Genomic DNA, 69655 nt, shown 5'->3' with positions numbered 1-69655 from the left:
CAAAAGATGGTAGAAGTCAACATTTGTTGTTCATGGTTTTCTTACCTACTTAACTCTGCAGTTTCACAGTACCGTTGACAATAAATTTTCTTCTTTTCTACTTCTTATAAACCCTCCTTAAAGAGAATGCAGTAAAATGATAATGACCTTGGGGAAACCTTTTCCCCAATGTCTTCCTCCATAGTCAAAACCATGTTACAGACCTAATGATGAACTTTAATTTCCAGGTTGACAGGGAGACTGCAGAGAGAAAGGAGAGCAGAGGAGGTGTTAGGAGATAGGGAGGGGTATGGTCCCTCAGTCCACTTAACATCTTCCTATGGGGAGAAACTGGGCCATCTTCTGGTTCAATGAAGGAAGCAAGATGACCACAAGGGGAATTCAAGATCCTGACAGGAAAGCCCCCATATTGGGCTTATAGCCCTACGTATTGTGTTGAAGTTAAGTTGTTGCTAGGTAAAAAAAAAAAAAAAAAAAAAAAAAAAAAAAAAAAAAAAAATTATGTTTACCATGCTTAGAGCTACTTTGCAGCTCAGCCCACTCTGAAATCCCAAAGAGTTAATAAACCTATTTTTCTGCTTGTCAATCTCTCACGTCCCTCTCAGTTCTTTTTTCTGGTTTCGAGAATGTGGACCATGGCCAGGCCTGGTGGAGCTCACCTGTAATCTCAGAAGCTCAGGATGCTGAGGCAGGAGGATAAGCAAGGCTCTAAGTAATGTAGTGAGACCCTCACTCAAAAAGAAAAAAAAAAAAATGAAAGGACTGGGGATGTGGTTCAGTGGTAAAGCCCTCTAGTATCACTCCCCAGTACCAAAGAAAAAGAAGAAGAAGAAGAACTTGGACTCTGGATAGCCTGGGGACACTTGCTGTGCACCAGTAAGTAATGGTGATGAGGGAGGAGAAGAGGAAATCGGAGGCACTAGGAACTTAAATGGAGTGAATTATGTGCCATGCATATATGATTGTACCAAAATGAAACCTACTATTATTTGTAACAATAAAGCACATTTTTAAGAAAAAGTCCTACCATCTACTAATAGCACCACCCTGGGGAACAAACCTCCAACAAATGAAACTTTGAGGTATAAAATTAAAACATAGCAATAATATTTGTTGTATAGATATTTTATTTCACAGAAGGGAGGTTAACTGAATTTCAGTGAAGATGTTTTTAAATCTATATAGATTGTAGCTTTGCAGGTACTTTAAGGAAATTTATATTAATCAGAATGTAAGTGACTGCATATATGTGTATGTGTATATATACATGTATAAATATGTATGTGTACATACATACAAATGTATGTGTATGTATTCTCACATGTACATATATTATGTATTTTTGGTTTTTTTTATTTCTTTAAACTTTCTAATAAATTTTCAACAACATATTTGGATTCTGAGTCTATCTTCCAATATAAACAGAACATTTGTTTTTTATTTTTATTTGTATTTTTATTATGTGTTTTTTCTTTATGACTCAAACCCTAACCCATCCATTGCAGAAAAAAGAGTTAATTATTGTTCTTTAGCCACTTGTCCAGGAGAATAGTGGGGAAGGAGATTATTGACTTATTAATTACTCTGATACATTTGTGCTTCTTTCCTTAATGTCTCTTTTGAGATTTTGAGTATCTCCCTGTTTCTCTCTGTTGCTCTCTTATTCTGTCACTCTCTTACTCTCTATCTATGTCATCTCTCTGTCAAACCATCAGTTTGTCTTCTATCTATCTACTTGTCTGTCTATCTGGTTTTCTTTTCTCTCTTCTCCAGAACAGACCTCTCCTATGAAAACCTGAAAGTCCTGTAGGGCTGCCCAAATTTCTTCTTACTCTAAGAGGAGGAGTTAATCAGAACTAATAGAATTCCTGAGCTGCTCTAGGTCTAAGTAACAGTACTAGCCTCCAGAGAGAGAGAAAGTGCATAGAAAGTGGCTATTGCCAAAATGCAAAGTAAATTTACAGTCTCAAAATTCCCAGAAGAATTGAGGAATATAACTTTGGACCAGCGAATATACGTGCTTTTTTTTTTTTCCTTAAATGAAAATCTTTTGAAAAATACTTCTGGGAAAACAATTTCTCATTGCTTTCATAATTAAAAAAAAAAAAACAAACCTATGATCTCTTCTCAATTTGTAGTTACGTCTTGAAGTGCAATTTTTTTTTTTCAGATGTGGGTATAAAACAGATGAATCTTAGAGCATACATATAGGCATGATGGTTTTGTTTACCATAGAGCATCAGCAGGTGTAAGGAAGTTGTATGGCAATTTAAATCCTACATCATTTTCTTGTGGAATGAACAGATTTTTCACTGTGAATTCAAGACAGTTTTTTGTTTGTTTGTTTGTTTGGTTTTGGTACTGAGGATTGAACCTAGGGCTTTGTGCATAAGAGGAAAGCACTCTATCAACTGAGCTATGTCCTTAGCCTTCAGGACAGTTTTAAAATTTTGAGCAGGATTTAAACTCATTTTCCTTGCAAAATAGTGAAAATTTTCTCTTACACATGAAAGGAAAGCAATCTTGAGGATATTTTCTAAGAAATTGCCCAAATTTGTTTGAATCACTGATTTATAGTTTTGCCTTTTATTTCAGGTGTAAATATCAAAGGAAAGTAAGCTAACTGTATTACTGAGGAAGGTAAATGCATGAACAAGACATTTTCTGGAGTAATATGAAACTACCTTGAAGAACATCCACAATTGATGTGCAGGTAATACCTTTTAGAATCCTTGTTTAAGATCACTAGATCTATTTGCCATCTGCTCTTGTTATTTTAATGGTATGCATTCACATGTGGTCTATCAAATTTAATTGAGAGTAGAACACACTTTTTGCCTTGTAAGCAGAGTTGGTGTTTGGTATATTATATTTAAATAGAATAAAATTCTCAGGCTGTGAGTGATCTTCCAAATTTTGATCTTTGGAAAAATTATCACCTTTAAAACACCATTTCTCAAAGTTTCTCTAGGTTTACTGGAATCACGTAAAGTAAGTTTATAACAAAGGCAAATTCTGATGTCACCAATAAGAGAGTATATATTTAATATTTGTAAGCACTAGAGAACCTAGAGGAGATGCATTATTTTAAAATTATTTTTTTTTGTAGTTGTAAATGAACGAATGCTTTTATTTTGCTTATTTTTATGTGATGCCAAGTATCAAACCCAGTGCCTCACACATGCTAGGCAAGAGCTCTGCCCTGAGCTACATACAGCCCCAGCCCCAAGAGCAGCATTCTTATCATTGCTGACAATAACTTGTAAGGGGTAAGCAAGACTGTTCAGAAGCACTGCAAAATATTAAAATTAACATTTTAACTTAACTTTGATAGCATAGAAATTTACCTATTTAAAATTAGGTGTTATGAAATTCTCCATGTAAACAATAAAGTCCTCCTATTTATTTTTTTGTCAGCCAAACAGTGTCTACTTCCAGTTTTGTTTGGATTGTTTGACAATCTTTATACATTTTATTTAAAGAAAGAAAAGGATAAGGGCAAGGTAAGTAATTCTTAGTTAAGTACCTTTTATTCTACCAGGAGATTAGGCATCAGAATCTCAGATTTGCCTCATAATTTTACTAAATGATGTCTGTATTTTGATTGCTTATTCAATGTTGAAACTAAAACTTTTGTGAAAAATGGAGAAATTCACAATAATCATACTTAGGCTTTCTAAAATCCCTTGTAAATGGTAACAGAAAATAAAATACATAATACAATTTCTGGAGAAAGGATTTTTATATTGTACAAATCCACAGTGGGTGATTGATTGCCATCTCCTTATTTGGAAAGATGCCTCCTTTGCCTTGATGCCACATTGTTTATAAAAACTAAATAGCTAGACTGAAGCAAAAATATTTAAAAAGCCATGTTATGAATCGTGTACTTTGGTGATATCAGAGATAGCTAGATGCCGAATGTTCTACGTATTATAACACAATTTAACCAATTTATAGACACTTGAATAAAAATGGTTGTCCTTTACTTATTTATTTACTTGTTTATTTATTTTTGAGTTCTATGATTTCTAATTAGTTCTTCCATGATTTTATAACATGCACACTTTAGTTTATAATGACTTCCTCTTCATTTACTTGTCTAATACTGGAAATTTGTTTTGTAAAATGTCATATCTTTTCCTGACTATATTTCCTTGCACCCTGTTGCTTTTGTTCTCCCTGTGCCTCCAGGAGTGATGGTATCTTATTTCTATAAACATGCAGATTGGAATATTGCAGATTATACTTGTCCAATTGAAAGGCTGGTGCTGCAAAACATTTTCAAAGCCAAGCAATTGGCACCACATGTTTATTCTTATAACTACAATGGTGTAGTTGACAGTGACCTCATGGCCTGAGTGTTATGGTGGTAGTTTCTCCCACTGCTGTTACGTCTGATACATGGTGCCATCCTTATGAAACTTAACTTAATAAGTTCTAGGAGATCTATTTTTTAATATTTTACTATAATAACTCTCTGAACTAGAGAATTGACTGTTTTTCTTAATTGGTTCCTTCTATACAGAAACTAATATGATTAACTTTGATGGGTATTTTAATTCTAAATTCATTCTAATAGCTAGACTTATTATTTAAAATTTATTTTCAAGATCACTTCTGTTTTATGCTCGTTTATATAAAGAAATGTAATATATAATTTTCAGAAATGACATACCACTTGCAGTGATTGTGACAAAATATTTAAAGAAATAAAAGTTATTAAGTTTTGTTGAAGTACTGTAACTTATACATAATTCCAAGGATAAGACTTGATATCTCCATAAAAAAAGAGGGAAAGTATGAAGTATTACTGAGATATTGAAAGAATAGGGCTAGATTGAGACTTTCCCCTTTTAATATAATTAAATAAATTCAGCTAAAACTTAACATTTAACTTAATGTGTTATCCAAGGTGGTTCAGAGCTATTCATCTTTGGCACCTGAAATAGTGATAAATATCACAACTTGTACAGTATTTATCTTAAAAATACTGACCTTATAACTTAATATGTTTCATTAACTATCTCTGTTATTAAAAAAAAATGGTGTTCAAGGGCCTGGGGTTCTGGCTCAGTAGTAGAGCACTTGCCTAGCATGTGGCATTGGGTTCAATTCTCAGCACCACATATAAATAAATGAATAAAATAAAGGTCCATTAACATCTAAAAAATATTAAAAAAAGAAAAAACTTGGTGTTCATAGGATCAGGTACAGATGCCATATTTAATTTAGGAGTAAAGTAGAAAGACCACATGGAAGCCATTTTATTCCTCTCCACTGAGGTGAGAAGGCAGAAGAAGCACATGCTATCTATAGTGCACTTTTCCATTGACTTTGTGATTCCAACCCTGATGTTACAGGGAATAAAATATGTGAATCCAATGAGTAAGCCAGGAAACACATAATAGCTGAGAACTTCCTGAACACAACTTGCATGAATATTGTGTAAAATATTTTCTTAACTCTTTATGTCCAAAATTTATTCTAGTAAAACAAATGAAATGTACAGAAGTCAAATTACCTGTGAATTTAAAATAGCCTTTCTTGTGTATTTGCAGCATTAATATTAATAATGCTACAATTTAACTTAAGATATCTTGTTTTATACTAAATTTTAAATAAGGTATAAATTTTCTTATGATTTCTAAAAATGCAAGTCATTGAAAAAACCATATATCTTTGCTCTATTTTTATCTATTTGTTGTTGCTTTATATTTAGCAAATATTGCTATCTTATGTTTAATATACAGTGTCCCCAATCCCTAAGTCTTCATGGAGGATTCCAGAAATATTATCCATCAATCAAACAGCTCACAATTAAGGCAATTTTTACAATAAATGAAAATGTATTCCTTGATCATGTGTCTGTAGACAATTTAGAGAGCTGCTAGGGAAAGGGAATATTACCTAAAATGAAAACACAATCATGACTAAAGAACATACTTAAAATTATAAAACAGTTTTTTTTTTGTATTATACTAAATTCTTCTTTCCTGATTATAAATATTGTGAATGATTACAACTAAACATTTTATTATTTACAAAATAATATTATTCATCACAATTCAAAAACCAATAAAATATGTTCTTAGTATTACCAATATGACAGAATACTGAAAATATTTTTAAAAACTATTAGAGAAATAAGTTATAAAGACCAAGAAAAAATATAATTAATACATTGGTTTATGAATTAACTAACTTATGTAATTTGTTAGACTGGATCCCAGGACTTGATGATAGTGTTTACATGATTGTGATCCTATTGCAAAGGCTTTTCTCCAAATTCATTTTGCCACAGGTACTCAGATGTTTGCACAAAGCATGAAATATATGGAAAGTCAGAGAAACGTATCAGAATTCATTCTCATGGGCCTTTCTTTTGACCATAACATACAAATATTTTGTCTCGTGTTCTTCTTATTTTGCTATATTGCCATCTTGATGGGAAACCTTCTGATCCTCATCTCTATTGGCTGCAGTTCTCTTTTTCACCAACCCATGTACTATTTCCTCAGTCACCTATCTTCTATGGACATCTACTATACGTCCTGTAGACACCCAAACTGATTGGTGACCAGCTAGTGGGAAGAAACACCATCTCCTATGGCAACTGCATGTTGCAGGTCTTTGCCATGCACTTCTTTGGACTGATTGAAATAGTCATCCTGACAGCCATGGCCTTTGATCGCTATGTTGCCATCTGCAAACCTCTGCACTACATGACTGTCATGAGAAGAACTAAGTGCAATTTCTTGATCTTGGCTGCTTGGGCTGGTAGAGCTGCCCACTCCTTTCCCCAGTTCTCTATGATAATTAGGTTACCCTTCTGTGGCCCCAATAAAATTGATCACTACTATTGTGACATTTTTCCTTTGCTGCAATTTGCCTGTACTGACACCTACATCACTGGTGTTCTTATGGTTGCCAATTCAGGACGGATTGCCTTGGTAGAATTTGTTCTCTTGTTTGGGTCTTATATCATTATTCTATTAACACTAAGAAATCACTCAGCAGAGGGGAGACACAAAGCCCTCTCTACTTGTGGGTCTCATATCACTGTGGTTACCTTATTTTTTGAACCTTCTATATTTGCCTACCTTAGACGTCCTACCACTTTCCCTGCTCTGTTTTATACCACTATTGCTCCTATGTTCAATCCCCTCATCTACACCTTGTGGAACACAGAGATGAAAAAGGTCATGAGAAAAGTTTGGTGTCAAAAGGCATTTTTAGAAGAAAACAATTGATTTGTACTATTTAATGTGCAACCAAATGTATGCAACCATAAACTTTTACTGTATTCAAGGGGCACTATTGGTTTTCAAATTATTGAAGAAAAATAATTTGCTGATAAATGTCAAGAGATTAGAAACTGAAGTGATACCAACAAAAGGACAATTCTACCTGTAAGACTTAAATCAAGTAAGGAAATATATATACATACATATAGGTACACCTGCATGATATTCTAGTTTAAAGGAAGGCAGACTTTGTCATATAATCAATTCTGTTATCATTTTTTATATTTTGAGGTTAAAAGTGTTTTCAGAAATTAAAATAATTCTTATTAGTGGTTTATTATCTGATACAATGCCAATGCAATATTCCATGATGGCATTCTGAAATCAATTATGTAATGAAAGATACCAGAGAATTTCATATGAAATGTAAATAAGAAACAGTGGTTTGTCTTTCTCTTAAGTTACAGTGCCTCTACTACAACCACATATCATAGGCAGGGAAACATTTTAAAGAGTTAAATTTAACACACATTAGAGATACATGCATATTCATGTTTATTCCATAACAATTGTCAATAGCCAAACTATGGAACCAGCCTAGGTGTCCATAAATTGATGAATGCCTAAAGAACATATGGTATGTACGTACAACGGAGTCTTACTGAACCATAAAGAAGACAAATTTGTGTAATATTCAGGAAAATTAATGGAATTGGAGACCATAATTTTGAGCAAAATATGCCAGACTCAGGAGAAAATTATTGTGTGTTCCTTCATACGTATTGGTTGGAGGGAAAAAAAACTGGAAGGAGAGTACTGTGAGAATAGATGTATGACCAGTATGGTGGAGTGAGGGGATTAGAAGAGGGAGGTCAAGATTATAGGGACAACAAATGGGCTTGAAATTGATTTAATTTTGTTTTATATATATGTTAACATGACACATGAAAACCATCATTCTGTATAATTGAGATGCACCAATTTAAAAAAAATCAGACAGATGAGCAGTAATTTTTACTTTATGTTGTTTACTAAATTAAATGTAGTTGAATATAGAAGGACAAGATGAATAATTAATAGATATTATCCCTTTCCAGTAGAGCTGCATTATTGAGTGGCTCCAAGACTCTTCATTTGGGGGAAGACTGCGTGTCAGCTTCTCCTTATACAGAGACAAGAAACAAGAGAAATGGACTCAATTGCCATTGTAGAGAAATAAAGACAAATGATATCAAATAAATTTTTCTGGAGCATAATTCTTTTTTGTATGTGTTTTTTCTTTCCTTTATATTTTAGAAAACCAATAACAAAAATACTGGTATATGAGACAGTAAAAACCTACCAATATGGATAAGGAGGAAACATAACAATTGTAAATATTGTGAAAGGTAGACTTTGAAGAGAGATTTCCAAAAGAACCAGAGAAAAAGTAAAATTAATTTTTAAACTATCATAGAGAAAATATCTCTAAGTGAAATAGGAGAAGGTAAATAGCCAAAATATTAACAATTTATTTTTAAAATGTAATGATTATTTTATCATGTAAATGCAGTAAAATTTCAAAATATGATCAAGAGTAATGCAGTTTAGAAGGAGAGGCAATGAAATAAACATGATATGGAAGGCACACTGTACCAATTTATATTGGAAAATAATTATATAAATTATATTATTTCATAAATCATAAATAAAAATTAATATTTTCCAGATTAGATCATTCTCTCATACCAAACAGTAGAAGACAATATAACAATGCCTACAGGTTTTGGGATCAAAAGGCTGACAGCAAAATGTATTATTCTTAGTCCTTGTCTTATCTTTTATGAATTCAGAAAATGACACCTTCATATTCATTTTACTTCATAATTTACCTAACTCCATGTTCTTTTTGATCATAAATTCTCCATATTTTTCTCCTAAAAGCAATTTCAAAATAAATATGATGAATCTCTGTAAAATCTGAAGGGTCAGTTGAAACCCAGATGAATGAAACATTTCTTATTCATAATTATTTCTAAATTGATATTTCTGGATATTGATCAACACAACTAGACATAATACTGTATTTATAGACATACTGTTTTGTGATTTTTCTTTTCAAAGTTCTTCTTCATCTATTTTTAAATTTGAAACCTAGAACTCTATGGAGGACAGTTAGGTATCACATTTTGGAGTGTGGAAGGAAAAAATAAAATGATGAGTTCCCATTTAAACTTGTCAGCTGAATCAGCTATAGAAACCTGTCATCTTCTCAAACTCCAGTCTTTAGAAGGTCAGGAAATCATTCACAGTTTATACATGATCAACCACATGTGCGCAAAGAAAATGAAATGAAAAGTGAGGCCTGCATAGGAGCACAGTAAAGCCTTATGCTTGGTCTGGCAAACAAAGACAACTGGAAGTTCAAACCTGTGGTCAGGGGGGGGGGTGTTTGTTTAGAAATCCTCCTGTTGAGAAGCAGGGGATTTGACTAGCAAATCTCAAAACTTCCTCTGACTTAAAAAAAATTATTACAGTTCCAAAATTTCATTTTTTCTTGGAGTTAAATTTGCTGGACTGTGATTTTGATAACTTTTAAGAGTACTGATTTGCTAACACTAGCATTTAAATCAATTCAGGCATTAAAAACCTCTGGTTAAGGAAACATTGGACATTTATTGATTTACTTGAGTTTCCCTAACAATTTTGTGACCCAGTTCAGGTTAGCTTCCCATTTTATCATTGAGAAACTTTTATGCAAAAAATAAAGTAGTTTCTACACAAAAGCACATTCTTTTAGTTTATTTATATACAATAGCAGAATGCATTACAATTCTTATTATAAATATAGAGCACAATTTTTCATATCTCAGGCTGTAATCATAGTAAACTCACACCAAATCATGTCTTCACACATGTACTTTGGATAATAATGACCATCACTTTCAACCATCATTAATTACCCCCTGCCCCCTCCCTTCCACTCCAACCCCCTCTGCCCTATCTAGAGTTCCTCTATTCCTCCCATGCTCTCTCTCCATATCCCACTATGAATCAGCCTCCTTATATCAAAGGAGAAGATAATGCTAAGTGAAGTTAGTCAATCTCCAAAGACCAAAAGCACATTCTTAACATTATATAATAGAGCACAGGTGGCACTTAGCTTTCCTCACATAAACCTTTTTCCATATTAAAGCCATCAAAATAGGAAAAGAAGAATTCAAATTATCACTATTTGCAGATGACATGATTCTATACCTAGCAGACCCAAAAGGGTCTACAAAGAAACTATTAGAGCTAATAAATGAATTCAGCAAAGTGGCAGGATATAAAATCAACACGCATAAATCAAAGGCATTCCTGTATATCAGCGACAAATCCTCTGAAATGGAAATGAGGACAACCACTCCATTCACAATATCTTCAAAAAAAAAATAAAATACTTGGGAATCAACCTAACAAAAGAGGTGAAAGACTTATACAATGAAAACTACAGAACCCTAAAGAGAGAAATAGAAGAAGATCTTAGAAGATGGAAAAGTATACCCTGTTCATGGATAGGCAGAACTAACATCATCAAAATGGCGATATTACAAAAAGTTCTCTTTAGGTTTAGTGCAATGCCAATCAAAATCCCAACGGCATTTCTTGTAGAAATAGAGAAAGCAATCATGAAATTCATATGGAAAAATAAAAGACCCAGAATAGCAAAAACAATGCTAAGCAGGAAGTGTGAATCAGGCGGTATAGCGATACCAGACTTCAAACTATACTACAGAGCAATAGTAACAAAAACAGCATGGTACTGGTACCAAAACAGGCGGGTGGACCAATGGTACAGAATAGAGGACACAGAAACCAATCCACAAAACTACAACGACCTTATATTTGATAAAGGGGCTAAAAGCATGCAATGGAGGAAGGATAGCATCTTCAACAAATGGTGCTGGGAAAACTGGAAATCCATATGCAACAAAATGAAACTGAATCCCTTTCTCTCGCCATGCACAAAAGTTAATTCAAAATGGATCAAGGAGCTTGATATCAAATCAGAGACACGCCGTCTGATAGAAGAAAAAGTTGGCTACGATCTATATACTGTGGGGTCGGGCTCCAAATTCCTCAATAGGACACCCATAGCACAAAAGTTAATAACTAGAATCAACAAATGGGACTTACTCAAACTAAAAAGTTTTTTCTCAGCAAAAGAAACAATAAGAGAGGTAAATAGAGAGCCTACATCCTGGGAACAAATCTTTACTCCTCACACTTCAGATAGAGCCCTAATATCCAGAGTATACAAAGAACTCAAAAAATTAGACAATAAGAGAACAAACAACCCAATCAACAAATGGGCCAAGGACCTGAACAGACACTTCTCAGAGGAGGACATACAATCAATCAACAAGTACATGAAAAAATGCTCACCATCTCCAGCAGTCAGAGAAATGCAAATCAAAACCACCCTAAGATACCATCTCACTCCAGTTAGATTGGCAGCCATTATGAAGTCAAACAACAACAAGTGCTGGTGAGGATGTGGGGAAAAGGGTACACTTGTACATTGCTGGTGGGACTGCAAATTGGTGCAGCCAATTTGGAAAGCAGTATGGAGATTTCTTGGAAAGCTGGGAATAGAGCCATGATTTGACCCAGCTATTCTCCTTCTCGGTCTATTCCCTAAAGAACTAAAAAGAGCATGCTACAGGAACACTGCTACATGGATGTTCATAGCAGCACAATTCACAATAGCTAGACTGTGGAACCAACCTAGATGCCCTTCAATAGATGAATGGATAAAAAAATGTGGCATTTATACACAATGGTGTATTACTCTGCATTAAAAAATGACAAAATCATAGAATTTGCAGGGAAATGGATGGCATTAGAGCAGATTATGCTAAGTGAAGCTAGCCAATCCCTAAAAAACAAATGCCAAATGTCTTCTTTGATATAAGGAGAGTAACTAAGAACAGAGTAGGGTCGAAGAGCATGAGAAGAAGATTAACATTAAACAGGGATGACAGGTGGGAGGGAAAGGGAGAGAGAAGGGAAATTGCATGGAAATGGAAGGAGACCCTCAGAGTTATACAATAGTACATACAAGAGGAAGTGAGGGGAAAGGGAAAAATAATATAAGGGGGACAAACGAATGTCAGTAGAGGGGGCAGAGAGAGAAGAGGTGAGGGGAGGGGAGGGGAGGGGAGGGGGGATAGTAGAGGATAGGAAAGGCAGCAGAACACAACAGACACTTTTATGGCAATATGTAAATCAATGGATGTGTAACTGATGTGATTCTGCAATCTGTATATGGGGTAAAAATGGGAGCTCATAACCCACTTGAATCAAATTGTGAAATATGATATATCAAGAACTATGTAATGTTTTGAACAGCCAACAATAAAAAATTAAAAAAAATAAAATATCAAAAATCTTGTTAACTGAAATATGAGGATTCATCATGAGGTTCAACAGGAGCAATAATGTGTACACATAGAAAGCAGAAATTCTGACTCTACTTTCAAATGGAGAAAAACTGAATTTTCTCAAAATCTTGTACTGTGTGAAGAACAAAACTATCCAGGTGAAACTGCATTTTGTTCCTTTCCTTTAGTTTTAATTATTGTTGTGTGGTTAATTTAAATATGAAATTGTCATTGAAGTGCCTGCAGAGGTAAACATATTTATGTTATAAATTTCTAGCATTATTATCAAACATTTACTATAAAAACAAGAAAAAAAGTGAGAAAAAATAAATTGCATGGACCTCTTACTGAAAGAATGAAGAGTATTTAACTTCTACTTCCATAAAGACTTATGCCTGTGTTTATATATATGTGTATATATAATATATACATGATATTAACTTTAAATTTTAATGTCTGCATCACTGGAAAGTGATTTTTGAGGTAGAATATCTCCTTAAATTTTGGACCACTATTTAACTTTGCCTATGAAAAAAAGAATTGTGTCTGAGAAGTATTTTATTTTGACTTACGCTTGAATTATACTTTAATATTTAACAATATTTGAGTTTGTAAGGCTCAAAACTATTTCCTCTGTAAGGACTCATTTGCATGATGGGAGATATTTGGCCAACTAATAATAATTTTCAATAACAATATTTGTATTGGTGCATTCTAATTATACCTAGTGTAGGATTGATTTTGCCATATTGGTACATGCACGTGACATAATTTGCTCAATCTCCTTCCTCAGTAACTTGCTTTTTTTCTCCTTTCCTGACCTACAGATCTACTCCATTGATCTCAACTCTTTATTATTTGTATTCTTGATGATTGCCATTCTGACTGAGTTGAGATGAAATTTCAGTGTTTTTTATTTATTTGTATTCCCCTGTTTACTAAGGATGTTTCACATTTTCTTAAACATATTTCATATGTTTCCATTTGCATTTCTTTTTTATTAGTTAATTTTAGTTATACATGCCAGTAGAATCCATTTGACCTCTTGGTAAAAGCAGGGAATATATCTTGTTCTTATTCAGTTCACAGTACCTCTGAATTCACCATCCAAAAAAAAAAAAAAAAAACAATTAAAAAATAACTATGGGTAAATGGCCATTTGTGTTTCTTCTTTTGAGAAATGTCTGTGTAGTTCATTTGCTCATTTATTTATTTTTTGGGGTTAATTATGTTCAGTTCTTTATATATTCTGTATATTAATCCCTTGTTGGAAGAGTATCTGCAAAGATTTTCTCCCATTCTGTAAGCTCTCTTTTCATGCTCATAACTGCTTCCTTTTCTATGCAGAAGCTTTTTAAATCTGATGCCATATCACTTATTGATTCTTTAATTCTTGAGCTTTAGTCCTTTTATTAATGAAGATCAGTATGTTGGAGTGTTGACCCTAGTTTTGTTCTAGTAGTTGCAGTAGTTCTGGTTAAATTCCTAGGTTTTAGAACCACTTTGGGTTGATTTCTTTGCAGGGTTAGCGAGATCTACTTTGATTTTTATAATACGATTATCCAGTTTTCCTGCCCCATTTGTTAAAAAGTGTATCTTTTCTCCAACATATGCTTTTGACAATTTTAAATATCATTTTAATTTTTGACTGTATGTATTTCTTTTTATCTGTGTCAAGATTTAAATGATGTTCCTGAAAGACAACCTTCTGAACTCATCCTAAGAATGATCCAAAATAAAAATGTAATAACACACTTTTATTAAAAATAAAATTTTCATTTTTTTGAAACTTTGGAATCTTCTAAAGAAGGTTCCTTTCCTGATGTTAGTGTTATCATCCATACTCTCCTTGAAATTTCAGATATTGACTTATGTACTATGTCTTTTCAGGTAGCTGTTATGTATTTTTCCTGATCTGGACCATGACTTATAGGAATAATGACACTGTTATTCTCCTGGGACTTTATCAAAATAGGAAAGTTGAGGTTCTCTGCTTTGTATTATTTCTATTTTGCTACCTTGCTATTTGGATGGGAAATGTGCTCAGAATGATTTCTATCTCATGCACTTAGCTCATCAACCCAATCCATGTGTTTTTTCCTTTATTACCTCTCACTCTCTGAACTTTGTTACATGCCCACACTGACACCCAAACTAATGGCTGACTTACTGGCAGAAAGGAAGATGGTTCCCTATAATAACTGCATGATACAGCTCTTCATCATTCACTTCCTTGGAGGCATGGAGATTTTCATCCTGATGAGGATGGCCTATGACTGCTATATGGCCGTCTGCAAGTGCCTGCATTACGCTGCCATCATGAAATCATGGAAGGGAAGTAATTTTTATGAAAGACATTTTATAATTTTACTTTAGAGCTCAACTCTGAATCAGAAACATTATGGAATAAAAGCAAAATTACATGTAAATAGGAGGAATAAATTCTAGTGTACAATGATACAGTACAGTGACCATAATTTACAATTATTTACAGTATATTTTTAAATAACTAAAAGAGAGAATTTGATAATAAACATTCTAGGCATCGGATGTGTTAAGTACTGTAATTTTTTTTAATTTTTTATTGTTGGCTGTTCAAAACATTACATAGTTCTTGATATATCATATTTCACAATTTGATTCAAGTGGGTTATGAGCTCCCATTTTTACCCCATATACAGATTGCAGAATCACATCAGTTACACATCCATTGATTTACATATTGCCATACTAGTGTCTGTTGTATTCTGCTGCCTTTCCTATCCTCTACTATCCCCCCTCCCCTCCCCTCCCCTCCCCTCCCCTCCCCTCTTCTCTCTCTGCCCCCTCTACTGACATTCGTTTGTCCCCCTTATATTATTTTTCCCCTTCCCCTCACTTCCTCTTGTATGTACTATTGTATAACTCTGAGGGTCTCCTTCCATTTCCATGCATTTTCCCTTCTCTCTCCCTTTCCCTCCCACCTGTCATCCCTGTTTAATGTTAATCTTCTTCTCATGCTCTTCGACCCTACTCTGTTCTTAGTTACTCTCCTTATATCAAAGAAGACATTTGGCATTTGTTTTTTAGGGATTGGCTAGCTTCACTTAGCATAATCTGCTCTAATGCCATCCATTTCCCTGCAAATTCTATGATTTTGTCATTTTTTAATGCAGAGTAATACACCATTGTGTATAAATGCCACATTTTTTTTATCCATTCATCCATTGAAGGGCATCTAGGTTGGTTCCACAGTCTAGCTATTGTGAATTGTGCTGCTATGAACATCCATGTAGCAGTGTCCCTGTAGCATGGTCTTTTTAGGTCTTTAGGGAATAGACCGAGAAGGGGAATAGCTGGGTCAAATGGTGGCTCCATTCCCAGCTTTCCAAGAAATCTCCATACTGCTTTCCAAATTGGCTGCACCAATTTGCAGTCCCACCAGCAATGTACAAGTGTTCCCTTTTCCCCACATCCTCGCCAGCACTTGTTGTTGTTTGACTTCATAATGGCTGCCAATCTAACTGGAGTGAGATGGTATCTTAGGGTGGTTTTGATTTGCATTTCTCTGACTGCTGGAGATGGTGAGCATTTTTTCATGTACTTGTTGATTGATTGTATGTCCTCCTCTGAGAAGTGTCTGTTCAGGTCCTTGGCCCATTTGTTGATTGGGTTGTTTGTTCTCTTATTGTCTAATTTTTTGAGTTCTTTGTATACTCTGGATATTAGGGCTCTATCTGAAGTGTGAGGAGTAAAGATTTGTTCCCAGGATGTAGGCTCTCTATTTACCTCTCTTATTGTTTCTTTTGCTGAGAAAAAACTTTTTAGTTTGAGTAAGTCCCATTTGTTGATTCTAGTTATTAACTTTTGTGCTATGGGTGTCCTATTGAGGAATTTGGAGCCCTACCCCACAGTATGTAGATCGTAGCCAACTTTTTCTTCTATCAGATGGCGTGTCTCTGATTTGATATCAAGCTCCTTGATCCATTTTGAATTAACTTTTGTGCATGGCGAGAGAAAGGGATTCAGTTTCATTTTGTTGCATATGGATTTCCAGTTTTCCCAGCACCATTTGTTGAAGATGCTATTCTTCCTCCATTGCATGCTTTTAGCCCCTTTATCAAATATAAGGTAGTTGTAGTTTTGTGGATTGGTTTCTGTGTCCTCTATTCTGTACCATTGGTCCACCCGCCTGTTTTGGTACCAGTACCATGCTGTTTTTGTTACTATTGCTCTGTAGTATAGTTTGAAGTCTGGTATCGCTATACCGCCTGATTCACACTTCCTGCTTAGCATTGTTTTTGCTATTCTGGGTCTTTTACTTTTCCATATGAATTTCATGATTGCTTTCTCTATTTCTACAAGAAATGCCGTTGGGATTTTGATTGGCATTGCTTTAAACCTATAGAGAACTTTTTGTAATATCGCCATTTTGATGATGTTAGTTCTGCCTATCCATGAACAGGGTATATTTTTCCATCTTCTAAGATCTTCTTCTATTTCTCTCTTTAGGGTTCTGTAGTTTTCATTGTATAAGTCTTTCACCTCTTTTGTTAGGTTGATTCCCAAGTATTTTATTTTTTTTGAAGATATTGTGAATGGAGTGGTTGTCCTCATTTCCATTTCAGAGGATTTGTCACTGATATACAGGAATGCCTTTGATTTATGCATGTTGATTTTATATCCTGCCACTTTGCTGAATTCATTTATTAGCTCTAATAGTTTCTTTGTAGACCCTTTTGGGTCTGCTAGGTATAGAATCATGTCATCTGGAAATAGTGATAATTTAAGTTCTTCTTTTCCTATTTTGATGTCTTTAATTTCTTTCGTCTGTCTAATTGCTCTGGCCAGTGTTTCGAGAACTATGTTGAACAGAAGTGGTGAGAGAGGGCATCCCTGTCTTGTTCCAGATTTTAGAGGGAATGCCTTCAATTTTTCTCCATTCAGAATGATGCTAGCCTGAGGCTTAGCATAGATTGCTTTTACAATATTGAGGTATGTTCCTGTTATCCCTACTTTTTCTAGAGTTTTGAACATAAAGGGATGCTGTACTTTGTCGAATGCTTTTTCCGCATCTATCGAGATGATCATATGGTTCTTATTTTTAAGTCTATTGATGTGGTGAATAACATTTATTGATTTCCATATATTGAACCAGCCTTGCATCCCAGGGATGAATCCTACTTGGTCATGGTGCACAATTTTTTTGATATGTTTTTGTATCCGAGTGGCCAGAATTTTATTGAGGATTTTTGCATCTAGGTTCATTAGAGATATTGGTCTGTAGTTTTCTTTCTTTGAAGTGTCTTTGTCTGGTTTAGGTATCAGGGTGATGTTGGCCTCGTAGAATGAATTTGGAAGTTCTCCCTCTTTTTCTATTTCCTGAAGTAGCTTGAAAAGTATTGGTATTAGTTCCTCTTTAAAGGTTTTGTAAAACTCTGCTGTATACCCATCCGGTCCTGGGCTTTTCTTAGTTGGTAGTCTTTTGATGGTTTCTTCTATTTCCTCAATTGATATTGGTCTGTTTAGATTGTCTATATCCTCCTGACTCAATCTGGGCAGATCATATGACTTAAGAAATTTATCTATGCCTTCACTATCTTCTAATTTATTGGAGTATAAGGATTCAAAATAATTTTTGATTATCTTCTGTATTTCTGAAGTGTCTGTTGTGATATTGCCTCTTTCATCCTGTATGTTAGTAATTTGAGTTCTCTCTCTTCTTCTCTTCGCTAGCATGGCTAAGGGTCTGTCGATTTTGTTTATTTTTTCAAAGAACCAACTTTTAGTTTTGTCAATTTTTTCAATTGTTTCTTTTGTTTCGATTTCATTAATTTCAGCTCTGATTTTCATTATTTCTTGCCTTCTACTTCTTTTGCTGTTGTTCTGCTCTTCTTTTTCAAGGATTTTGAGATGAAGTATGAGATCATTTATTTGTTGGTTTTTTCTTTTTTTAAGGAATGAACTCCAAGCAATGAATTTTCCTCTTAGAACTGCTTTCAATGTGTCCCATAGATTCCGATATGTTGTGTCTGTGTTTTCATTAATCTCTAAGAATTTTTTAATTTCTTCCTTGATGTCTTCTATAACCCATTGATCATTCAGTAACCTATTGTTCATTCTCCAAGTGATGTATTCTTTTTCCTTCCTTCTTTTATCGTTGATTTTCAGTTCCATTCCATTATGATCAGATAGGATGCATGGTATTATCTCTACTCCTTTATATTGTCTAAGAGTTTCCCTGTGACATAATATATGATCTATTTTTGAGAAGGATCCATGTGCTTCTGAGAAAAAAGTGTAACTGCTTGATGTTGGGTGGTATATTCTATATATGTCAATTAAGTCTAGGTTATTAATAGTGTTATTGAGTTCTATAGTTTCCTTATTCAACTTTTGTTTGGAAGATCTGTCCAGTAGTGATAGAGTTGTGTTGAAGTCTCCCATGATTATTGTATGGTGGTCTATTAGACTCTTGAACTTGAGAAGAGTTTGTATGATGAACATAGCTGCACCATTGTTTGGGGCATATATATTTATGATTGTTATGTCTTGTTGGTGTATGGTTCCCTTGAGCAGTATGTAGTGTCCCTCTTTATCCCTTTTGATTAACTTGGGCTTGAAATCTATTTTATTTGATATGAGTATGGATACTCCTGCTTGTTTCCGAAGTCCATATGAGTGATATGATTTTTCCCAACCTTTCATCTTCAGCCTATGTATGTCTTTTCCTATCAAATGCTTCTCCTGTAGGCAGCATATTGTTGGGTCTTGTTTTATGATCCATTCTACTAGCCTGTGTCTCTTGATTGGTGAGTTTAAGCCATTAACATTTAGGGTTATTATTGAGATATGGGTTGTTCTTCCAGCCATATTTGTTTATTTATGTTACTAAACATGGTTTGTTTTCCTCTTTGATTATTTCCCCCCTTTAGTGTCCTACCTCCCACTGTTGGTTTTCATTGTTATTTTCCATTTCACTTCCTGTAATGTTTTGCCAAGGATGTTTTGAAGAGATGGTTTTCTAGCTGCAAATTCTTTTAACTTTTGTTTATTGTGGAAGGTTTTAATTTCATCTTCCATCCTGAAGCTTAATTTCGCTGGAAACACAATTCTTGGTTGGAACCCATTTTCTTTCAGTGTTTGAAATATGTTATTCCAGGATCTTCTAGCTTTCAGAGTCTGTGTTGAAAGATCAGCTGTTATCCTGATTGGCTTACCCCTAAATGTGATCTGCTTCCTTTCTCTTGTAGCTTTTAAAATTCTCTCCTTATTCTGTATGTTGGGCATCTTCATTATAATGTGTCTAGGTGTGGGTCTCTTATGATTTTGCACATTCGGCATCCTGTAGGCTTCTAGGATTTGGGGTTCTGTCTCATTCTTCAAGTCTGGGAAGTTTTCTCGTATTATTTCATTGAACAGATTGCTCATTCCTTTGGTTTGAATCTCTGTCCCTTCCTGTATCCCAATGACTCTTAAATTTGGTCTCTTGATGTTATGCCATATTTCTTGGATGTTCTGCTCATGGTTTCTTAACAGTCTTGCTGAGCTGTCTATGTTCTTTTCAAGTTGAAATACTTTATCTTCATTGTCTGATGTTCTGTCTTCTAAGTGTTCTACTCTGCTGGTAGTATTCTCAATTGAGTTTTTAAGTTGGCTTATTGCTTCCTGCATTTCTAGGATTTCTGTTTGTTTGTTTTTTATAACCTCTATTTCCCTGTATAGTTGATCTTTTGCTTCTTGGATTTGTTTATGTAATTCATTGTTGAAGTGATCTTTCATTGTCTGATTTTGCTGTCTGATGTCTTCCTTGAGACTCCAGATCATCTGAAGCATGTATATCCTTAATTCTTTATCTGACATTCCATCTGCTGCAGCTATTACCTCTTCTAACGTTGAGTTGACCTGCAATGCTTGTGGTCCTTTCTTTCCTTGTCTCTTCATACTGTTCGTGTTCCTTTCTACTAGGTGAAACTGTTGTGCTATTGAATTTTCCCCCTATATATTTATATTGGTCTTGTATAGTTGCAAAGTCTCCCTCGCAGGCACGGGCGGCGGCTCTGCCCCTCCTCCAATTGGGGCAATGTGCCTACCATGCCGGCAGGCCGCTGGGCCTGCTCTGCCGGTCGGTAGCAGGTCCGCCGACCTTGCAGGCGCGGGCGGCGGCTCTGTCCCTCTGCGGGCCGCTAGGCTTGTTCTGTCGGTGGTCGCAGTTCTGTCTACTTTGCAGGCGCAGGCAGCGGCACTGCCCCTCTGCAGGCCTCTGGGGCTGTACTGCCAGTGGGTCGCAGGTCCGCCTACCTTGCAGGCGCGGGGGGGAGGGGGGCGGCTCTACCCTTCCTCAGGCCACTGGGCCTGTTCTGTCTCTTGGTTGCAGGTCTGGCCTGTTCTGATGGTGGTCACAGTTCCGTCTACCTTGCAGGCGCGGGGGGGAGGGGGCGGCTCTGCCTCTCAGCAGGCCGCTGGGCCTGTTCTGTGGGTGGTCACAGTTCCCTCTACCTTGCCGGTGCAGGGGGAGGGGGCGGCTCTGCCTCCCAGTAGGCCGCTGCTCCTCTTCTGCTAGTGGGTCGCAGGCCCGCCTACCTTGCAGGAGTGATTGGAAGTTCTGTCCCGCCGCGGGCCACTGGGCCTTTTCTGTCAGTGGTCACAGTTCCACCTACCTGGCAGGCGCGGGGGGTGGGGGGCGGCTCTGCCCCTCAGCAGGCCGCTGGGCCTGCTCTGTGCGTGGTCACAGTTCCCTCTACCTTGCCGGTGCAGGGGGAGGGGACGGCTCTGCCTCTCAGCAGGCTGCTGCTCCTCTTCTGCAGGTGGGTCGCATGCCCTCCTACCTTGCAGGAGTGATTGGAAGCTCTGTCCCGCCGAGGGCCACTGGGCCTTTTCTGTCGGTGGTCACAGTTCCCCTACCTGGCAGGCGCGGGGGGTGTGGGGCGGCTCTGCCCCTCAGCAGGCCGCTGGGCCTGCTCTGTGCATGGTCACAGTTTCCTCTACTTTCAAGTACTGTATTTAAACATCACACATTGCATACATGTATTAAATCATTACACTGTACCCCAAAAATATGTACAATTATATATGCATATCAATTTTTAAAAAATCATTCACATACAGTACATGCAAAACATGAGTCAAATTCAATCTTTACATAGTGTGCTCAGACTTTTCATTGTTGGGCAATATTATATATATTTTTTGTGTTGCTTTTGCTCTATTTCCACATACTTGCTTTAAGTCCTCCTTAATGTGACATTTTATTTTGAATGCTTAATTATGTCTTTCCTCCTTTCCTCTTGGTTTCTAATAGATAGAAATGGCCTTTACAAAAGTGGAGCAAGTGGCAGAGGCAAGAGAAGATGATGCTAATGTGGATCAACTAGGAAGCACTATTGGCAGAATGTAAACTGGTACAACCAACAACGAACTACTCTGGAACACTGCATGAAGGAACATGGCTGCACATGATAAATGACACTAATATACTGATTAATAAAAGACTGACAGAAAGAGTAAATATCATATAACTGCATTTATACCAATTGACAATATGTACAACTGATCTATGGTAACAGAAGTCAGGGTGGTGATTACCTCTGGAACCGAAAAGAAGGTAACCTCTGGGTGACTGCTGATATGCCCTGTCATAATCTGGATGGTAGTTGCATGGGAATGTTCCATTCTTGAAAACTCAGAGTATAATTTATGATTGTTCAATAAATTTAATAAAGTAACTGATCATCTGAAGAAAAATTCAAAGTTCTAAGTAGCTATGTTAAAATCAGTGTATGAAGTTAGAAGATGACCAATAGATTGTACAAAAGCAAGAAACAAATGAGTAAATGAACAAAATAGAAGAGAAACATTTAATGTTACTTTTCAGTGTAAAATACGAACAAATGTAGCAGATTCTTGTGTATAGAATTTCATACTGGCCATTCTGACCTATCATTAAGAAAAAAAAAACCTATCTGAAAATCATTATATCCATGTTGGTGGGAGCACTTCACTAAAATAAACAAATGCTACTTACAAAATGTATGCATCTCTCTGAATGTGAATGTTCATGTATTTTGCTGTAGAAAATTTGCATGTGCGATTATAGAGGATTACTTAAGATGTTACTGGGGAATAATACAAAATATACTTTATGTAACTCATAACATTATAAAATATGAAAAATTCTGTATTTATGACTATTTCAGGAACAATATGTATCATGAAAGAAATTAACAGATTTACAAGTAAAATTACAAGTACAACTAATGAAAATATTCAGATTCATACAAAATGAGGGAGAGTTACAAAGACACATAAAGTGATATTAAGGATTTAAGGTAGACATTAAAGATGCACAAACAAATGGAATAAGAAATCATATTGAAAATAAATCTATGAGCTTGTAAATAATATAAATTAAAACATATAACCAAAATATGAACCAAAATTTAAAAGAAACAAGAATGGTTCTGTCCATTTAAAATAAAATTAATTCGTTATTTAATATAAAACACTGGGTACAGAAACATTTAAAAGCAAACTTTACTAAACATTCTGGAAAATGACAATTCTAATTATATAAACTCTTATTCAGAAAATAAGGGTGGGAACTAAATTCATTTAATATTAATTGTGTAATCTTATCAAAAGCAAAAATAAAGGGTTTTAAATCCAATCACACACATAAACATTGAGGGGAACCCTATACATATTATTAGAAAAATTTATCTAGAAATGTAGGAAATACTCTAACTCATCATAACTGATATTTGTTTACTCAGACTGCAATATATATGTATATATTTTAAATTAGTATGTGTTCATATATAAAAGGAGAAAACATATGTAATTACCTCAACAGAATTTTTTTTTATATTTATTTTTTAGGTGTAGATGGACACAACACAATGCCTTTATTTTTATGTGGTGCTGAGGATTGAACCTGGGTTCCGCCCATGCTAGGTGAGCACTCTACCACTGAGCCACAATCCCAGCCCCTCAACAAAATTTTTTAAAAACACAGTATAAATTCTTAGAAGATTAAAGCATTACAAGTGGTATAGGTTACATAAAAATGAGCAAAGAACATAATATTTAATGTTGAGAAGTGAAAATATTCCACTTAACAAAAGCAAGTCAAGGACCTCTGATATCTTTTCCATTTAATATTGTATTGTAGTTCCTAGTCAGTACACAATGATAAAAGCTTCAAGAATTAACATATGTGTGTATTTCATAAATGAAACTATCATTCACAATTTGCATGAATGTCTACATTTAAAAAAAAATGAGGTGCTTGTAATCCTAGCAACTTGGGAGGCTAAGGCAGGAAGATTGCAAGTTCCAGGACAGCCTCAGCAATTCAATGAGGCCTTAAACAACTTAGGGAGACCCTGTCTCAAAATTTTAAAAATGGGGGATTGTGAATGTAATAAATATTTAAGCACACTGGGTTAAATCGCCAGTACCAAAAACAAGCAAACAACAGCAAATATAAAAAAGCATTAAGGGATCATTTTATATTTTTTAGGTTTGTTTTCAGAATTATAACTAATAACAAATGTCAAATTCATTTCTACATGTTAGCAACTAGCAGAATTCTTAATTCACATAAATATAATTTTAAATAGCAAACAAACATATTATGTACTCAGGAATAAATCTCAAAATTCCCACAAAATTATACACTTGTTTGCAAGACATTACAGAAGTATTTGCAAAATGGAGAGATGCTTGTTGTACAGGAAACACTTCCTCCTTAACTGGCATATAGAGTCTATGAATTGTAATTAATAGTTCAGAAGCATACATATATTTTCTGTGACTCAATTACTCAAATATTATTTATGTTCATCAGTGATATTCTTATATATTTCTACTGACAGCAACTTCTATAAGTGTTTGGATGATTTGTGTGAGTTAGCAGAAAAAGAACAGAAATCAATCATTCAAGGATAGAGGAATATATAAATCAATTTTATATTTTTCATACAACATTAAATAAAAAATGAATGGATAGACTCATTATTCCTATTTTAAATTTCAAAAAAAAAAAAAAAATACAATTTTGAGGTGACAGCATTATCATTCACAAAAGATTCAAGTTCCCATGTTGGCAAAATCAGATAATACATTTTTTCAGGTCCTGTGTGTGTGTGTGTGTGTGTGTGTACATTCTTACGAGGAAAAATGTAAAAATTTAGAGAATGTATGCCACAGTCTGGCTGGGCACAAAATCACTAGCCACTCAAGCAGGAACAAACTTTATTTTTTTGAAACTGCCGCCAATGCCCCATATGCGCCTGGGAAGATTGCCGATCCACGCACGCAGCATTCTCCCGGATCCCCACAGGAAGTTCCTCCTCCGGAATTCCCTCCTACTGCACTTCCCCAACCAATGGGAACTCTCCAGGAGTCCCATAGCAGGCCGAGGTGGACAGCAGGAGTCCAATATCCATATGAATGCAAATCTTAACATAATCATATCATCTCAATGGCTTGCTGGCATCACCTTTCAACCAAAAATGCCATGCATCATATTACTTGGCTGTGGCTCTTAGCAAATGTATTGGAGTGAAAATTAGTTTTTGTTTTCTGCACACATATACACATGTCTAGGTATATGTGAAACTGCTCCCTATAGTCTAGCCCTTGGGACTCCAGACATCAACTTGATTCAGGGCCCAGCCCAGAGACCCTAGGGCTGGGCTAGTTCCCACACATATAAACCCCAAGATCACCTTTAAGACTTGGGTGCTAGGACAGAGGATTAAACTTCTGAAATTTTTTGTCACAGAAGGATTGAAGCAAGAGGTGGGTTTATTCAGATTTTTTAAACAACAATTTTTTTTTTCTGGGATAAACAGCGCTGCAAAATCTGGTTCTCATTCCCTAGGTTTACTTGGGACTTTTTTTATTTGCCTCTGCTCAGATCTTTGTTTCCTACTGTTTACTCAGAATTGGTTTCCACAGAGAACTCAGGCTTTAGGGCTTAATATTGAATGAAAGTGGACCCTTGGGTTGTCAGACTTCTCCTAGCATAAAGGATTGCTAACCATGGAATATCTATTTTTAAGGAACTGAGAGAAATTAAATTATTTTTAGCTGCACATTGCCCAGCTTTTCTTCTGGGAGATGTCTCATGACATAGAAAAATAAGAGAGGTTTTTGGTTATTCTTGCCCTGGAAATCCACTTTAAATGATACTTAGAAATATAAGTATAAATGCTAAGGATAATTTTGTTTCCTTTTGTTTAAAAAATCAGAGAATATTTTCTCTTGAAGGAAAACTAGAAAGTCCTATAACCAGGACACGTCATGTGGGCTGATTAATCACCTGGTAAGTAAAACCAAAATCAGATGATAGGAGATAAATGCTACTATGGAGAGAGAAAATTAAAAGTCCATACATATATGATATATAAATGCATTTTTATTTATAAGTATACTACACATACATTTTCTCTTTAAGCATTTACAAACATTTATAAACCATTGATATTTAAGTCAAATGTATTGAATAATAGTTGTCATATTTCCTCAGCATCTGTACAAATTATGTGGCCATTATTTTTTGCAGTAATGGAACATGAAAGAAAAAAAAATAGTATCCAGTGTTCCATATAGGATTTCTTAAAGAGAAGAAAAAAGGCATTGACAGATAACTTAGTAACTTCAACTTTATGCAGAAAACACAAAGAAAAATCAATTCAGTTTAAAAAAATTAAAATAATGTATTGGAGTGAAAATTCATTTTTGTTTTCCTGCTGGTTTTATTATTTGTGATAAATATACTGTGTAAAATATTATGTTTACAGTGTATACTGTGTAAAATATTATGTTTTAGAATATCAAAATATCAGAGAATCCTGAACATCAATGTGAATCAAATTAGACGTGTACAGATGATGATAAGATAAATAATAAGTGAGAAAAGGAAATAAATATAAAAACAAAAGAAATATGATTAATTCAGCTGAGATATTTTACTTTCTATAAAACTCCTGTGCTTTGGGGAAAATGTCAGTTTGACCTTGACTTTCTGAGTGAGAAAACTTGTTTGAAAGAAACAATTAATAGAACAGGAAAATATCCCTACAATAATTCTAACAATAGTTTGGACCTATCAACCACATTATTGATATCCAGACAGCAAGAATAATTAAAATATTTCAAAAATAACCCTTATTATCAGTTAGTTTTTACCCAAGGTATACATAATACTTGCTTCCTTGCTTGCAAAATAGAGAAAGTAAAAAGATCACTGGGTATTTTTTGGGATCATTGACACAATACATATGGAATAGTTAAAACTCCATCTTGAACACAGTCAGCACCAAATAACCATTAAGTATTATCATTTTTTCTTTTCTAGATCTGTGCAAGATCTAAATAATAATCCCCTTGATATGACTGGTAAATGCTTTTATTTTTTTCTTTTAAATTTTGTGGGTATTTTTGTTGATTCCTGTCTCCATTGTATGTTGGTTGTCTAATCATTGCATAATAATATGAGAAAAGTAAAATAAAAGAAAAAAAATTAGTATCTATAACCAAGTGAGCACCAGGTAATCCAGTCTGTGCAATCATGGGAGATTCCTAGTAGAAATGTTCATGTCAAAAAGGAGGAGAGGAGTGTCAGGAAATTTCATGCTATAGATCAAATGGCAAAATCTCTCATCTGGTCTCTCCTCTGAGTCCAAAATTTAAAATACACTGCCTAGGATTCCAAATCATCAAGGACTGGTCACCTGTCTGAAGAACATTCTTAAAAGAATTAAACAAGGACTAGCAACCTGCTACTCAAATTAAATGTCAACAGTGATATTAATAGAGTATTTTAGGCAGGATTAAGGAGATATAGATCTGCATAGTTTGAAGAGCCCAGAAAAACTTCCTGGAGGTAGAGGATAAAGTGATGTCTTTTGAGCATGAATGTAAAGAATGGAACCCAATTTTTATAGTTTCAAAAGCATGGGATGTTGAATGAATTATAAGTGGGCAGAAGGCTATTTTAATAGAGATGGAATGTCTCTGTAACACTTGAGGAGGATGTCCCGGAAGCTGTTCTATGATGCCTTATTAATAGGAAGAGAAAGAACTGAGAGCAGGAGGATTCTGATGCACAACCCCTAACAGATGACTTAAATTACCTGTTTGTACAAAAAAGGCATGGGAAAAGCAGTCTGTTACCTTATGCATCCTTCAATCTTATTCTGGAAATTCAGTAATCAACTATTAGTGGAATTTATAGAGTTCTGGAAAAATTATGCCATTCTTATCTTTTAAGAAATAAGACTGTGTAGAATCTAGAAAAGAACTGGAATCCAAAGCATATGAATTCATATAGCACAGTGTGTTTTCAAAGAACACTAACATAGGAGAAACAGGGGAAACAGTGAGTCATTTTATTATTTTCTTATTGTGTGGGTGCAGAATCCAGTTGAGAGAGAGAGAGAGAGAGAGAGAGAGAGAGAGAGAGAGAGAGAGAGAGGAAGAGGAAAAGAGGTTGATTTTCAAATCATCCTGCTTATTAAGTAATGAAATTTTTCTTAGTATATATCTTATCATTCCCATCCATACATGAATGATGTTATGCTTCAAAGTTATATGAACAAAATATTAAAGCTGTCATAAACCCATGGAAAGAAATGACCCAAGTTATACTTAGAACGATAAAAGCATATTGCCAAAGTAATGAGAAATAAATGTATCAATAATCTGAACTGTGACTATTTTTTAAAAGATTTATTTCTGATTTTATAATTCTAAAAAATAAATGTGATATTCTAAAAAATGTTCCAGGGGATGCAGTATTTACAAAAATCATTATTTCTAAAATCAATAATCTATTCATATTTATAAAATAGAACTAAAATAATTTATCAATCATGTAATCACTTATGTATCTTAAATAATGATTGAAGTCCTGTGTATGCTATGACTTTATATTATTACTGTTCCTGCCTCTAGAAGGCAGCACATATTTCTACATATTTAATGAATACTACTTTTTAAATCTATCTGTGTAAGTCAAAAGAAGTGTCATAGCTACTTGGACCTCAAATTGTGTCATATTTTCAGTCCTTACCATACTGTTGATAAATGTAAATATTTTCTAGCTAAGATCAGGGCTCAAAGGAGGCAAATGTAATTCTCACCTTGGGTGCAAACAATTTAATAAGCAAGATACAATATTTAAAGAATAAAAATTTACAGTAAAAATATTAAAATATTAAATAAAGATGGGATTCCACCTTGGGGTGCATGATGCCCCTCACTGACTGCACTATTCTGAAATAGTGAGTAAGCAAGCTTTAGGACACGACATGTGTCCTCATGAAGCTGACCTTTGCATAGCATGTGGGAAGAGACTGCACATCTTTGTTTATGCCTTGAGCAAATATAAACCTTAAAATCATTTCCTTTCAGTACAAAATACAACCTGAATGGGATGGTAAATTATATAGCTTGCCTATCCAGATGAATAAATTACTTTATAATAAGGGATAGGGTTAAATAAATGAGTACTAAAATTCATATTGTACTAAGTCAATATTTCCTATTTTGACTTATCTTTTTTTTTCAGCTAAAACTATTGAACCTGAACTGCATTGTACCATGGAAAATATCAATAATGTCACAGAATTTATCTTGTTGGGACTTTCCCAGAACAAGAAAATTAAAAACTTGTGCTTTCTATTATTCTTATTTTGTTATGTGGCTATTTGGATGGGAAATATACTAATAATGATTTCAATCACATGCAGTCAGCTGAGGGACCAACCCATGTATTTCTTCCTTAATTATCTTGCTCTCTCAGACCTTTGCTATACCTCCACAGTGACACCCAAGCTAATCACCGACTTGCTGGCAGAAAGGAACATGATTTCATATAACAACTGCATGGCCCAGCTCTTTACCATGCACTTCTTTGGGGGCATTGAGGTCTTCATCCTCACGGTGATGGCCTATGACCGCTATGTGGCCATCTGCAAACCCTTGCACTACACCAGCATCATGAGCAGGCAGAGGTGTAATGATCTGGTCACTGCTTGCTGTGCTGGGGCATTTCTACTTTCCTTTGTTCAGTGCCTCCTCACTGTCAATCTACCTTTCTGTGGCCCCAATGAAATTGACGACTATTTCTGTGACGTGTACCCTTTGCTGAAACTGGCCTGCACTGACACACACACACAGTTGGAATCCTGGTGGTGGCCAACTCAGGTATGATGGGTTTGGTGACCTTTGTGGTTTTGATGCTGTCTTACTTTTTGATATTATGGACCATCAGGGCTTACCCTGCAGAAAGCCTCAGCAAGGCTCTTTCCACTTGCAGTTCCCACCTGATGGTTGTGGTTTTGTTCTTCGTGCCTGTCCTCTTCATCTACATTAGACCAGCCACTACTTCTCCAGTAGACAAAGTGTTTGCTCTTTTCTACACCATCATCGCTCCCATGTTCAACCCTCTGATCTACACGCTGAGAAATATGGAGATGAAGAATGCCCTGAGGAAAGTCTGGTGCCAGAAACCACTTTGGATTGGGAAGCATTTCATCTGAAACACAAATCCACCCCTCATTATGCAGACTGCTCTGGTGGCACTGGCTCTATCTTGAGTTTATTCAAGCCTGGGCTTTCCTACAAAACTAAACTTAGCTTCTCATATCACTCAGTGCATGATATTTGCAATTTACTTTAACTATTTTATTTTTTTGTTTAACATCTGCCTCCAATACTCGAGTTCTCATTTCCTTCACCAGTCCTGGTAATATGTGTTATATATTTCTTTCCTTAGGGCTTTTCCACAGGTTAGTACCTGGAGCTAAGCTTTCTTATCTCTGTTATGTTTGGTTCAGGAGTGAATCTCCAGCTATACATAACTGCACTCAACCCAATTGCATCTGTTCTAATGGCCTATTGACCTTGCCTCTGTGTTTCACATCAAAAGAATTTACAAAGCATGCTTTTTTTGTTAGAGATATTTAATATCCATTTCAGAAATTTTAAAAGCAAAAATCATGTAAGTTCTTAATGATACATTATTTGTGTCTGTAGCAATGCTTATATAAAAATGGGATGAGTTTTTTTTCTAAAATCATTTTAATGAGATTATTTTAAAATTCACCACATTTTATTAATGACAGAAATATTTGGCAAAAAATTCTTCTTTGTATTGTAATGAAACTGTGGTGTTGATATTAGGTATGGTAACCATGTAATTTATTTCCTAATTTGAATGAATAGGAAAAAAAATTACAATTAAAGAGAAGACTAAAATTGGCACTGTGTTTAGAAAACAGGATGTCTATGTACTAGCAAATGTATAGGGAGTATGGACATATTTGTCAAAAGAATAAGTGCAGAGATATTGTGGAAACTTCACTTATTTTTTAGTGTCATGAAATTGAAAACAGAATGTAAATGCTACTGTTGAAAGTCATCCCAGAGTATGCCTAAATTAAATTTGTCCATTACCATCAAAATTAAATCTACATATTTCCAATTTCCTAAAGAACTTTCATTTATCTGGATATGCAGAAATGCCTATAGAATTAAATTGTAATTTTCAGTGATCAAATGTTTCTTCTTTTTAAATTTTTGAATAAAATAGGATTTTTTTATTTTTTGAGATGGGGATGTGGTTCACTGGTAGAGCAATTAGCTACCATGCATAAGACCCTGTGTTCAATCCCCAGCACTGCAAAATTGAAAATAAAAATAAAAGAAATTGTTTGGCATTGTGAAGATAACAAGACTATGTGAAGTGAGGTTTCATATGATCTATGTTAGGGAGAAAAAACAAACAGAGACTGAACATTTAAATTAATATATAAATTAAATTTTTAAAAAAATTCATAGCACTGTGTGGGTAAAGTTTTACAGGAGTTCAAATGAAGAAAACTGGCTGGAGAATAAAAGAAAAGATATGTCTTTATAGATGCTAAAATTTAAGGTTTTTTTTAGAGCAATTGACAGCATAGCTTAACCTTTAATGAAATTATTATGCAGAGTACACCATTATGCATGCTAATCTGCAGTAATTCATTCAGGGTAACCTTTGAACTAATGAGAAAACACTCAACAAAAAGGAAGTATCTTGAATAAATGGTGGAAGAATGCAGAAGGATAAAAACAGACTTCAATCTCTCACCATATAAAAAAATCAGCTTCAAGGGACTGGGGTTGTCGCTCAGTGGCAGAGTACTCATGATACAATGTGCAAGGCCCTGGGTTTGATCCTCAGCACCACATAAAAATAAATAAATATAATAAAGTTATTGTGTCAACTAAAAAATATATAACTAAAAAATGAATATTTAAAACAAAAACAACTCAAAATGGATCAAATACCTAAATATGAGACCTGAAAATGTTTGATTTTTAAATATTTTATTTTGGATTAACTTTTTAATTTTTTGCTGAATAAAAATATTTTATTTATATAAACTGTCAAATTATGGAGAAAGTTTAATTACTGATAACTATGATTAAAATTATTTCTTATGCTTAAAATTAATAGTAATCTAAAATTGGTAGCAACTGTATTTGAATATGAAGATGGACAGAATCTTCCTTGTTGAAGGCCCGCTATGTTTTCTTCCTCCATAAGATAGTGATAATAGTGACTACCTCATAGGATAAATAGAACAAAATTAAATAAGAATGGTGTTTACAGTAGAGACAGCTTAAAATTATCTTATTACTGTAATTATTTCTCTTAAAATTGTTTTATTATGTAATTAGATCTATAAGTTTATTTAGTTATACAAAATTTAGATAAAGAATTTTTACATGTATATTTTATTTGGATTTTTAAATCATGATAAAAGAGCTACAATTACAAGAATTCTGTCCATATATGTTTAAGTAATTTTTAATAAAATATTATTTCAATCCAGAGAAGGCATTTGTGAGGATTTCTTAGCATCAAGCTGCAATCTTGAGACAGTTAAGCAGTCAAGCTAAAAAGATTTTTAAACCTTATACAAATTGATGGCAACTTCTAAAGGTTTATTTCAAGGTTTCCAGCAAGTGGGAAATGTTCATGAATGATAGATCAAAAATTCTGTTGTTGAGATTGATATACAAAAGAAAAAAATTGTAAAGTGGAATAGGATAGGATTTTTAGACCATATTAACACAGGAATGTCTGGTTACAAATATCAAGAAGACACATCATTGCACAAGTTGATTCACCTCTCTGAAGAGGCTCTTAATCACATTAAATTCCATCAGTGGATTGCTCAAGTGTTTTTCTCCATCAAGGTCTCTGAAGATTGAGAAAGTGTCTTTCCATAAATATGAGTCAGAACTGTTTTCTTCTAGGTAATCTCCTTTTGAATGAGGTGTTTCTCATTGATGTTTGGTCAAGAAAAAGGTTTTCCTGCAGTGTGATTTTGTACTGAAAACATGAGATAATTCTTACATTTGTATTAAATTTTAAAATTTGCATTTAATACAGACTACTGTATATTTCAAACAAAACTAGTGGCAAGAAGATCACTGTTACTTTCTCTCCTTCATCTTCCATAATTCTATTATCCATAAAGTATATGTCTCACAGAACATTGGGATAACAGTATGAACAGATTCTGTGGTGACTTTCCAGGGAGTGGGCTGTGGGAACAATGGGCCTGGGCTGGCCTTATTCCTACTCATTTCTGTATGTTCTCTTCATTTAGATGCAATAATAGTGACTCACAAACACACAGTACTCACTGGCTATTTGGCCCAAAACTACAGGAATACAGGTGTCAGGTCAACTTTACCTGTGATTCCCTTCCAAATGGAGTTTTGCATAGGTGATTGTCTTTTCTCAGGCCTGGTTTTTACTGGCTGGGTGCCTTTCATATTTTGCCATCAAGTAAGGAAATCTGGCTCATCTCCTTTAAGTTTATCTGTCTGTGCTTGCTGGTCAAACTTCCTCCCAGGACTTTTAATGTGTTAAAAATCTTGGCCTGCCCTTGATCATGTTAACTCTTTTACTGTCTCTCAGGCTAGGACTCAGTGACCTCTACATGTCCAGAGAGGGTCTGAAAGCATTTTTTAAGGGATAAAGGCAGTCTGCATCCTTCTAGAATGAACATAGCAAACGAAATTAAGTGAAAATTGCCTTTATATAAAGTATTTCTTGCATAATCAAAGACAAAACCCTTGTTTATGTAATTATTCCTGGAAAAAAATCACCCAGTATTGAAACTAAACAAATATTTTTCATCCAAAATAAATGGATCTATCATACCATCTACAGAATCAAGATGGAATCAACAATTAATACTACTACAAATATGTGTACTTTGTTTACATTTGTAGATTTAATAGAAAGTTTAACCTAAAACCTCCTAGTGGAGTATAATTTTGCTGTTTTAAAGCTTAATCCACTGTAAAAATAGTCCTCCTAATTTTTGCAATAATATCTTAACCTTGAATGATTCAGATTTTAACTTGTATTTCCTAGAAAGCAAAGCCTGAAGGAACATTTATGTGTCAATACTTTATAAAGTAATGCAATTACAGGCAAAAAGGTAAGAAGGAAAATGTAAATGAGGTACAGATAGAAGAAAATCCAATACAAAACCAGGTATTACAGAGGTAACTACAATTTCAAATTAAATACAGATTCTTCATTGGGTTTCAAAAGACATGTTTAGAAAGGAATGTAAGAAAATGCAAACATTTAGTCAGACATGGTGTTGCTGAACTATAATAATAGCTACTTAGGAGGCTGAGGCAGGAGGATCACAAGTTCAAGGATACACAGGACAATGTTTTTCCTTCACTTTTATGCCTCTTTCTTTTATATTTTTCATTAAGATTTACACATTTACTTTTTCAAAGCACTGTTGGGAGACAGGAAATCAGAAAAATAAGTTTTAAAATGAGGGACACAGGATATAGATGTGTTATACTGTGGATGTACATGTGAAATAGAAAGCTAAGGGGTTAAGGCCAAGGGCTGCAACAATATGCTACCTACATGCAAGAACTTATATCTAATGACCACTGAGTTGCATGGACAGTTTGCTCACTGATTCTCAACTGAATACATTAAACAACATGGTTATGAAATGCCTTCTGTTCATGGATATTACCAATCAAAACAGGAGAGTACATTCATTACTGAGTAAATGCCTTGATATTCAAGTCATAGCAGAAGTATTAAAAAAAAAATCCAAATGGTGGTCTATTACCAAAAGGAGATACATGTGCTGGATTAACATGGAAGGAGAATTATTTTCTTCCTTTTCATCCTTGTCCTCCTTCTTCTTCTCCTTTGTCTACTCATTCCTTTGCTTTCTCCTCCTTCTCCTCCTCCTCCTTCACCTTCTCCTTTCCCCTCCTTCTCCTCCTCCTTCTTCTTCTCCTTCCTCTCCTCATCTCAAATGTGATGAATGAATAGAACATTAATTCCTTTACTTGGAATTCATAGAGATTTATAACATGCATTCATAGTCATACAGAACAGTGTAGCTTAATGTAAATTAGAGAGTCAATATATTGCCTATTAAAGTCTGTAAATGTATGGTTTATTAAACATTTGGAACACTGCTTCTCCGTTCCAGAGAAGTGCTACTGAAATTGTGTGTGTCACTATCACTGGGGTGAGAATGGTGCATATCCTCCTGGAATGGGATTAGCTCCTAGTGGAGAACTCACGGGAGTATGAATTGTGTCTGTGTTTCTTCTGGTCCACCTCAATGTGTGTCATACCTCTAAGATGGCTTGGTTGAAAGCTCAACAGTCTCTGATTATTGAGAAAGCTCCTTACATAAACAAACTTCTGATCTGACCCTAAATATCCATAGTCCCTAGGTTGGGAAAACTTGACCCACAATAACAAACTGTATACATTCAGTTTTAATCAGGTGAAACAGCAAGTACACATGAGATACACTTACTCTGTGGGAAGAAAATCAAGAAGTCCTTTATGAAAAAGAAAGAGAACGATGACAAGTGAGGTCAGAAATATACAGAGAAAATCATTTGTGAATTTGTGTCTTGTGATTTTAAAGGACTCCTCTGTCTTACTGAGTCTCAAGAGCAGAATCTGAGATAGTAATTCAGGAGGATGCTGCAATAATCTAGAAAAGAGAATGGGATAGCAAGGACCAGGTGAAAATCACTGCATATGGTGAGAAAAATTCCATTTGTAAATATGGTTTCCATGGTTGATGATAATGTAAAATGATATATTGAATAAAGTTCTGTCTTTTTTTTTTGTACTGGGGATTGAAGCCAGTTGCTCTCAAACACTGCCACATTCCCAGCCCTTTTTTATATTGTATTTAGAGACAGGGTTTCACTGAGATGCTTATGGCCTCACTAAGTTCCTGAGGCTGACTTTCAACTCACAATCCTCTGTCTCAGCCTCCTGAGCCTCTGGGATTACAGACATGAACCACCATGCACAACTTCCAATAAAGTTCTGACTGCTCATCAAGTAAGTAAATATGCACTTAAAATGCATCCTAACAATACAATTCCCAGCTGTTTATCCAAGCAATACAGTATGTTTATAAAATGACTGTACTGTACAATTTAGGCAGATTTGTGAATAATAGGCAAGAACAAGAAGAGACTCAAATGTCTATCAATAGAAAAAAATGAAGACTCTGGTATATACATACAATGAAATACACCTCAGCAAGAAAAAGGAGAGAAGCACTGCTATGCACAATACCTGCAATGAATAGCAAAATTTTTTCCTGAGTGAAAGAACCCATGTATCAAAGAGTGCATTACTTATGGTTTCATTTATATAAGTTTTTAGAAGAGGCAAAACTCATCTATGGTGTCAAAAACTTGAAAGCAGCAGAGTAGCAACGGTCTATTGGGATGAGGCGTGGTAATTATCTGAGCTGCAATTGCTCCTTCCTTTAATCTCCCTTCTATTTTCACATTTCCTTCCCTCACTTTCCCCCTTATTTTGCCTTAGCTTTTACATTAGAAAGAAAAGAGTCAACCCTTAACTCTGGGTATGGTTTATTTAACTTAGCATGAACTTCTGCAGTTCCATCCATTTGCCACCCAATAACATAATTTCATTCTTCTTTAGGACTGAGTGAAACTTCACTGTATATATGTACCATATTTTCCTTATCTATTCATCTTCCCATGGACGCCTAGGCTGGTTCTATAACTTGGCTATTGTGAATTGCACTTCTATAAACATTTTTGTGCCTGTATCACTACAATATGCTGATTTAGTTCTTTTAAATAAATACCAATGAGTGGGAAAGCTAGATGTATGGTGATTCCACTTCTACTCTGTAAAGGAATCTCCATTCTGCTTTCCAAAGTGACTGCACTAATTTGCAGTCAAATGCATTGTGTGAATGTACCTTTTCCCCTACACCCTTGTCAGCATCTATTATTATTGTATTCTTGATGATTGCCATTTGGACTGGAGTGAGATGAAATCTCAAAGGAGCTTTGATTTGCTTTTTCCTGCTTGCTAAAGGTATTGAACATTTTTTCATGAATTTACTTTCCATTTGTATTTCTTCTGTTAAGAAGTATCTGTTTAGGTCTTTTGCTAATTTATTGATTGCATTTTTAAAAACAAATGAATAAATATTAGTACATGATTATTAACTGAGATTCATATTTTATTCAGGTATCCTTATTTTTACATCCTGCCTTCCCCCCCCCCCCCCGCCAGAATCCTGTCCAGGATGACACATTGATTTAGTTATTATGTTTTAGACAGTACAAATTGACAGGGACACTGTCTTTGTTTTCAACGACTTTGATACTTTTCAGGAACGCAAATCAAACATTGCGAGCAAACATCCTCAATTATCGCTTGCCTGCTATTTTTCAGGCCTTGAATTGGGAGCTTTTGGAGGAAGGAATATTAAGGAAGTAGTTTCATTTTCAACACATCAGTGGGTATCTGCTACCAGTGTGACTTCACACTTGCTGGGAACTTGCCCACTTGACTGAGGCAGCATGGTCATATTCCCATCTGTAACCGCTCATCCCCATTCCATACTGTCTTGTTTGGAAGGAAGCCACTATGCACAGCCCACAAGAAGAGTCATGGGTGTTTTCTGAAACTTCCAGGACACCTTATTTCTGTAAATACTTCAAATTTTTATTAGGAGTTTCTCTACTCCCCTCTATGTATTTAATTATTTATTCAATTATAGCACTGTGGACTCTTGATGGATATGTCATACTTCAGGTTATATTTCAGTATGGTTTACTTACTTATGTTGCTCCCATATTTTTACAGTTTTGACAGCTCTAGGCTCTATCGATAGACCCCATGTCCCTATCTCACATACCCATCACTGTGTTTCAGTACATCCTCATTCTCTACCACTGTAAGACACTCCATTTGCTCTTGTGTATTCCCAGCCCAGATCCGGAAGCAGAAACACTTTCAAGAAGGCCCTGTCATTTTATTGGAGACAGTATTGGAACCATAGATCCAGTTCCTATATTTTTTTCCTAGTCAAAAGCATCATGTATCACCCAAATTAGTACCTTAATGGCAAGAATAAACACCCACTTTATCCCATAATCTGAAATAAATTGAAGATTAAGTTACTCATCTTATATGACTAATTTTTCTCCTGAGGGGGAAGGAACACTTGAGGGAATTTCTTTCCACCACTCCTATGGTTTGCTTCATTCATTTGAAATACACCTCCAAGGTGGGCAAAAGGGAGGAAAGTCCTAGTGAAAATCCTGTGTGGGGGTAGATTTCAGAAAGTGCTGAATAGATTTCCAGCCAATTTAATTTTCCTTTTAGCATGCAGGTGAGAACATAAACTTCTTGCTGAGGCCAAAGACACCCTGATTGCAGAATAATCAGGCATTGACTTAGAAGCACTTTTAAAATTCTCATTTGAATAGATAGACTCTAAATTACTTTAGAAAGAGGGCAGATGAACATTCATTCTAACCTTGCATTCCAATCTTGCTGAAGTTGGTAAGGTGGGTATGATTTGTATTCCAACTTGCAGAAAATGAATCAGATTAATGGCAAAGCCAGTATTTAACACACTCGAGGGCTTTGTTGAAGCATAAGACTTTTAAGGTATTTTATAGGAATGCTTTACAATCTAAAGTGAGAACATGATTTAAAAAATGTTAGATTTATTCTACTGTTTTTCTATTCCTATCCTCCCTTCCTTACATTCTTTCCCCTTTGTCTAATCTACTGAGTTTCTCTTTTTCCTCTCCTCCCCTTTATTGTGATTTAGCTTCCACATATCAGAGAAAACATTCAACCTTTGGTTTTTGTGGACTGGATTTTTTTTTTTTTTACTTAGCATGATATTCTGAAAGACAGTAGAATAAATGTAACATAATTTTCCTAAGTGAACTTCACCATTGGGTCCATCCACAAAAATAGGGTCCTAATTAGAATAAGATATATCCTATTCTTGTATAATTTTATCAAAATGGATTCTACTGTCGTGTACAACTAAGTACCAAAAAATAAAATTTAAAAAAAAGAAAAAAAAAAAAAACAAACAAACAGATACTGTATATCCTGACAGAAATGGGTGCTAGTAAATATGATTGTTGATAGATGGGATTGTAAAATATAAATAAAAATAATATTTTTGATATTTTAGATGTTGCCATGGTTATTGTGGGCTGTAGAAATACCTTTTCTTCAATAGTAGGTAAGTATAGAATGGTATGGAAAAATATCTATCTTTACCTATAGAAAATCTCTCAATTCTCTAATATTAGTTTACTCCAATGTATATCATTGTTATGCCTAAAACACACACACACACACACACACACACACACAGTGCCACGTAAATGTGTTAGGATGCTTACCTATCTAAATCTATCTATCCATACAGATATGGAAGAAAAATAGACATATTGATATAGATGAACATATTTTATATTACTTTAATTCATAGAAGCCAAAAATATTCTCTTCATCTCTGTTTCCTAAAGAGCCTCTGTAAAGGATATATTTAGAAAATACCCAGTGAAAGTGAACCTGTAGTTAATGCATGTGGTGGTTTATGATGTTCCAAGTTTCACAATTACCTCTATACAGACTCACCATAGTAGTCCTGCTTCTGGAGCTCAGTGCTGTCTAAAATTAACACGTTCATCCTGTACACAGCAGAGGGCAGATGTGATGGATCAATGACATGCTGATGCTAATAACACCCTCTCCTAAGGTAAGGTTTTTCCACTTTTTTTTATTGTGGCATGATTATAATATATTTTCAAGTACTATTAAAGTGAGTAGTTTAAAAATATAACTTCCTCACATCATGAGTGAGAAGAAAGCAGTATCCCCTGTGCAAACATTTTTATAGTCTTTTAGATAATATTCATTTATATAAGGATGTACATATATGTAAGCATATTTTCCTGTTAATGAAGATTTTATCATCCTATGAGAATACCATGTTGAAATATTTTATTTTTGGGGGAGGGTAGCAGGAACTAAGCTTTAAACTCAAGGAAACTCAACTACTGAACCACATCCCCAGTCCTATTTTGTATTTTGTTTAAAGTCTCTCTGAGTTGCTTAGTGCCTCACTTTTGTTGAGGCTTGTTTTGAACTCGTGAAACTCCTGTCTTAGTCTCCTGAGCCACTGGGATTACAAGTTCGCACCATGGAGCCTGACCCCTGTTGAAATCTTGAATTACAATTTACAGTATATTTTAGAAACAATTGTGTATGTGTGCTTGAAAGTAATTAGTATTTGCTTAATAGTAATTAGTATTTGCTTAATCATCCTTGATTACTTCATTGACACTTTGATGATTCTTGATGTTGCTTTTAACTACCACTGAAAGGTGCAGTACTAATCTTGTTCCCTGTTGCTTTGTTGGACTTGTTTATCAGCTCTAAAATGATTTTTTGTGTGTGTGCCTGAGTGGCTGTGTCTATGTAAAAGCAATCTCTGGATCAATGTCTGTATTCAGGCATGAGATTACAGGCTTTGAGATCACTATCTAAGAGCTTGTAAGCCCTTAAATTCCCATCAAAGATAGCTGTAATTGACTGTTTCTCACACATTTCTACACATCTTTTGTTAAAATACAGTAATCAAAGTATTGCTTCATCGACCTGATATAGGCACAAAAATATCCAATTGGAATTTTAATTTGAATGCATTAAACTCTGAATGAAATGGAGCATTGGTTCATATGCTCTCTCTATTAAATTGTGCTGTAGTTTTTAATACTGATCTGTGACCCATTTGTACTTGAAGAAATTGTGGTTTTATATGTCAAATATATATATATATATATATATATATATATATATATATATATATATATATATCACACACCATTTTGCCATATCTTTTGCTGTTGATGGGGCTATTATTTGGAATATATGATATAAAGTAAAAAATCAATGTGTTCAGTGTTTAATGAATGAAAATTAATATTGATTCCCTTTTTGTATCTATCTTTTCTTATTGGAAGTCAGGGTATAGAATACTCAAGTGTTTACTTACTAAAAACTCCATTGGAAGTTTAATTTATAAATGAAACATCCAGAAATGATTTTTATAAACCCGTAGTGCCACTCATAAACTTGAAAATTAGAGGAATGTTTTTATTCATGTCAGCTGTTCTCCCTCTTTTTCTCCATAATGTTCTTAGTGTCTGTTTATATTATATGAAAACTTGCTGAGTACCTAGAAAAAAAAATTAAATGGGAAATTTTAACTTTGAACAAAAAGTATAATTAAAAAATGTTTTAAAATAAAGGCTTAAGTTGAATTGAAAAGAACTAGAACATTCAATAAGAAACTTTTAAGGACATAAAATTAGTTCAGGGTTAAAAGTGCTCAGTGCTGCTAGATCAGACTGATTGGATTGTCACACAATGCTAATCTTTTATGTTTATTCTTTCTTTCCTGCCACCTTCCCCCACCTCTATGCTTAGATTCTATTAACCTATTATCCCCAATATTACATGTAGATTATCTATAAAAACCTATATTTTGTAGGACACTTACAGAATTGCTCAATTCATCATTTTACAGGTGTCCTACATAAAGGACAAAGGAATATAATGGGTTAAGTAATATCAAATATTTAAACAATCATCACTGGAATATATATATATATATATATATATATATATATATATATATATATATAAACTAATATATAATATATAATAATATTTTATATATATATCACTATGTATTTTAATGGTTTCTCTAGGTTCCAATAATGTGAAAGGCTATTGAAGGAAACTAAGTTTTCTGTAGTTTTGCAATGCACCATCCTGATATTGATAAGTCCTTACTGAAAACCATTGAAACACATTTGGTTGGATATTTATCCTATGATAACAAGTTCAATAGAGTCATATTTACTTTTCTTGAGGAAGCCCTTGCTTTTTATTAGTTTGTTATTTCCTTATTTTCACATATAATTGGTAAGTGCATTAAATAAATTTTAGAAATTCAATTTTATTCAGAAAAAATAAAACCTTAAATGATAATCCCTTGGAAAATTTTACGTTTGATAATTTACGTTCAAAGCACATGTTTAGTATTTATTTTACATTTTCTTCTTTTCTCCTTTGCCGATTGAGGGTTTCCAATCCATGATACCCACAATCAACTGGGTTGATGCAGCAAAAGAAAAATGTGACTGAGTTTGTATTGCTAGAATTGACACAGGATCCTCTGAGTCAGAAAATGGTGTTTTTAATCTTCTTAATTTTCTACATGGGGACTGTAGTGGGGAATATGCTCATTATTGTGACCATCAAATGCAGCCGGACGCTTGGAAGCCCCATGTACTTCTTCTTATTTTATCTGTCCTTTGTTGATTCCTGCTTTTCCACTTCCATAGCTCCTAGATTAATTGTGGATGCTATGCTGCAAAGAAAGTCATATCCTACAATGAGTACATGACACAGGTCTTTGCACTGTATTTGTTTGGCTGCATGGAGATCTGTGTCCTCATCGTCATGGCCACTGATCACTATGTGGCCATCTGTAAGCCTTTGCATTACCCAAGGATCATGAGGAGGTAAGTCTGTCACATCTTGATTGTCCTTGCCTGGATAGGGTCCTTTGTACATTCCATTTCTCAGATTATCCTGACCTTGAGATTGCCCTTCTGTGGACCCAACTTGATTGACCATTACTGCTGTGATCTGCAGCCCTTGTTAAAACTTGCCTGCATGGACACATATATAACCAATCTGCTGTTGGTGTCTAACAGTGGGGAAATTTGTTCCAGCAGTTTCGTGATTTTGATGATCTCATACGTTGTCATCTTGCATTCATTGAGAAATCACAGTGCAGAAGGGAGGAAAAAAGCACTGTCCACTTGCACGTCTCACATCATGGTTGTTGTCTTGTCCTTTGGTCCCTGTATATTCATATATACACCCCCCCCAAGGATGTTCACCATGGACAAAATGGTGTCAGTTTTTTACACCATTGGTACACCCTTCCTCAACTCACTCATCTACACATTGAGGAATACATATGTGAAAAGTGCCATAAGAAAGCTGGTGGCATGTTAAAACTGCATCAGAAAATACAGGATGAACTGAGGGCCACGTCTCATACTTATTCAGTTATGATTTGGTGATAAGTACAAATATTGAATGCAATCATGTCTGAATATTGTGGAAGTATCTTACCCTTATTGCATAAGTTTTAAGGTTCTTAATCTTTTAAGTTAATATACCATATTAGTTCATGTTTATTTGTGTGTCAGAGCTAGAGTATTCAAATAATCTTGTTGCAATAGAATTTTTAGAGACTTTTGTTTTCTACCATCCTGACTACCTCTTTGAATTGTAATATCATTACATTTGATTTCCTTACTTATGAGTTGTTCTCTTGACTCATAGACAGAAGCTTCCCCAAAATATTAATTCTGGCTCATAGTGTTTCTGAGAGCTCAGTTCTAGCCTTGGTGCCTGTGAGCTACATCTCATGACACTGTCTGCATACAAGTTTGGTAAGAAGGAAGATATTTATAAAATTAAAACCTGTTCAAACTTGTGAGCATCAACAATAATGTACAGTGATTTGTATTTAATTTCTTCTATATAACAGATTTCCAGCAAAGTACTGGGCTTCTTCATGAACATTTTAGGGCAAAGGAATGGATTCAGTGTATCAAGACTTCTCATTTCATCTCATGGCTAGTTTCTGTTTGAAAAATCACATTCTTTTTAGTCAGATGCTTTACTTATTACATTCTAAATTTGTTATTATTTATTGTTTCCTTTGGCTACTAAGATAAAACACTGTATGAGATTTCTAAATGTGCTAGTGAAAAAATCTCGAGATATTCAGGTACAATTAGTACATTGAAGTTATAATAACAAAACTGTGTGACTCAAAAAATAGAAAGATATAACAATAGATGTTGCAAACTAAACTGAAAGTTTTTTGTTTGTTTGTTTTAACTATACTGAAGATACAACATAGTTTTAGAGACTGAAAAGCAAAGATATACAATCCAGTTGGAAAACAAAAATGGTATGATCTGTATTATTTAAAGTTAATATGTATTATTTAAATCTGTATTATTTAAAGACAGGGTCTCACTAAGTTGCTTAGGGCCTTTCTAATTTTCTGAGGCTGGCTGTGAACTAGCAATCTTCCTTTCCTGGAACTCTCAAGATGCTGGGATTATAAGCATGCACCACCAGTTTATTTGTGCTATCTAAAAAGGGTTTGTACAGATTATTCACAACTTACAATTGTTAATGGAATTGTCATGCTCAAGTGCGAGGAGCACTCAACAGCTCCATGGTAGTTTTGCAAGCCCTGGGCTTTATCATGATAAGTCAATACTCCTTAGTTTCGGTTATCATAATGCACCCAGCCTCAGCTTTATTAAATGGGAAAATATGGCCAATTCAGACCATGTCTTCTGTCAGAGATAATTTTTAACCTATTCACTTCCTAAAATGCAAAGATAATTGTAATTCATACTTTCTCTTTAGGTCAATCATGTTTAAGAATGGGTAGTCACTCCAAAATTGTGATTTGGATGGATATGGTGTCACAGAACTTTACAAAAAAATATATATTTTTCTTCACTTTCACAGTTTTGGTTTGTTTGTTTTTATTTGTTCTAATTAGTTATACATGACAGTAGAATGCACTTTGATACATTGTTCATAAATGGAGTATAACTTATCAATCATCTGGTTGTACATGATGTAGAATCACACTGGTCATGTAATCATATATGCACATAAGGTAATAATGTCCAATTCCTTCCACTATCCTTTCTAACCTTATATTGCCCCCGACTCCCTTCTGCCTAATCAAGAGTAACTCTATTCTTCCCTAGCCCCTGCCCCCTTTTTATGAATCCACATATCAGAGAAAACATTCAGGTTTTGTTTGTTTGGAATTGGCTTATTTCGCTTATCATGACATTCTCCAGCTCCATCCATTTATCAGCAAAGGCCATCATTTCATTCTTCTTTATTGAAGAGTAGTATTCCATTGGATACATACCAAATTTTTTTTATTCATTCATCTGTTGAAGGGCACCTAGGTTGATTCCCTTGTTTATCTATTGTGTGTTGAGATGCTAAAAACATTGATGTGGCTATGTCACTGTAGTATGCTGTTTGTTTCTTAAGACAGGGTCTTTGTTGCCCAAGCAACAAATAACTACCTGGTCATTGAAGTTATTTCATTTCATCCTTCAGATGACCATGTCCTATAGGCGTATGCCACCATGCCTAGCTTATTTCTCAGCTTTAATTTGACTACTAGTGCTTTTTATATTCAAAAACATCTTCCATTTTTCTTCTTTCCCTATGTAGCTTCTTCTTATTCTGTTTGTGTGTCCATTTTTGTTTGTTTGTTTCCTTAGGCATAATAAAGCCCAGTGCTCACATTGGTGTCCCACAATTGACACACCAGGCACAATGAGGGTCTCGTATTTAATACAGCATGGGAATATGTGTCCATCATAGATTTGTTTAATCTTCTCACTGCATAACACCAAGACACATGCACACACACACACACACACGCACACACACATGCACATACACACACACATGCACATGCACATGCACACATACTCCATTACCCCACAGAGGATTTTTCAACCATGTCTCCTATCAAAGATAATTTTCAAACAAATTAAGTTTCTAAAATGCAAGGACAATTAGAATTCATAATTTCTCTTTAGATCAGTCATGTTGAAGTGTGGATAGCGACTCCAAAATTAAGCTTTGGCTGGAGATTGGTGTCAATTTACATTTTAAAGGTGATTAACTTTTCCAATATCTCAAATGATTTCTCAGATGAACTCACTCAATATCATAATTTAAATTAGTATTTTAAAATAATTATTACGAAAACTAATTCTACAGCCCTGTCTGGGAATTCAAACTTTTAAAAAACCTTCGTCAGTCTTTAGGTCTTCATCTGTCAACTGAAACTTTTCTATTTGCATATCCCATGGATACCTGAATTTCAACATGACCTCAATGACTTACTATGGATTTTAAGGTCCACAACCTGAGGCCACATCACTCAGCCAATTGAAATGTGCTCTACAGCTTTCTAGAATTGTTTGTTTTTTTGTTGTTGTTGTCTTTAACTGGTATAGAAAAATATATGGAAGAGCTAGGGCTATAGCTCAGTGGTAGAGTGCTTATCTTGCAGGTTTGAGACCCTGGGTTGATCCTCAGCACCACATAAAAATAAATAAACAAAGATATTGTGTTCCATATGCAACTAAAAAATATTAAAAAAGAAAAATATGTGGAAATATTAAAAACCACGGAGTGAGACTATCATTAGTGAAAATCTTGTTACTGAATTTACTAAGCATGTAAGCTGAGCAAGCACCTTAACATCTATGAGCTTCACATTTTTCTCATGAACTATTGTGGATCTATACCTTATGGAATGTGTATGTGAATTGAAAAAAACAACTTATACAAAGTGACAAAAACATAATATAGCATACAAAAAAGTAGTCAATAAGTATTTGGTGAAATAAAATCATTTCAACACAATTGTCTTTGTCATGGGGTGTCTTTTTACTCGTAGGAGTTAACAAAACAAGTGGAAATTAATTTGAAAATTATTTTGAAGTCCATGCTCAAGGTACTTATTAATTAATCCTCAGAATATTTGTTATGAATTTGTTGTTTTGTAGTGGGGGATATCTGGATCCTATAGCATGGAACCTGTAATTTCAGAATGCAACACAGAACTTAGATTATACTTGTAAATGGAAAACTTGTCTTGTAGAGCAAGATGAGGCAACATAGGGCATTGGATAGGAGTAGAGTCCTGTCTTGATTATCCACTTCCTTTTTTGCTAATGATACAGTTCTCCTTCTCCTTCTCCTTCTCCTTCTTCTTCTTCTTTCCCATCTCTTTTTTCTACTTCTTTATCCATTGGCAATTTTTCTCTTTTATCCTGGACCTTTGTTCAGCCTGAAGTACTTAACATGTCAAAACCCTTGTTTGTATCTGACTTATTGTAAGGAAGTTTTACTTACTATTCTTTATTGGGTACTATGGATTGAACTCAGGGGAACTTGGCCACTGAGCCACATCCCCAGACCTATTTTGTATTTTATTTAGAGACAGGGTCTCACTGAGTTTCTTAGTGCCTTGCTTTTGCTGAGGTTGGCTTTGAACTCTCAGTCCTCCTGTCTCAGCTTCCTGAATTGCTGGGATTACAGACATGTGTCACCATGCCGGCTGCTTGCTATTCTTATAGTCAAAGTAGAAGCCCAAAACTTGGAAGTGTATTGCAATTGAAATGCTGATGGGTAGCATAGCAAAGAAGCCTTGGGGAATAATACTCACTTGCATACTAATAACTTACATCACCTTGTTTTAAAATACCCCTCCCAAAATATAGAGAGGAGCTTTTCTTTCCAGTGTTCTACAAAAAGGGCATTATCAAAAACAGATGAGCATACCTGACATTAATTCAGAGATTCCTCTCACAGGTGAGAGATTATTATCTTTGTGGACAGACAAACGTTAGAATAAACTAATCCAATATAACTTTCAAATTTAATTCTATAGGTCTCCTATAGAATTCTATATGACTATACTATTGACATATACTCTGGAAAGAAGGATTTTTTTTAAAAAACAGAACAACACAAAGTGGCTTCTTTTAGATTAATGTTAATATAGGAAAAAATTAATGAAAATAATTATTGGGAGAAAATGATTTTTTAAACTCAACCAATAATTTATGAGCATCACATGTGAAAACCATCATTCTGTGGGGGAAAAGGATGCTGTCATTAAGATTTACCTCAATTCATTTAAATGGAAAGATGAAAAAGTCTGTTAATGTTTAAGTTTCTAGGCAGAATACATCCTCAGTAGTTATGTGGGTACAAGAAAATGAGAAGCGATTCTTTATGCATGGTCAGAACTCAGAGAAGTGGCTATTGGAAATAATGACTATGACAAGCTACTAAAGAATGCCTGCTTTTCCATCTCTGAGTGAGAGTCTTAAATACATATGGTTTATCACAGTACACGATTAAAGTTTCTTGCATGTTTTGTAAATGATATTATAAGAGCATAGCTTGTACTTGACACATTTCTGATACTTACAAGTAAAATCATTATTGTTCAGAGTAAACATGATGATGTTGTATAGGCTAAACATTGGATAATGAAAGTGAAAGATGATAGACAGACAGATAGATATATAGATAGATAGATGATAGATAGATGATAGATAGATCAATCGATGAAGCATGTGAGAGAGTGCCTGAAAATATTTTGGATTAAGAGCCTTTCCTTTTTCTCAATATTTACTCATGTCCACACTTGTTCCATGGGTTGTTCATTCTACCTTTGCTTCCCCACAATGCTCCTGCTGTCTCATAATGCTTAGAAAGAGAAATAACTGTATATTGGTTTGATTATATTTGGGACAGCCAGATACACAATGCATGGGCAATGGTCCTGAATTTTATGATGAGCTCTGGATCACATGCCATGCTGTTCTCCAGGGCATCTCTTGGTCAGTGAGCAGAAATCATTGTATTCAATTACATAAAGTAAGGAGTTCAAGGAGAGTAGATTGTATTACTCTCAAATTTGGGTTATGGGGATAAACCATCATGGGAACATGTCAGCTTTCCCACAAAGAATGGGAAATTCTGAATAGAAATAAAGTGGGTGTAGAGATTTTCGAGATGTATTGGACTAAATCTGGGAAGGTTGGGTAGTTCTAGAGAGAGGCCTGAAGGAGCAGCAGAGTCCTCACTGCAGTCTTCCCTCTGTGGCATGGAATCATAGGAGACCCCTGGCGCTGTATTCCACCTGCCTCTGTTGTCTACACAAGGCTGCATCCCTTGCTTTCAGCAATTCTGGTATCCACCATGACAACAGGTTATCTGTTCATTAATCTCATTTTGACAAATTTTTCCATTCTGAATTTGGCTGTTTTTTTCTGAGGATTTGAGGTGAGTACATTGGTTCTTAGATGATGTTTTTGTTTGTTTGTTTGTTTGTTTTGTTTTTGATGCTTGTTTTTTATGATACTAGGGATTGAAGGCAGGAGCATTCTACATCTGAACTACATCCCAAGTCTTTTTTTTTTTAACAAAATCTTGACATAGGGTTCCCCTACGTTGCCCAAGCTGACCTCACACTTGCAGTCTTCCTGTCTCAGCCTCCCAAGTAGCAGGGATTAGAGGTGTGCATCTCTGTGCCAGGCATTAGGGGATGTGCCTAGCTCTAGTGACATTTTGTTTCCAAACCACACACATATACACATAGAAATATGAATTAATGTCAGGAGGACATGTATAACCTCTTCCTTTGACCTTAAGGGGAAAAGATTCATGAGAAACAAAACAAATATAAAAACAATACACATTAAAATGATTGTTTGTGAGTTTTACATCCCCAATATTGTACATCCCAACATGGTGCTTTTCCAATTTAAGAATCTTCTAATTCAGGTTGCAGATATTTCAGATTTAAATATCAATCTTAGTTTTTTTTTTTCTGTTTTTATAAATTAGCAGCATGTTTGTCTCTACATACAGGATAGATAGAAAGCCCCAGTAAATTAATGATGTGGATGTGTTTGATAATCAGAGTAGTACTACAAAAGTGATAAATGCTATTGCATTTCAGAAGTGAAAAAGAATGGTTGATTCAAAAACATTTGGAAGATATCTACATTGTACAGGTGCTGGTTTGGGACTTGGCAAATAATATCCTGAGAACACAATATTTTTATCCTAGGAAGGAAGCTTGTGTGGTAAGTAGTAATATGTGATGTTATTTTACAAGCTGTAAAGAAAGCTTTTAAAGAGCACGAGTGAGAATTTCCTTCATCCTAATACGATTATTAAAAGCTGCTTTGGAAATCTTTCTCAGAATATAAATCCTGAAGTTAACCAGATAAATACTAAAAGGCACATCTGGAAAGGAGAGATCAAGATCAGCTTGAATACCCTAACTCTGTATTTTTAACTTTTGTATTCTTCATTTCCCCATCATAAACATCCAAGGAGATGTACATATTAACCTTCAATAGCTTCCAAGGCAGCCGAACCTAACACGATGATAATACACTTCAGTAAATATTTGGCAATTTAAGAACTATGTTCCCTATTATTTTGATTGAAGGATATTATAGATTACAAAATAAGCTGTGTTTAAGATTCAAAAAAAAAATCCTTGAAATGTACTTGCAGTCACAGAAAAAGGTTTTCAAAGATATTAAGAAATACATGTTGGATGTACTATGGTTTATGTGGAACATAAAATAATTCAAATCGGCTTCATGGCCACAGATGTTGCTAGAAACTTAATGTCATTCTGATACTATTGATTACATTTTTGAAGAGGAAAACTATTAAAAAGTTAAATAAATCATGTATATTTATGATGCATATTTTATCTTAAAATATATGTACACATGTGAAATAGAAATAAGCTCTTCCTGAAAATGGATAGGCTAAATTTGAATGATGTTACATATGTAAAAATATATATTAAATATATAAAATAGTTTTATATATTTATGCACACACACACACACACACACATATTCACACACTGACAGAGGTGGCTAAAATCATGGAGTGACAGGCACTTTCACGTTTTCTTGCTTCCAGTGCTTACTCTCTTTTCAATTGTCAATATTTGGGATGAATTGTTTTGTGAATGGATAAAAGGGAAAATGAGCATACTGTAATTGTTACGAGGTCAGGATTCAGAGGCTTTTTAGTTAAGATCCTTGCCCAAGATTATATAGTAAAAAGGGTTTTGTTTTCATCTAAAAATCACTACATCAGACACCTTCCCAATTGTGTTTTTAATTTAGAGAAAGGTGTATTTAAGTCTGTTGAAATTAAAATTTATCAGGGGAGAGAAAAAAATAAACAGAAGGAAAAATTTGTATCAATTTTGTTCATTATACTATGTGTTTTGATCAACTCATATCTTTCAAAATTATTTATCAGTATTATAAATGAGATATGGGGAAGACAATAGATTAAGTATGTGTTCTATATGTTATTTAAATACATAGCATTTCAGCTTATGTCTTTACAGAACATTTCTTCAAACATTTTTGACTAGACAGTTCATGATAATATTATTTTTCCAAATTCAGAAAAATAAATCTTTGTTAAAAGAAGTGTACATACATATTTGAATATGCCACAGTGAATTTCAACTTTCTGTATATCTAGAAAGCACTAATTTAAAAAATAGTAAATAAATAGAAGGAAGACCAATAGAGTGAAGGACAGAGGATGGGGGAGGGAGGAGAGGAGGAAAAGAAATATACCTAGGACTGAAATAGAACAAATTACATCCTATGCATGCATGATAGCATCAAAATGAACTCCGCTATTATGCACAACTATAATGTATTAGTGAAAACTTTCTCTTAAAGTAACATCTGAAAGGTGAGTAAACATTGAATATGACAAGAATGGAAAGAAATTGAATGAAATCAGTTACTGACTACTGTGTCTCTTTTTTGAAGACACATCCCATGTCATTTCTGCTTCTGTGGTGTGCTCCAGGAATGTGAGATTTGGGATGTGAAGATCATGATCCGATCCTAACCAAATAACTGGTAGTAACCACAACAAATAAACAATTTATATCTAAATTTTGTTAAAAATACGAACCATGAAAACATTTAACTATCAAGTAGGATAACACACCCTTTTTGTTAGAATTATCTTTTGGGATCTCTGAGGGCTCTAAGATTGTTTTTTAGAAATGGGAGAAGTAAAAATAGAGTTGGGATTTTTAAGCTATAGCGAACCATAAAAAAAATCATTATAGTTTCTTTTATATGTCAAATAGTAAATGTCATAAAGATGCTTGAAGGTTGAACAAAACCATTGATAAGATCAAGTAGTTCTTACTCCTCAAGCTGGTACATTGGGGAATATGCAGAGAAGTGGCACATATTATGTAGCTATAAATCACACACATTTTTTTTGTAACTAAGGTTAACAAATATGTGATCTATTACACATACAGATAATTATATTAGTTTGAGAGTAGTACGTGACTTTAGGTTTCTTTCATGGAAGGCAATCAAATGGTTCCTAAACTCTAAGTGTTGCACCATGCAAATATACTTTCAGGATTTTTTAATACGCAAAAAAAATGAAATAAATAACAACATGGAGTAATATCTAAGGAGCAAATCAATCAGAATCATGCCAAATATAAGAAAAAGTTGTATTGAAGAATTTTATAGGAAAGTATCATATTCATATTTTTACTTAAAAATAATATCCTACTAGTTGTTCACTAAAAATTGAGGAATCAAGTGTTGAGATGAGTCATCAAGATATCATATCTGGAAGGTACTTAGAAAGTAATGTTGTATTTGCTTTAAATACCTCATAATAACATACAACACCATGAACTATTTTTCTCGAAGTAGTCCATAACTTAACAGAACACACCATAAATGAAATCCATTCTCTTTTGCAGATAAAACATCTCACACTCACCACTTCTCCTCATTTATGAAATCATGCAGCTAAACAACAATGTGACTGAGTTCATCCTACTTGGATTGACACAGGATCCATTTAGGAAGAAAATAGTCTTTGTCATATTTCTGCTTTTCTATTTGGGGACATTGCTGGGTAACTTGCTGATTATCACCACCATCAAGACCAGTCGGGCACTTGGCAGTCCAATGTACTTCTTCCTTTTCTATTTATCCTTATCTGACACCTGCTTCTCTACTTCCATAGCTCCTAGAACACTTGTGGATGCCCTTTCAGAGAAGACCACTATTTCTTTCAATGAGTGCATAATCCAAGTCTTTACATTCCATTTCTTTGGCTGCCTGGAAGTCTTAATCCTCATCCTCATGGCCATTGACCGCTATGTGGCCATCTGTAAGCCCCTGCACTACATGACTATCATGAGCCACCGGGTCTGCAGTGTGTTGGTGGCTGTGGCCTGGGTGGGGTCCTGTGTGCATTCTTTAGCTCAGATTTTTCTTGCCTTGAGTTTGCCTTTCTGTGGTCCCAATGTGATTGACCACTATTTCTGTGATTTGGAACCCTTGTTGAAGCTCGCCTGTGCAGACACATATGTGACCAACCTCCTCCTGGTGTCCAACAGTGGGGCCATTTGTACAGTGAGTTTTGTTGTGCTCATGTTCTCCTATGTCATCATCTTGCATTCGCTGAGAAACCACAGTGCAGAAGGGAGGAGAAAGGCCCTGTCCACCTGCATCTCCCACATCATCGTGGTCATCTTGTTCTTTGGACCTTGTATATTTATATACACACGGCCTGCAACCACCTTCCCCATGGATAAGATGATAGCTGTGTTTTACACCATCGGAACACCTTTGATTAACCCTCTGATTTACACACTGAGGAATGCAGAAGTGAAAAATGCCATGAGGAAGTTGTGGAGTAAGAAATTGGTCTCAGATGACAGGAGATGAATGGAGGTTTTGAATCCTTTTTAATTTGGATTAAACTATAGAAGTAAATAGAAATATTTAACTTCTAATAACAGATTTAATAGAATAGTCCCTAGGAAAAGACGTGTACACGTAAACTGTCTTGTTTGAATTGGCTCTATGTAGAAAAGAGACGGGATTAAGTGCAAACAGGAAGGTCAGAGTTACTGCCTTAAATATTGTGTGCTTCTGTGTTTCTATCTGCTTAATCCTAATATATCTTTGGAATTTATCTAGTATTTTTCTTGCCTTTTTTCACATTAGTGCTTGGTTTGCTCTGTGTCTCATTACTGTTACACATGCTCAAATCCACAAACTGGCAGTTTCTCACTCTTCCAAATAGTCTTATTTATTAAAAAATTTAAACTTAATTATATCTGATTATGTACCTCAAGTTATTTCTTCTTTCTGACTCAGGAGAATGTATCATATGCAAACAATTGTAAAGTGTCTTCTTACCATGGACATTATAGATAATCTAGGTAATTCCCAAACCAATATTTTAAGGTATATACTTTGGACTGGTACCATATGTTTACATAGAACCTTACAGAACAGGGACAGAATATGGGCAGGAATTTTACCCTTCTGAAAGATTGGTTAGATCTTATAAAGACTTTGTTGTTTTGTTTTACTTTTGCTACTAAAATCATTCATTTTGTAAAATATACTTTATGTTACTAATTTGATTCCTTCTAGTTTGAGGGACTGACATCAAGTTTCTTTAAATTATTTCAGTTGTGAAAATTTGCTCATAGTATAGAGTTGTTATGATAGTGGAACAGACCACCCAAATGAAAAATGATATTTTTACATGGACTAGAATCTAGGAAGATAAGCAGTTGAGTCAGATGTAGTGGTGCACCTCTGTAATCCCAATGACACAGGAGGCTGAGGCTGAAACCGGAAGATTACAAGTTCAAGACCAGCCCCCTCAACTTAGCGAGTCTCTGTCTCAAACTTTTAAAAAGGACTATAAATGTAGTTCACTGGTAGAGCACCCATGATTCAGTCCTCATTACTGCAAAATAAAAAATATATATACAACCAGTTGATGTTAATGAACTTTAAAATATGAATGTATTTTAACAAAGTATGAAATACCAGAAAAGTGAATTTCAAGCTTTGTACTAAATATTTAATATAAGTATATTAATTATGAAATTTCCTTCTGAAAATGACAGAAATGAAGGTAGTAACACACAGTAAGTGGTTGCCAGGTGTTAAGGAAGAGAAGAAGAATGAGAAATAAGTGGAGCACATAACATTTTCAGAAAAGTGAAACTCTTCTTTATGGTGCTATAATGGTAGATAGATGACAACACAGTTGTCATAAAACTCTACAATACAAAGAATAAACAATCACATAATCTGTGCATTTCATTAAAAATTATTAATACTGGTTTAAAAAATTATAACAATTCAAGAGGCCACAATAGAAACTGAAAGGGGCAGAGAACAAGTATTAATGGATTCTCTTGTACTTTCTGTGTAACTTTCATGTGACCCCAAAACTGCTCTGAAATAAAGTATATTTTTAAGTTGTGCTTACAACAGAAAGACTAACTTTCCAATATAATACTTTAAAATGTTTTATGAGAATTTTTAATAAGGTTTTAGTATAAGTACATCTTTCATTAATACATTGATGTCCCCAAACCACCCAAAATTTTCCCTATTGTGCAACATATATGACACTAGTACCATTATTAAACACACAATGCTATAATTTCTGTGTGCAATTATTTTAAATATTGAGAAGTATTAAATATTCACAAGCATTAATTTGAAAGTTGACACAAATCATGAATAACTTACATTAAAGTAATTTACATTCCATAGGAAGATTATAGTATGTTCAAATTTAGATAGCTAAAAAGTGCCTTTACTATGTTTGCCTTCTATTTTGCTTTTCTCTTCAAAAACACAACATTTTATGGATATTTTATTGTGATAAATGCAGATGAGGATAAATTTTATAAGTACTTGAAAACTGCAATAATAAAATGTGACATAAGAACCTGATGTTTATGAACCTATATAGACTGCAAAATATAAAAACTTCAAATAGTCAAATGTACAGAAGGCAAAATCATTTACTATTTGTCACCTATAGAACACTCAATTTAACAAGCCGAATAGCATTATTTTCATCTGTCTACAAAATAAAAATCAACATAGATTATGTGGTGAGACATAATGTTGGTCGATCAATTTTAAAGAATTTAAAATCATACACAATATGTTCTCTAATTAAAGTGTAAATAAACTAGAAATCAATGACAGAATGATAGTAGGGAGTCTCCAAAGGCTTGGTATTAAAGATACTTAGAAATACCTCTCAGATCAAAAAGCAACTCAAATTCCAAAGGAATACAGTGAATGAAAATGAAAATGCAGCATATCAAAACTTGTTGGACAGAGCTAAAGTAGGATTAGGAACACACACACACACACACACACACACACACACACACACACACCCTAGGGATTGAACCCAAGGTTTCACACATTCTAGGCAAGTTTTCTACCACTGAGCTACAACCACAGTCCCAAGAAGGAAATTTGTACTTTAAATACATATATTAGAAAGAAAAAAAAAATCTGAAACAAGTAATAATCAGAAGGTTTAACCAGCAAGACTTGGAAACTCAGAAGAAAAGATCAGTTAAAGATTCATCAAAAGAATATACACAGAAATAAATTATATTTTAAAATTTCAGAGCAAAATGTTTTTTAACACAGGAACTGTGACTTGATGAGTGACAAGTAGTAGGTCAATGTCAAATGACCTAATCTTATCATAAGTATAGTCCTAAAAAGGAGAAAATGTATTTGAAGGAATATGTGAAATATTTCCATTTTTGATTATAAGTATCAGTGGTCTCCAAGAAGGAATATAAAAGTAAGTCATCCATAGGTACATCACATTGAAAAAAAGTATAAAGGACCAATGTTAAAATTAGAGACAAAAAGTCATGTTGTACCATTATACACAAATGAACAAGGTAATGATGGCGGACTTCTTTCAGAAACTGTGGTGTCAATGCACAAAAGAAAAGCATATTGAAAGTAAGGAAAAGCAGTGTCAATACAGAATCCTGTATTAAGTGAAGACACCCTGAAAAACCAGCTGAAACAATGACCTTTCCTGCTAATCAAAAGCAGACACATGACCTGAGAACTACAATATGCTCAAGAAAAAACACATTATATGGAAATTCAAAACTCCAGGAAGAAATGGAGAGCACTAGAATATGTAATCACGTAATATTTTCCTTTCGAAATTCTTGAAATATAATTGACTACTTAAATCCAAAAAGTAAAGAATGCTTTGCAAATTTTAAATCACATATGGTAGGAAAATATATGGCAATTAAATTAAAAAATCAATATAAATAAAATTATACCTTTTAATGTTCTTATATTATATATCCAGTAATTTTACTTTAATTCAAAATAAAGTTTAACAATATATTTTAGACAAAATGTACTTAATTTCTATTTATTATGTTATTTATTAACTAGTCACAATAATATTTTATTATAATGTCAGAGACTAAAACAAAAACTAATAACAACTGTAAGAGCAGGTGCCATTTTATAGCCAAAAGTGTTCTGGTATCTAGCTCAGCTTGAAACCATCTGGGGGTTCCGATTGTATCCTAACAAAGGTAAATATATGAATAATTTTAAAAGTCAGCTCTTCTTGGTTCCATAGGAGAAATGAGGTCAGAAAGCACACTACTACTCCAAAACTGGAAAGAGTAAAAGAAACGGAATCATAAGCTACTGGAGCAAAAACCTAGGGGTGGTAGAAAGTCTACGTTAACTGGTGCTGGGGCAGAAAAGCATCAACTGTTAACTGGCAAATATTGGGAGGCTCAGAGTAGACAAGAGATTAATGTCAGGGGCATCTCCTGTGAGTTTTACCTGCTGGAACTCTATGCAGTTCCCACAGTAAGCATTTGCAGAAATTTTCTTGTCCTTCTATTAGAAAGATCAGATAAAGGAACCAGTTTGAAATACTGAAGTGCATTCTGTCTTAAAAGGTGTGCCTTTAGGAAAACACTACCTAACAGTCTAACTTGCTGGGATGTTGTCAGAGCCAACTGGCCTAGAGTTGAAAAAATCCAGCTCCAGTCCCCTCAGCCATCCTGTCCAACCTCAGAAGGGGGGACTATGGACACTTGTGAATCACAGTCCAGCGAACAGGCTCACTGCTACACTGAGAACTACCATGAGACTATAGTACGCTTCTCCTTCTGACAACTCAACCCACAGTGCTAAAGAGCTATTTATATGCCTACAGTGAAATATTTACACAATATAATAAAAAGTAAAAACAAAGAAAAACAAAGAACACAGTTTAAAAGACAACGTAGACAGTAGAACTAGAAGCAGATTGGCAGGGCTGTTAGTATTTTCAGACCAGGAATTAAACAAATATGATTGATATGCCAAGAACTTCTAGCCATTTAAACCTCTTAGAACAAATACACAAGACTAGGTGGCTCAAATATTTATTCCTCACATTTCTGGAGACTAGGAAGTTCATTATTAAGGTGCCAGTTGGTTTGGTTCCCTGGAAGGGTCTCTTGCTGGTTTTCAAATGTCCATCTTCTTCCCATGTCCTCTATGGCAGAAAGCAGAGAGGGAGGGGATAAAGGTCCCTTGTCTCTTGTTGTCAGGGCACTAATTCCACACATGAGGACTCTGCCTTCACTATTGAATTACCTCCTTAAGCTTCCATCTCCTAATGGCATCTCAGCTGGGGTTAGGATTCAACAAGTGAGTTGTGAATTCGTGACATTCAGTCCCTACCAAGGCCCTCATGGATAAGTACAGAGACAGCAAGAACAGATGGGAAATGTAAGCAGGAATTGGCAGGCCCCACATCTAGGTCCATGATTTTTTTTCTTGAATCCAGGACCCACTGAGATGGGCCTCTTGATTATGTGCAGGGTGGATGAACTTCAGCCTATGTCCACAGGGGCCAGTCTAATCTCCAGGGGCTTCTAAGTACTGGATTAGACCTCATTCTTCCACCAATAAGATGAACCAATCAATAGCCTCTGTGCCTAGGACCTGGCCTGGAGACTGAATCTCCGGATGAGCTTGTGAGTCTGTGATGACTGACTTGGAGCCTGGGTTTATAGGGGTGATACTGGAATTTCAGTTCATGGGAAATATCCTGGCCTTGGGGTCTGCTGGAGTAAACTTGGACCACTAAGGTTAGCCTGCATGTTGAGTATGGGGATGCTGATCAGGAAGCTTGTGCCCTTGGGGGAAAAGCTGGAACCTGGATGAACAAGAATGGTTCAGAGCCCTGACATTGGGGGAGCTAGTCTAGCAATGGGGACTACTAGGAAAAGACTGGCCCCTTAATTTGTGTTGGTGTGACTGAAGGGGCTGGCCTTGAGTGTGAGGCCATGGTGACTAGTATGCTTCTGATTAGACAAGGAGCCTGTATCCAAAGCACCAGTCTGTGTCTGAGGTCAGGGAGGCTATCCTGGAACAGAAATGGGCCCAGAACCTGGGATAGTAGGATCCTATCTGACATGAGGGAGGGCTTGGAAGTTCAGTCTATGGTACCATTCTGGAGTCTGTGTCTTCAGGCTTTGTCCTGGACTCTGATTCAGTGGTGCTGGCCTGATGAATAGGGTCACAGCATCCAGCCTGGTGCTGGAGTGGGCCTAAATCCTGGTGCTGAGGGACAAACTTGGGTCTGGGGCTACAGAATCTAGCCTGGCATAGTGCAGACTTGGAAGTTCAGTCCACGGTTGCCAGCTTGGAGCTTATATCTGAAGGGTCTACTTGGAGACTGAGTTTGTGGGTACCAGCCTGAACTAGGGTTCTGGGACCATTCTAGTGCTTGGGGCCAAGATTAGTCATTTGGTGGAATTGGTCTAGAGCAGAGGGCTACTAGAGTTAGGCTACTGGAGAGTCAGGCCCAACGATCTTCCAGGCAGGCCTAGAGTCTGGGCCTCTGGTACCATGGTGAGCAAGAAGCTGAGTCCACAGGTACAGGGACTAGAATCTGGTGCTCTAAGAGTCTGCACAGCACTAGATTTCACTGAGGCAGGCCCTGCTTAGCAGTCTAGGGCAAAGTGCAGTGCTCCCTTTCTTCTTCTTTCCTGACACGGAAGGTATCTCTCTTCATGACTGGGGATGTGAAAATGGGTGACACCCATAAAGTAAAACTGTTCTTCCTGCCTTTTTCAGTTCATCTTTTCTAATGTCTGTGTTACACATTCAGGTGCTATAAACACTTACTTGGTTACTTTAACTCTTATGAAAGGATATTTGTACATTGACAGTTGTTCAAATTGATACTTCTGTGGGAGGAGGAGCGACAGAAGTTTGTATTCCATCAATTTGATGATGACATTACCTCAATTTGAAACTTCTGATTAATAAAAATTTCACCTACAGGTTATTAAGGATAGCTTACAATAACTTCCATCATTTACAATGTGAGTGGGAAAACTACATTGTGTCACACTATTTTCAAACCTTAATTTGTTACAGATCTAAAATATACAACAGATACATTTTTTCACATTTCTTCATTTTTTAATTGCAGTGGAAACTTCAGAAAAGAAGTTCTTCATTCTCTATATCTATAATAGATATCTCAGTTGAGATACCCATTTCCTAAGACAGGGCACAACAGCTGAATCATGCAGTGTTTCTAATGTGCTTCAAGATCAGTAACATAATGTTCCTTTTGTCTTGGGTTATGAAGGACAAAATAACTTTTAGAATATCAGAGCTGGGAAGGACCTAGGGATCATCTGGTTCACTTCACTTGTGTATAGTCTCAGAAATGTAAAGCAAAAGAAAGAAAGTGGCCAGGGGTCTTCTCTCTTCAAGGCTTGCAACTGTGGGTGACACACAACATCCCTCTGCACCTCATGTTTCCTGACATTGATTCAGTGAAGAGAGCAAGATCAGGCAAGTGGCTCCAAAACCAGAGGCTTCAATTCTTTTCAAACGATTTTTTGGGGCCCCACAATTTCCTCATGGCATTCTTCATGTCTGTGTTTCTCAGTGTGTAGATGAGAGGGTTGAACAAGGGGGCAATCATGGTGTAAAACAGAGCAAACACTTTGTCATCACTGACAGAATCGGCCATAGGGACATAGGTGAAGATGAGGGGCAAGAAGAACATGAATACAATGGTGATGTGGGAGCCACAGGTGGAGAGGGCTTTGCGGCGGCCCTCAGATGAGCGAGTCCTCAAAGTGCACAGGATGATGATGTAAGAAATTACCAAGGCAACAAAGGTCAAAATGGACAACACCCCTGTGGTGGTGACAATTATAATTTTCAAGAGCCTCGTGTCCATGCAGGCCAACTTCAACAAGGGGAAGACGTCACAGAAATAGTGGTCTATCTGATTGGGGCCACAGAAAGGAAGTTGAATAATAATTAATACCTGCATCAGTGAATGGGCAAAGGCTCCAATAACAGAAGCCATCACAAGAATAGAGCATACCCGTCTGCTCATGATGACCATATAGTGAAGGGGTCTACAGATGGCTACGTAGCGATCATAGGCCATGGCCACCAAGATAAAGATCTCAGTGGTTCCAAAGAAGTGGGCATAAAACATCTGGGACATGCAGCCACTGAAAGAGATCGTCTTCCACTGAACCAATAAGTCTATGATCAATTTGGGGGCCACTGTGGAAGTAAAGCAGACATCCATGAAGGACAGGTAGCTGAGGAAAAAATACATGGGTTGCTCACCAAGGTGGCTTCGCCTGATGGTGAGAAGAACAGCCAGGTTTCCTGAAAGAATTGCAAGATAGCAAAGTGAAAATATCACGGAGCAGGTAGCCTTTGCATCCTCATTATTAAATAGTCCCAGGAGAATAAATTCAGTAATGTTTTCATATTCCATTGTTTCCATGGGTTTGATTATTTAAAGGGAGAGGTTAATATACCTGAAACACTAGACCAGTGGAAATCACTGATTTATATTCAAAACCATGTGTTTGTTTAGTAAATGCATATATTGATTGTTTATTATGAATCATCCAGAATAATCGGCACTAAGGGGTAGAGAGATGGATAATATACATAGAAAACTTACAAATGGAATGCAGTTCATTAAGGCAGACACACTGTCACAATAATAGCACAGAAAATAAATTAATTGTGATTGCAATTAATTTCAAACCCTCACACTTACCATGAACATCAGGGTGAATACTTTAAACACACAACACAGTTTTCCAGTTTAATTTTAAGGTAACATTTCAGTATTACAGTTTAATAGTAGCTTTGAAATCTCCAGGGAGTTTTAAAAGTCAAGAGTTGTCTATTCTTCAAAGACAGAATGGATATTCAGTTCTTTTATACTGATAAATTTAAAAGTTGATCATGTCTTGTGACACTATTCTTCAGTTAACTCATTATGTCAAATATTAAACTTCTGGATAACAATCTCAAAAAGTGCCTTTAAGAATTAAAATGAAAACAACAACAACAATATTTTTTTCTTTTCTTTTTCTTTTTTTTTCTTTTCTTTTTTTAAGTGGGAGAGGAAGAGAAACAAGCCAATATTCAGAGAAGAGGGTTAATCTCTTGTATGGGCTTCCAAAATTGCTATTGCTTCGTAGACTTTACCTTATTTCCAAGTTCATTTTACAGTCTCATCCAGGACTTCTCAAGTTCTCACCATGTTTATCCTGTTGTCAGATTTTCTAGCTTTTTTTTTTTTTTTTTTTTTTTTTGCAATAGCTCACTTGCAGAGAAACTTACATTCAGAGATTTTTCTTCATTTCATATTTTTCAGTACCTTGGATCTCTGAATTCAATCACATTTTTTTTTAATTCATCAGGCTCACTATATGTTCATTGTCAAATCCTGTAATGTGCCAGTAAAAAAAAAAGAAAGAAAGAAAGAAATATTTATATGATGCAAATTATCACACTACATCTCTTATTTCCTTTCTGCAACCTGGAGTAACCTTGACAAGCGTTACATTTTATGGACATGTGATTCAAAGCCCATTTATGAACCTTAACAGGTTCTGGTTTAATTTTTTTTTTTTGGTTGGGTGGCACTCTTTAGAAGTGTTGCAAAAGTGCAATTGCAATGGATCTGAATTTTTTGAGTAAAAGCTTGAAAATTGTTAAACCTATACCATCCCTGAAAATGGAAAGTTTTCCTTGAACATGGAATTTTATTGGAAATATAAAAAGATGAAAACCAGTAAATATATTTGTGGTTTATGGTGGTGAAAGAATGTAGTAAAAAAAGTTAGTTTGTCCCAAATTAACTGATACAGTCAATAATTAAAGCCAGAATTGTGACAAAAGTTTTTAGTAAAATTTGAAAAGTATATTTCCAAAATGCAGCACGAGTCAATATTCAGCATAGATTAAGACATCTTTTCGAAAATTGAAGTATATGAAAAATGTATGACAAGTAAAGAAGTGTTATTAAATACAGATGACAGAACTCAAACACAGGCAATAAACACTTAAATACATTAGATTTAATCTATGTTTAAAGTAACATTTCAAAATACTGGATTGCTCTGTAACTAATATTTAACAAGAAAATTTGTAATAAAATATATAGTACTCCTAAATATAGTATATGACAGAATTCCATATGAAGACATTATTTTAAAAAGTAACAAAATGGTCTTGAAATTTTACTTCATTATACATTATATTCCCTATTTGAGATCACAGTAGTCTTTACAACAAAAAATCTATCTTTAATACCACTTTAAAAGAGCCAGAGTCTAGCCTGTTTTGGAGCCATTCAAACATGAAGTAAGGTGGGAGGCAGGGATCTTTACAAATAACATAATACCACATTAAATCTGAGACATGAATCAAACAAAGGCTAAGAGAGCTCTTAACTTTCTGTTTATGGAAAAAGTGCCAGAATACTTCTATGTTTTACAGTGTCACCTTAAACAGCTCAGGCTCTCTGTATTATCTTCCAAAAATGCATTTGAATTCCAATTCCAGTGTGAAGAGTAATGCAAAATTTGATGTATAACTTTTTATAAGAGGTTATTTTATCTAGCTGTAAAACGTCAAATGACAGGAATAAATGCCAACCAAATTTGCCATTTTTATACAAATCTGAAACTTTTGCAACACATAATTTTAGTTTAGAGAACACCAACTTGGCAAAGTCCTCTCCTAAACTTTACTATTAACTAAGTTTAATTTTTAAAGTATAATTTAGAATCCAGAGTGTACTATAACAATAATCACAGGTCTTCTTGAGTTAACAAAATTCAAAATATAGCCTTAAATATTTTATACATTTATAAAACAGTGTTATTTATCAGAAATTGACTTAGTCAAAGGAAACAGATGTAAGACAGGTCTTCAATTGACAATGTGGCCCTTCTTCATAAGATGCAATGTATAAGAGACAGCACTTATTGGTTATCTCACCAGTGAAATTGCATCAACTTTTTAAAATAAACTTTTACATAACACATAGAAAAGGCTTAGACAGGTATCGTTCTCACATGCATACATATTCCTAGTCCCATAATTTAGCAGGTCAACTGTATTGTTTTAACCTAAGTAACAGTTTAACCAGTTACAAAATAATCATTTCAGACTTTGAAATAGGTACAAACCCTAATTCCTTTAAAACTTACGTTCCCCCAACTAATAAAACCTAACAAATGCAAGAAAATTATCTTGATAAGAGCAGATCAATATTTTGATCTCATAGACTTATAAATCTTCCTAAGTTCCTACAATGATAAACTCAATCTGCTTCTTCACTGATAAGTTTATTAGTTACTGTCTTCATGGCTTCCAGAAACTGACTGAAATACTAATTTATTTTCTGCTAATTGTTTATAAAAAATTAATGTTTTGCTGCTTTGTTTGTTGTCTTAGCATGATCCCTGTGCTATATATATATATGTATATGGTTTTTCTAATCACCTGACATCTGCCATTGTGGTTCTACTAACTTCCCTAATGCTGAATGGCCTTAACTGTGCAGAGAACAAGCACTTTGGGTTACTTTCCCCAACTTCCCCCTCTTTCAGCAGGAAGCAGTTTGGAGATGTCATCACCCATTATTCCATAAAAATGGAATGCAGAAATTGACAGTGGGGTAAAGTAACAGCAGTCTACTTTATGCTTTGAATGTAGCCCTTGTTGCTCTGCCACTGCAACTTATATTTAAAATGATCATGGTTCTTTATCTTCCTCTTTATGTGCCCTTCCCTAACCTTGCCCCCTTCTTAATCTCAGGGGCAAAAAGGATTACCCTTTTTCTCCATTGTAGGCACTTATCTGTCCTCCAATACACAGCCACCATAGGAAGGAAATAATCCAGACTTTAGGGATGGTACCAGAATATCTCAAAAATTACTATCTTCCAAATTAACAAGTAAATTATAACTCCAGGCAGAAAACACAGTGGCATATAATCTTTGAATTGCCTCTTTAAAAGCCCTGTTTCTGCTGATGGGCAGAATCACAGCCTTTGGGAGAGGAGTCTCCTGTGTTTCTCTTTTGCCAGCAAAGCAATAAACCTTCTTTTTTACTTTTTCAAAAAAAGTGACAAAATGTTAATAAATATTTATAACTCCTTCATATCTAGAATATGAATCTAAGTCACTCACTTTTGGTAAAACAGCAAAATTTGAACGATGATCTACAGAAAGGAAATTATAATGGCATAATGACATATATAAAAATTCTTCCATTCATTAGAATCAGGGAAATGAAAATTAAATGACATTGAGATAATAGTCTCACTCATCAGCCTTGTAAAAATAAAATCTAAAAGCCTATTTATAAAAATGTGACAATGGTTTAGAGAATAAGCATTTAACCTAGTGAAACCGCCTCATAAAGAATTCACAAGAATATTCACTGAAGCCTTGATCACTCTTAAAAAAGGGAATTGATCTAAATATCTTCTAATAATAGAATGGGGAAAATAAACTATGATATATTTATCATGGAATAACAGGTAGAAACTTAATAAATGTCTTAAGTGGGTCTACACAGCACATACAACTGGGATAAAACATTAAGAGATATTATTGAGCAGAAAGCAAATAAGATACACATATGTGGAAAAGATTATGATAACAATTTTGTTTTATGAAATCACAAAAAATACTAAGGAGTTTCAATGAGCATCTGTGTGCTTATAAATAAATAGGAAAAAGTACAGAAGGAAACAGGTACATCTGAGGAATTAAGGGAGTGATGTTCCAAAGGGATTATAATCAAAATAAAGTATTTTAATTTCTTTATTAACAAACATTAAATTAATATATTGTTTCAATATTACTTTTACTGGAATTCAGTAAACCCTTACATAACTTGTTGCTAACTAGTTACCACATAGTTTCCTTAATTATGTAAATGAACATAGATATAGATCAACTATATATGAATTTGATTTTATTATGAGCAAGAGTAAACTCTTGATATAATTTTAAATTCCTAATAGGATTTTAATAATTCCATGGTTGTTCTCTGAAACTTAATAGCTGACATTGAGGAGTCAATTTATAATTTTTTTTATTTGACTTTTTTTTTGGTCAAACTAAAACTAACTGTTATCATAGTTTTAATTGCTGAATTCCCAGGGTGTATTACACATTCTGCAGCATGATATGTGTGCACTGAGGAGAAACATCATCATATTTAAACCATCACCAGTGCAATGTTTCATTGTTCTACAAAAGAATGAAAAAGGAAAAAAAAATAATCTATAATGTTTACAATTGTCTTGATTTCTTTTGTCTACAGAAATTGTCCTCTTAGAAAACAAAATTTACCTCTAACTCCTAAAACATAATTGGAAGCTTTATCTATGAGGGAGGGAGAGAGGTTATCATTGTGGGTGAGTGTGCTGCTTGATTTAGACTAAGTGGATTCCATTATATGGTCTACCTCTTAGTCACTGAATAATTAAGCAGTTTACATCACTCTTTGAGCATGAGTTTATCATTTGTAAGAGACTGATAATATTATCTAATACACAGGATGCTTGTGAATAAAATCAAATAAAATTGTTCACATAAAATAGGTAAAAAATGTGAACTTAAAACACATTGTAATAACTAAAATCATCTCCTTTATTTTTAATTTTAAAAATATTAAAATTCTCTAAATTCTTAAGACTGAGAAGCTCAGTATATAGATTATTTTCATTAGATTTGGCACACCGCTAAGTATAGATTCCACAGAAGTTTAAACTTACTTTTATAACTACTCTAGTGAATTTTAATTACCAGGATATTGGGTATATAATAGGATTTCTAATTTTACGAATGGATGAACTGAAATCAAGCTAACCCATTTATTTGAGAAGACTTCTAATATTTTAGAAGACTTCTAATATCTTTAGGTAATCTCTCTTTTATAAATAAGAATAATGTAATCAAAGACTTCCAGAAAATAATGTATCTATATTATACTTAGATTATTTCATAGTTTATATTCCTCTTCTGTTAGAGAAGTGATATATGTACATCATATATATATATCATACATACATATTATCATATACACACACACATTCTACTTTTGTTAGATGAATAGTCATTTATTATGCAACTAAAACTTCAATTGTGGCTACTGAAATTTTCTTCTATAACAACACCACATTAAACTTCAATTCCAAAACTTTATGGAATCTATGATATACTAAGACCAAGAACAGACACCACCTTCCTTTCATATCTCATACCCACTATTTAATTCAGGAAAGGCCTCTCCATCACAACTCTTTTCGAATCTATTTCTTCTTGAGAAAATAAGGAAGCAGTGGCTGGGGATGTGGCTCAGTGACAGAGCACTCACCTAGTATGTGCAAACCCAGGGTTCCATCTGCAGCCCCACAAAATAAATACAGAAAGTCAAATAATTCATCAATTAATCAAATCAATAGTTTCCATAATGTTCTTGTTTATATTCTACTTATTGCTCATTTTATTTAATTATTTGATAACACTTTTAAATGTTTATGAGTTTTAACATTCCTTTGCTATCTGAAACAGAACAGAAACATTCAATAGTTTAACTTCTTTTGCAGCCTCTGAGAGTTCCAAATTTGAAACTAGGATGTTGGTACACTCTTCTCATTGTCAAATTTCTGTTAGAACAGATTCCTTAAAATTTTCTGATAATCTACTAAAATGAAAAATGGTGACTTAAGCTAGAATAATCTACAAGTTACAAAAAAAATAGATACCAATCAGCTATATTTTTAGAATATTTACCCATGGAAAAAATGTTCTTGTAAAACAGGAAAATAAGCATACTTGATGCTATGATTATTCAAAATGATAACTTTTACATAGACTCAGGCACGCAAGAAAAACAAAGCAGAGGAAGATGTAAAATGAGATGAAAATAATAAAAACTTACATTGTCTTCATTAAATTCCAATTAGTCTTTGAAGCAATATTTTTATTCTTGAATTCATAACATCAAATGAAAAAAGTCTAAATTCTAATCCAAAATAAGAAGCAGATATCTTAAGCATAAACGCAGTGAAAAAGTCCTCATGTTTTATAGATATCATATTTAAATCATATTTAAAATAAAAATGTATCTTTAAAAAATCACTCTCTATACTCAGAATGAAAATGAGAATTATGTCACAATGCTGCAAGAGAAACATCAAATGCATATGGGACTTTTGATTTTGCTTCCTTCCTTACAATAATGAGCATCCAATACCAGTTCCCTAAATGCAGGAGTTTAGAGGCTCCTGAAGAAGCTGCACATAGAGTTGGGAGATGTATTTAAAGGCACTGGAGGGACCTGGGTACAAACCCAATAGCAATCCCTATGGTAATTCTTGGACAAATCTAGCAACAAGAAACTCTCATAACTTTTACTGTTGTTTGGGTTTCCTAATGTGATTTTTAAATTGTTTTAAATATATAATTTTAAATATTTAGAATAGACTTTATGGTTACTGGTCAATTTTTTTTTTAAAAAAAGTAGTCTTGTCTGTTTATGCAGGAAATAAGTCTTTATGTATTAATTATAAGCATTAATAATATTCCTCTTCTGCTATCAAGGCTCATGATATATTAATAGTGAAGGGATTTTTCTTTTTCTTAACACAATTAAGGTCAAATTGAAATACCCCCCCACATTTCCATAAAGCTTTTCCCTATTATATTGCTTTTCCTAAAACCTTATTCAATAACTCAGGTAATTTCATTGCACTCCTAAAGATAAGCATCTCCAGATCACTTGATTGTTCTTTCATAGATAAGTTTTGTGTTTTCTTTTAATCAAACTGCTCTTCTTTTCTCTAATGACTATAAGTCAAATGACATTAGGATCTACTCCTTCTTGACTTTCATCTATTTATTTTAAACGTTCTTTAAAATATGCTAGAAATTTTCAAAAGCACTATAAAATTATTTTTATTTTAACAGATATATTTTAATTTCATGCATGATATAGCATTGTTAATATTTCCACAGAAGCGCAAAGAGGTAATTTGGCAAGTTGACACAGGTAAGATGCTATAACACTACAGTAAGTATGGATGATCACACTTTATAAAGGTTAGACACGTAAGAAGTATTTGTGAGTTCACAGTATAAAATATGATAATGAAATAATGAGCTATGATTTCAAAGTCAGGTGTAAATTTTGAATTATATAGGTAGGATTTAAATAAAATTAAGACTTTCAAATAGAGTTTGCTGGTATTGAAGATATAAGTTATATATTTTCCACCAAATCATGTAGTCCATTTGTAGTAGAAGTTCAACAACAATGAAAAAAAAAAATTCTAAGAAAATCTGCATCATTTTATGTGATGATGGAAAAATAACTTATATTTAAAGGATTAATTTAAATTTTTTCTTAAGCTATGTCTAAAACTTACTGAGAACATAATGAGATTTGAAGATGATTTTTTTTCTTTTATTTCACATTGCAGCTTACTAATTATACTGAATAATGGGTTTTATAGTGACATACTTACATGTGCATATACTGTAATTTGGTTAATTTCACTATACAGCACAACCCCTTACTCTTCCCTCCTCCCTCCTTCCTCTGATCTCCTTCCTTTACTCTCTTGATCTCCCTTCT

The 69655-nt window shown here is 34.5% G+C and overlaps 2 protein-coding genes and 3 pseudogenes across 2 annotated transcripts; 4 read left to right on the top strand and 1 right to left on the bottom strand.

The window, feature by feature from the left end:
- Positions 1 to 6336: 6336 nt before the first annotated feature.
- On the top strand, positions 6337 to 7253 carry LOC124109276 (olfactory receptor 4P4-like; annotated as a pseudogene).
- A 21989-nt stretch (positions 7254 to 29242) lies between these two features.
- Positions 29243 to 30183, top strand: LOC124109267 (olfactory receptor 4P4-like; annotated as a pseudogene).
- A 12036-nt stretch (positions 30184 to 42219) lies between these two features.
- Positions 42220 to 43152, top strand: LOC124109275 (olfactory receptor 4C11-like; annotated as a pseudogene).
- A 9457-nt stretch (positions 43153 to 52609) lies between these two features.
- LOC124109273 (olfactory receptor 4C16-like) lies at positions 52610 to 53542 on the top strand. The gene has a single exon (XM_046467781.1). The coding sequence runs from the start codon at positions 52610 to 52612 to the stop codon at positions 53540 to 53542; it is 933 nt and encodes a 310-aa protein (XP_046323737.1).
- Positions 53543 to 60542: 7000 nt separating this feature from the next.
- LOC124109274 (olfactory receptor 4S2-like) lies at positions 60543 to 61469 on the bottom strand. Its single transcript, XM_046467782.1, has one exon. The coding sequence runs from the start codon at positions 61467 to 61469 to the stop codon at positions 60543 to 60545; it is 927 nt and encodes a 308-aa protein (XP_046323738.1).
- Positions 61470 to 69655: the final 8186 nt, after the last annotated feature.

This window comes from Marmota monax, unplaced genomic scaffold, assembly GCF_021218885.2.
Source record: "Marmota monax isolate L192 unplaced genomic scaffold, Marmota_monax_Labrador192_F-V1.1 WCK01_AAM20220418_F8-fsc00850, whole genome shotgun sequence".
Lineage (NCBI taxonomy): Eukaryota > Metazoa > Chordata > Mammalia > Rodentia > Sciuridae > Marmota > Marmota monax.
This window is presented reverse-complemented; position numbering and strand designations above follow the sequence as displayed.

Excerpts from the sequence above, each read along its gene's own strand:
- LOC124109274 (XM_046467782.1), bottom strand. The coding sequence starts at position 61,469 with ATGGAATATGAAAACATTACTGAATTTATTCTCCTGGGACTATTTAAT.
- LOC124109273 (XM_046467781.1), top strand. The coding sequence starts at position 52,610 with ATGCAGCTAAACAACAATGTGACTGAGTTCATCCTACTTGGATTGACA.